This window comes from Myodes glareolus, chromosome X, assembly GCF_982192425.1.
Source record: "Myodes glareolus chromosome X, mMyoGla1.1, whole genome shotgun sequence".
In the NCBI taxonomy this organism is placed as follows: Eukaryota; Metazoa; Chordata; class Mammalia; order Rodentia; family Cricetidae; genus Myodes; species Myodes glareolus.
In genome coordinates, this window is record NC_142053.1 from 105871583 (window position 1) to 105943671 (window position 72089).

Genomic DNA, 72089 nt, shown 5'->3' on the forward strand with positions numbered 1-72089 from the left:
CAAATATAACTTTATAAACATGAAGAAGCAAAACTACTGCTCCTAATTTCTATATGTCTTGGTGTTAGTTTTATGCTTTTCCTACATTATTCAACATGATTACCTATATCTGGTTTTAGTTCTGAGTTTAACTTTTCATAAAATATCTATGGGAAGACACTATCCTCAAATGTCAGTTAGCTGTGGTAGTTTGGTGGATACTCAATTAAAACTATGTATGAAAATATCTTTTAAAACTCTGAAAGCATGTAGTGAACAATTATAATGAGTTCATCTCAATTTCAATGAAGATAACAAATGAGAATGACAATAACCAAAGTAAAATAATTTATTGTCCTGAATGTAAAATGTTTACCTCCCATTTTCTGTTACATTAAAATAATATTCTGACTAAAATGGCAAATATTGAATTGTGTTCTTTACATAATAAATCCTGTATTAATGTAGTATTTAACATTTTATTTGAAATAGAAATACATTATATTCCTCTCAATGTTCTTCCCTCCTTTCTCTCTCAGCTAGAATGCCTCCATGCCCCTACTTTCAAGTACATTTGCTCTTTTCCTTTGATCATTATTATATGTATGTATTTATGCAGGTATATACAAATATGTACAATTAACACCTACAGAGACTACTTTTGCTCTATGGGTGTATATGGTTACAGGATTGATCACTGAAGATTTGTAGGATCCACTAGGCTGGGATATGATTGTGGGGGGGTAGGCCACCACATGTTCTGCACTGGTTGGATGAGACGGGAGGATTGGAGTTAGAAGACTAGAGAGGTAAGGATGTGCAGTTGACCTATAGGGCTGCTCACTCTGCACTGGGTAACCTGTCAGGGTGCTCTTCCATGGAAGAGTATTCTTAATCCATTTCTCAGTAGTTATTTGTCTACTATTACTCATTTTCTATGTGTGGGTCCCATCAAAAATTTCCCCCTTTCACATTAACATGATAGTTGATATTGCCATTGTTCCAGCGATTTCTAGAGAGAATATATGATTGCAGATATTCTAGTATTATGGATTTTATAATCTTTCTGTTCCCTCTCTTCAAATGTTCTGTGTGCCATAGATGGAAGAGCTGAGCTATAGATGTATTCAGTGAGGTTGGATTCCCCATGATTCAATGGTTTCTGCATTGAATTCATTTGTGGGTTTCTTTTATGGACTCCATTTGTTGTAAAGAGAGGTTTCTTTGCTGAGCAATGACAACTATACATATCTGTAGCTGGAAATATGAGATGTAGAATGTATTATGGAATTATGCTGGTCAATAAAAATGGTGGTAGTAGATTTTTTTCTATGAATTATGAACTCAATGTCCCTTTGTGGTTGACTTGTCTTCCTGTACCATGCCTTTTTCCTCCTGCACATTGGGCATTTGGTCCAATTAGATAGCTGTTAGTTGCCAGCAACATGTGGATTCCACTTGTTGGTTCTTTATGCATATCTTGTCATGCTGGTAATTGTGATAAGTCATAGGTGTTAGAGTGGGTACACTGTTTAATTACTTACATCCTTTAATAGTATGTGATGTGAAATTCACCTCTGTATCCTCTGAATACCATTGGTTATTAAAGAAGCTGCTTTGGACCTATTGCAGCACAGAATAGTAAAAGACAGGAATTCCAAGCATATAGAGGAGAGAGTAGGCAGAGTCAAGAAGTCATGTAGCTGCCACAAGAGACAGACACCAGACACTGAATGGAACCTTATCAGTAGGCCACAACCACGTGGTAATACACAGATTAATAGAAATGGGTTAATTTTAGATATAAGAACTAGTCAATAAGAATTGTGAGCTAATAGACCACAATTAGTATAATAGTGTTGTACTAATACAGTCTCAATGTGATTATTTTGGGTCTGGGTGACTGGGAAATGTATGAGCAGCCTCAGACAAAAAAAAAGTTGCAAGCTATCTGGGGTATGGATTCACCTATGACCTAAAAAAAAGCTTAAAGCAAAAATAGAGGACTTCTAGACCCACATAAATAAGGGCTCAACACAGTTTCTTGGTAGCTGATTCTTTTTTCAGATATGGTCTGTTTGTTGACACCGAGGAAGGTTGCTGATACTTTTAACAGAGGTCTTCCTCATTCAGTATTAGCAGCAAAAAAACAAACAAACAAACAAAAATACCCCAAAAATGTATGGCTTTTTAAGAAATGGCAGCAAGATGGTCCATGCTAGTTGCATGAACAGCTATGGCCTCTTAAGAGGCCAAGTACTTACATAGGGTTGTGAGTAAGGTGTTACAAATTGGATAATGTTGACACAGACCTGCTGTGACCCAGAACCTGGGGCAATGTGCATGGCTCTTAGAGGCAGTGAACATGCTTTCACCATGTTGGACTAGGCAGACCAAACAGGCAATGCTGCAAACTTGGTCCTAGCCATGCTACTTAGCACTTTAAAAAAAAAGGCACTCCTCATCAAAAAATAATTAGATATGCACACAATAAAGACAAACCCAGATGGAAAAGGCCTCTAAATGAATCAAGATGTTGGATGTATGTGTATAGGCTTGGGAGAGACAAGAAATAGTTATAAAAAGTAGGAAAAAATAAAAAAATTGTTTTTTTAAAAAAATATTGCTTTTATTGAGTTATATTTTTCTCCTTTTCCTTCCCCTTCTACCCAATCCCATAGTCCCAATACTCCTCATTTACTCAGAAGGTCTTATCTTTTTCTATTTCCAAAGTAGATTGGATTGATATATGTCTCTTTTAAGGTCCTCATTGTAGTCTAGGTCTTATGGAATTGTGAATTGTAGGCTGATTTTACTTTGTTTTATGCCTAAAAGATACTTATGAGTAAGTACATATGATATTTGTCTTTTTGAGTGTGGGTTACCTCATTCAACATGACATTTTCTAGATCAATCCATTTGCCCGCAAATTTCAAGGTGTCATTTTTTCTGCTATGTAATACTCTATTGTATAAATGTACCACATTTTTCCTTATTTATTCTTCAGTTGAAGAGTACTTAGGCTGTTTCTAAGTTGTGACTATGACAAATAATATTGCTATGAACATAATTGTGCACATGTCCTCATGGCACAATTGAGCATCTTTTGTGTCTATACCCAAAAATGGTATGGCTGAGTCTTAAGGTAGGTTGTTTTCTAATTTTCTGAGAAATTTCCAAAAGAGCTGTACCAGTTTACACTCTCACCAGCATTGGAGGAGTGGTCCCTTTATTTCATACCCTCTCCAGTGTAAGTTGTCATCAGGGTTTTTGATCTTGGTTATTCTTACAAGTGTAAGATGGAATCTCAGAGTTGTTTTGATTTGCATTTTTTCTGATGCCTAACAATGTTGATCATTTCCTTAAGTGTTTTACAGTCATTTGAGATCCTTCTGCTGAGAGTTCTGTTTAGGTCTTTACCCCATTTTTGGGGGGATTATTTGTTGTTTTGATGATTGCCACAAATAGCTTAAAATATCTCAGAGTAACTCTAACCAAACAAATGGGAGACCTGTATGACAAGAACTTTAAATATTTCAAGAAATAAATTGAAGAAAACCCTAGAAAATGTAAGATCTCTCATGCTTTCGGGTACGTAGAATTAAAATAGTAAAAATGGCAATTTTACCAAAAACAATCTACCGATTCAATGAAATGGCCAACGAAATGCATTAGAAATCTCTAAAGAATAATACTTATCTCTATATTAAAAAGTAAACATCCCTGGATAGCACACATAATCTAGTACAAAAAAGGTACTTCTAGAGGCATCAGAATCCCTGGCTTCAAACTCTCCTACACATCAACAGTACTGAAAACATGTTGGTATTGGGGAAAAAAACAGACAGGAGGATCAAAGGAACAAAATCAAAGACCCAGATATCAATGCACATACCTATGAACATTTGATTTCTGATAAAGAAAAAAAATATAAAATGGATAAAAGAAAACATTTTCCACAAATGGTGCTGGAATAACTGGATATCAACATGTAAAAGAATGAAAACAGAGCCATATCTATTGCCATGCACAGAACTCAAGTCTACATAGATCAGACATCTCAACATAAAACCAAACATTCTGAAATTTATAGAAGAGAAAGTGCCAAGTACACTTGAATGTATTGATTGACAGAGGAAGCTACTTCCTAAATAGAATCACAGGGGCACAGACACTGAGAGAAACAAGTAAGAATGGGATTTCCTGAACCTGAGATGCTTTTGTAAAGAAAAGGACATGATCAACAAGTCAAACCTACAGCCTAAAAAAAAGAAAAAGATCTTCACCAACCCTACATCGGATAGAGGGATGATTTACACAATATACAAAGAACTCATAAAACAAAGTCTTTAAAGAGACATTGTACAGACAGTCATAGATTAAAAGAGTAAAGAAAATTAAGTCATATATAAATAGAAAATATAAAGAGAGTCTGGATTGAGTATATTATTTTATATTCTTTTAATTTTTTTGACTGTGAATGAGCTAATTGCAGAGAGACATTTCACTTATTGACTGATAAGGTACATCAGCACATATACTTTAAAGATATCTTGACTTCAAAATATGTTTGAACGTTCAAAATATGAGGATATGTTGCTTTGGAAAAGAGTTTCTGCTTTTGTTTCCACAGAGGATGAGAACCTGTGGATTCCTTCTAGACTAATGTGGTTTGATGACACAAGAGCCCCTGAAAGGTCTTCGTGAAACTTTCCACAATATTGTTCATAAATGTTTGTTTACATTTAAAGGGGGTATGCTATAAAGATGAATACATTTCATTGGCATGGATCTTTGTCTATTGATACAAATTTTAAAATCAATTTTATTATATGTATATCTCTGCTCTTGCTTAAAGTATTGTGTTCGTGAAGCTCATTTGAAAATGTAATGTACAATTAAGAAATACAGGTTAATATTATATATTATAGTCATCTATAATAGACAAGTTTGTAGTCATGTTAGGTTTAATTGATGTATAGAGATGTATTTCAGATGAATAGGCATTCTTCAAGATTTTCAAAGACTTAACAGAATATGGCTTTTAAAATGCTTTAAGAACTTGAGATTTTTCATGACAAGGATGCACATCTGCTCCTGGCAGCACCAATCTACTTCAAGAGAATGGTAGGCATTGAAGAGGCTGCTTATGAAGTTTGCTAAATACTTAAACAAGAAAGTGCTCTTGTCTGAACTGCTTGATGTTATGCTGTATGAACTAGACATGCAAGACCCACAGAAAAATGACGTCGAAACTTGCCTATAGGTGGGATGGCCCTTCGTGCCTCCTTCTTCATGAAAGAGTCTGCCATACATTTTACAGGACACAGAAGAAAGTGACTGACAAGCTGCCAATATAGATTGATATGTCTTTGAAATTTCCTGCTTCAGGGAAAAGTCTTTAAGATACTATAGTCCTATAGGCTGAGGATGGATGCCTCAATGTTACAGAAGAACTTTGGGTGACTGTCTAGGCAACTAGAGGTCCCTGCTAATTCTAGAGTTTTGGAAGTTGCTTATAAGGCACATCCTGTTAATTTAAGTAATATTATATCCCTCTGGAGCCCTCGCAGCTGATGAATAATAGTTATAATTATAGTTTTCCTTAGTAATGATAAAAGATAAAGTAGATATAAATATTTTAACTATAATTTTTGCGTGATAACTGTTTTGCTGTTTGCAACCTTGCTATGTTAATGTTAGAACATTTCTTTTTATTTAGACAGAGAAGGGGAGGTGTTGTGGTATTCCCCTCTGTATTCTGTAAATTCCATTGGTTAATAATGATGCTGCTTTCGGCCTTTTTCAGTGCAGACTATGGAAAGTCCGGAATTCAATCAGGTAGAAGAAAAAATAGGAGGCAAAGTGAAGGAGAAATATGCTGGATGCTGAATGGAAACTTATCTGTTGGTCATAATCACATGTCAATATACAGATTAACAGAAATATGTTAACTTAAGAGTAAAGAGCAAGCCAATAAGAAGCATGAGATAATTTACCAAGGAATGTTGTAATGATACAGTATATTTGTGATGATTTTGGGTCTGGGTTGTCTGGAAACAAATGAGCTGCCTCATACTACAAACATGAATAGAGTTTTCTGGGAACATTGATGCTAGACTGCAGGAAAGAGGCTTTGGGGTCCAATTTTCTAGATTTATCTAAGTCCTGTGTTCTTACTATGCATTTTCTTCATTAATAAGAGACCTCACTCAATTCATGAGAGAAAATGAAGGACTCCGTCAATAATATATATTGTTTGTGGAGTCACTTGATTTAACCTTACCTACCATTCGAGAGGAGGTGTTCCATTCCGGGTAGTCTAGTTTTTGTTAACCTATAATTCCTGTGGGAATCATTGTCAGTCCCTGAGGTTTAATTTCCTATAAGATACATACATACATACATTTATAATTTATATGGAAGTATATATAGAGATGATAGAGAGACATAGAAAAACAGATGATAGAAGAAATACATCTATATTCACATGAGTTATATATAATTTCAGGCAAATATAAAATTGATGTTATGTTTCAAGACCTAATCAAAAATCCTTGGTGTATCTAATTTGCCCATCTTTCTCCATGAGTATTATCCTCTTTGTAGAAAGCTTCCCATTATTCCATTTATAATGTCATTTCATCTTTAATCTGGCATTGTGCTTCCAAACACTATCCACACCAGCCTGCAATTCTTTTATATCTTTTGGGTATCTATAGCTACTCTATGCCATATACTCATACCTGTGGATACAGATCTAGGAACAACAGAAGAGACAGAAGATACTATGTTTGTCTTTCTGGGTCTGTGTTATCTCACAAATTTGATCTCTTCTATTTCAATCCATTTACCTACAAAGTTAATGATATAATTTTTCTTAATAGTTGAATAGTATTTCATAGAGTGTATACAGCACATTCTCATTATCTATACATTGGCTTGGGGAATTTAGGTTATTGTTGTTGTTGTTTTTAACCATTTCCTAAATATTGTGAACAGAGTGACAATTAATATGGCTGACCAAGTATTTGAGGAGTAGGATATTAAGGCTTTTGGGCAGATACCAAGGAGTGGTATATCTGAATCATTTGAATTTAATTTTAAATTTTGATAATTCTTGATAGTGATTTTCACAGTGACTACAGCAGTTTCTAATCACAACAAAGTGAACAAGTGCATATTTTCTTTCTCTCTCACTCTTTCAGCATATTTTTCAAAATAAACTTACTTATTTACTTATTTTTCATCATGATTGCAGTTTTCCCTATTTCCCCTCTTTCTAGTCCTCCCCATCACTCCTCTGTCCCCACCCAAATACATTTTTCCTTTGCTTCTGTTACTTTAGCATACTTTATACTTTATATGTTTTGTTGAACATTTCATTATCATTCGAGCAAGATGAAATCTCAAAGTTGTTTTGATTTGCACTTCACTAATTTCTAGGGATAGTAAGCTGTTTTTCATGATATTACTAAGTATCTTTTTCTTTTGAGATCTATCCTGGTCCCAGGTCCACCTTTTAAATGGGACTTTTTGTCTGTTTTTACCCTCAACATAAAAATTTTTATTAACTCCCTGGGAAATTTTTGCAATGTATCCTAATCCCATTTGTTTCCTGTTACTCCCAGGTCCATCCTCCGACTCCTGTTTTGCCTTCAAATTTGTATTGCTCATATTCAAGGTTCTACAACTACTAGTGACCAGACCTTTAAAGAAAACTGCCTTTCTTCCCACTCTCCCCCCAAAAAACATATTTCTTTGAAATATATAAAAACTAACAAATAACCAAAAAAGAAAAACAAAACATACAAAAAACCCAAATCAGAACTAGGATTAATTTCTTGATTATTCCAAGCTACCAAATGTAAACAAACAAGAGGCCAAAAACAAATAAGCATTTTGCTGATCAAAGCTTTAGTATTACTATGCTCAAATTTTGGTATTATTTCTTATCCTTGTTCTTGTCCCCATTCTCATTTTCATTGCTGTTTTTTTTTGCTTACATTATTCTTATCATCCTTATTGTGTATGTGTGCATTCAGGTGTGTTTATGTGCACATGAGTGTGCATGTACATATATGTGCTTGTGATATGTGTTTACAAGCATTGGGAGAGCTGATTTGATTATTTGAATATAAACTTTTAATGTCATTTCACTTTGATTTCCTGGCAGGGTCTCAACGAACCACAGCTTTCCAATTAGCCTAGTTTGTCCAGGCAATAAAAACCTATTGCCTTCCTATCTCCATAACACCAGCATTGAGTTTACCTTTCACTGTGGGAGTTTTACATTTCCATTAGTTAAGTGACTTAATGACCTATTTCCACAAACCTAAGTTGATATATTTTTGAGACTTATTCTTCACTCTAACACAGTCTGGCTTTAAAGTCATAGATCTTCTGTCTCCAAATCCCAAGTATTAATATTACAAAGGCATCTGTACTACCAATGCTTTAAAAATGACAATTAAAAATATTTTTTCCTAAAATAACACACTACATACTAGTTCTTCATGTTTTTTTTAATTTCTGTAATGCTCATTTTCTTGCTGTATTGAAAGACTGAATATGGTATTGATGAACAAAATCTAGACTGCATGGCAATATTCTTATACAAGTGCAAAATACTTATGAGTAAAAATTTACTTATAAATTTATTCAAAAGTAAAAGTTCTGGATAATTGCATGTGATCTGTGGTTAAAGGACTGAGAATTTTCTATTTATATACTTCTCTTGAGTTTAGGAGGAAATAATTAAAAGGATATGTGTATAAAATGAAAGGTAAAAAGAAATAATTTTTGTCAATACACCAAAATTAGAGAGAGTAGAATTCCCCCTGATATTATAAAGTCTGTTGGCCTATAGTTCTGGTGTACAATTGCTTGGCATAATGAAAATTTCAATAAATATTTAATTTAGCATATTAAGATCCACATTTTTAAATATAAAATCTCAAGTATATATGATTATGGAAATATTTTCTTGAGCATTCATGGGTCCTTTATATCTTACTACATTCACAGAAAGAAAAATCATGTTTATATAGATTCAAGATTTAGATAATATTCAGTCATGGAAGCAAAAAGTCTACCCTAAAGTATGGGGTAGAAGGCAGTAGATAATTGCACTTAGAAGATAGAGACAGAAATATAATTTCTGTAATGTTCATTAAAATCCTAAGACATTGGAACCCACAAATTTGTTCTTACCTTTCAACAAAAGATCTGTCATTAAAGGAAAATGAGGGGCAGGAGAGATAGCACTGTGGCTAAGAGTTCTGGCTGCTCTATTAGAGGATCTGGTTTCAATTCTCAGAACTTACATGGCAGCTCATAATTGTCTAACTCCAGTTCAAGTTAATCCAACATCTTCACACACACATGCATTCAGGAAAAACATCAATGAACATAAAATAAAAATAAATAAATCTTGAAAAATAGATAAAAAAGAGGTTAAAATTGAGGGCTCTAACTTAATTTCATGCTTTTTAGTGAAGAAATTACATTTCTCCAAGTTGTGGGTCACGTACTTTAATCTCATCACTTGTGAGGCAGAGGCAGGCAGATCTCTGAGAGTTTGAGGTTTGTTGAATGAGTTCCATGACACCCAGGGCTGTTCCACAGAAAAACCCATATCTTAAAAGAAACCCAAGAAAATAAAACAAGAAAAAGAAGAAGAAGAAGAAGAAGAAGAAGAAGAAGGAGGAGGAGGAGGAGGAGGAGGAGGAGGAGGAGGAGGAGGAGGAGGAGGAGGAGGAGGAAGAGGAGGAGGAGGAGGAGGAGAAGGAGGAGAAGGAGGAGGAGGAGGAGGAGAAGGAGGAGGAGAAGGAGGAGGAGAAGGAGGAGGAGAAGGAGGAGGAGAAGGAGAAAGAAAAGAAGAAGAAGAAGAAGAAGAAGAAGAAGAAGAAGAAGAAGAAGAAGAAGAAGAAGAAGAAGAAGAAGAAGAAGAAGAAATATATTTTATAAATATTTTCTAGAACTAAGGGCAAAAAGACAAGTTTGTGGAATGTTGGGGACATATATCTACAAAGTAAAAATATCAAATGTTGCTAATAAAAATTCAGAATCTGAGAATATAGGAAAGTGTCTTTGCACAGTTCCTCTTAACTTTGCAATTCTGGATGTTGGCTACCACCCTTTAGGGACCTAGTTACTACTCAGATGAGCAATGGATATTGGGATCATTTTCATAGATGATTGTAAAAGAATGATTGATGGAAGCATTGTGAGACATCTTCATATACTTGACAAAGCTGTAATTCTTCTCCACAAACAATTATGAGCCATAGAGCCTAGCTTAAACTTAATTCCATCAACTGTCTTATAGATTATGCTTTCTTGTATGTGTATGTGTGTGTGTGTGTGTGTGTGTGTGTGTGTATGTGTGTGTGTGTAAAACCTGGTTTTCTTGTGTGCTAGGTAAAATGAGTATCATTAAGATGCATCTCCATTTAAAGTCTATTTAGTTTTCATTTGTGTTCTTCACAACATTTGCATCTTAGAGAGTACCATCTTACTATTTGTCTCAGCATAATTTTATTTGAAAACAATCTTTGCAGATGTCTTCAAGTGTAATGATGTCTGCTGCTGTACTGTCTCAAGTACTTAAACTTCCCTTGTAAAGAGAGTGAATATTGGAAACAGAGGTCTACCTATAATCAGGAGATATTGTGAACATCAAGCAGAGTACAGGATCAAACAGCCTTAAAGTTGACAGTCTGCCTCTGGAGGCAGACTAGGAGAGAAGATTTGATAAAATTGTCTTTAAGAACAAAGAGTAGGACATAACCATGCTGCAACTTTGCACTTCTGGTCTTCTTAAATGTGAAAGCAGACATTTCTATTGCTTGTGTCTCTCAGCATATGCCTTTTTTAAAAAAATAGAAGTTCTATTATAAAGAATACTCATTGATTCTTTGGGGATACTGCTTCAGTCTGAGGTGAAGATAAATTTGACTTTGGTTTAGTATCTAACCAATAAGGAAGTTTCATGTTGAACAAAGAATGTGCTCCTGATTCACCCAGATTTTTCTTTTTGTTAAGGGATGTATTCCTGTTGACTGAGGTTTCTGTCCTGCCAGGTTCCCACAGTTGTCAATTTTCAAAGAAATCACACAGAAGTCTTCACTAGTAATAAACTGATAGGCCCACTAGCTCAGGCTTCTTATTAATTCTTACAACTTATATTAGCCCATTATTCTTATCTGTGTTAGGCACATGGCTTGGTAACTTATTCAACAGGGTTGTCACATTTTGCTTCTTCTGTGGCTGGGACAGGGCTGACAGAATAAAAACATCTTTCTTTCCAGAGATCTACTATTTTCATGGACCTGCTTCTATTTACTCTCAGGCTGTCCAGTCTATAATTCCTGCCTGGCTAATAGCCAGTCATAATTTATTTAAAATATAATTGACCGAATACAGACGATTGTCTCATACCACTTCTCCCTCTTTAAAAAAAAAAAAAAAACCAAAAAAAACAAAAGAAGAGCCCTGAATCAAATATACTTTGTTTAGCTTTTTTTCCTGACCATTATCCATAACAACTTGTAACTAACATTTGAAATAAAGGAAAATATTCCTAGTCCATTTGTTGGAAATGTGGGCACAGTTTTTCAGGCTACTTCCTGCTGGTTGGGGGCACTGATAATCTTACAGGGACCCAAAGAAAATTTAGAATTATGATCAAGTCCTGAATGGAGGCCTGGTTATCTCAGGAAGCATCTTGAATCTGTTCTGAATGTAGAACTCAAACATCTGTGCCATCTGTTCCTACTGGAGATTTCTCAGGTGATCTTCGTTGATCAAATCTGAATTTTTGTAACTCAGAAGAAATCCATAGCTTCTCATATTCTATGGAAACAAAAGCAAACCCTCTTCTCCAAAGTAACATCATATCTTTTTAATTCAGTTTTTAAGTTTGATGTCAAGATATTTTCAAAATACCTATCTTGGAATAGTTCATCAGCATTTATAAACAAATATCTTTCAGCAACTGATGCTCCTTCCTCAGCATCCAAACAACTCAAATAGAACATAATAACATACAGTATGCAGACTCTCTGAGTAGTTTTGATCTTTATATGGCTTTATTTTAATCTCTATTTCTTTTATTTTTACTTTTAAATTTTGGCTTTTTGAGACAAGTTCTTTGTGCATCTTTGGATATCCTGGAATTCACTCTTTAGACTGGATTGATCTTTAACCCAAAGAAATCTGTCTGCCTCTGCCTCCCAAGTGCTGAGAATAAAGGCATGTGCCACCACACCTTGAATTCACAGAGATCTGTCTGCCTCTGCCTCTCAGGCGTTGGGATTAAAGGTGTGTGACACTGCACCTTGAACTCACAAAGGACTGCCTGCTTCTGTCTCACAAGGGTTGGGATTAAATGTGTGTGACACAAGACAGAACTACACTTTATTCTGTCTGACGGTTACTTATGGATAATTCCTATAAATTGTTTTACTGTGTAAAGAAAAGCTAAAAGATAAGAAGAAATCCAGCCTGATAAGAAGTGCATTGAATAGAGTGAGCAAACTGCAAATAATATTGCTCCTTCATGAGCATTAAGTTATACTTGGCTTTGCAGGCACTTCCTTGTGTTTTCTTTTCTTCCAGCCAAGTTTTAATATAAGGTCAGACATCATTCACAGGAGGCTCTGAGGTTACAACGTGTACTTAGAAACAATCTGTTGTGTTAATATTCTGTTTGTTTTCATTTAGTGAACTTGAAATTCGTAGTTCTGTGGTTGGTTGAATGTCACAGGAAAACAATTTCTGAATGTACTTCATCATTTAGATGAGTATAAAATTGAATAAAATATAAGAAAAAGTGAAAAAAATTAAAGCATGTTGTCTTTTTATTGTTTAAGATAAAGAGATGTTGAGTTGTAGTACTGGTTTTAATTTCAATGCTGTGAGCAATGATGAAATACTACCACTGTTTTGTGATTACTCAGAGGCAAGAGACAGTAAGACAATAATTGAGTTAGCTTTGAAATCCATAAAGCTCTCAGAAAATGAAATTATAAACATAGGTTGTGCATATGCTTATACTCAATCAAAGATATGGAAATTTTCCAGGGAGTGCTGTATGGGACAGAGCTGCTTGTTTCTTTTTCCACTGCTCAGATGATTTCCACCTGAAATAACCACACAGAAAATATATTTATTAAAACACTGTTTGGTCCATTACCTTAAGTTTCTTATTGGCTAATTGTCACATCTTAATTTAACCCATTTCTACTAATCTGTGTATCGACACTTGGCTGTGGCTTACTGGCAAGATTCTAACTGGTGTCTGTCTCAGGCAGAGGATACATGACTTCTCTCCCTGACTCTGCTTTCTTCCTCCCAGCATTCACTTCCATCTTCCCTGCCTACCTAAGTTCTGCCCAATCACAAGGCCAATGCAGTTTCTTTATTCATTTATGGTAATCTCAACATACAGAGGGGACTCCCACATCAAGGAAGCTTTTGCAATAAATAGAAGAGCAAAGAAGAAAGAATGAGTTAATGTAAAAATCTGTTCCCATATGACCACAACCTGAATGGAAGAGGCAAATTGTCCAGGATTGTACAGGAAACCAAAGCCAGAGGGAAGTGTTAATCTCAGAGAATCTGACAAATAGTTCACACAATTGAAAAATATATTTTTTTTTACATTTTAGACAGTCATAGTCAGTTCATCATGATAGTGATTAAACAGTAGTTTGTGATTAAGGAAATTCATATGTCTGTTTATAATATATTGAGACCAAAATGTAGGTATTAATTTGGGAATAATAAAATTCAGAGATTCAAGAAAGTGTAAGATAGCAAGTTGTCAATAGATATTCTTTGGGAAAGGATTTTGATAAACATGAGACAAAAACATTACAATAAAAATTTGATTAAAATGAAGTTCTGTAATCCAAAACATCTAAATCAATTCCATAAAAGGATAACTAGGTGAACCACAAACATATAGATTTAAGAGGAAAAGCTGAAGAAAATGTATGAGTATTAACCCATGAAACATCAAAAACTTGGACACTGAAAGTGTAAAAAGTTTTAGGGGAAGGAAAGTTGAGTTAATACATTGTCTTACACAGGAGAGGAAAGCAAAGAAGAAAGGCAAACTTTATAAAAATGTAGATATTTGGGACATTGAGACAAACATTACTTATAATGGCACATATATTCAAAATGTATGATGAAATCCTTAATATCATTAACAAAATAAGTACATCAAATGATACTAGGTAATAAATTGGACAGAGGACTATAGAACATATAATTTATAATAGTTTTCCTGAAAAATATAAAACAAAACCACATAGAAACCATAACAAACATATTGAAATGTTTCTTTGCACAATGGATGTTCATTCACAAAATGAGTGGTAACATTTGAGAAATGTGATATCATACAGATGTGCTCCTTTGTTTATATTGATCCTGAACATCAAGCCAAGAGATACCACAGCTGAGTTCATGAGAAACAAAAGTCAGTGAATTATTCATTTGGTTTGAAATGTTCCACTATTAAAGTTATAAAGAATTCAGAAATCTGTATATCAAAAACTCAAATGCTACTCTTGGGCATAAACCCAAAGGATGCTCCATCATCCTACAAGGACACTTGCTTAATGTTTTTATCATCTTTATTCATAATACCTAGAAAGGAGAAACAACTTTGATATCCTTCAACTGATGAATGTATAAAGAAAATGTCACATATTTACTTGATGGATTATTACTTAGTTCTTAAAAATATGACATCATAAAATTTGTAGTCACATGGATGGAACAAGAAAAAAAATTTCCTGAGTGAGGTTACAGAGACCCAAAATGACAAACGTGGTATGTAATCACTTATAAGTGGATAGTATCATTTAAGTAAAGAATGACCAAGCCACAGTCCACAGACCAAGAGAGGGTAGTTAAAAAGGAGGGTTCTAGTGAGATTAAGGGATTTACCTGAAAAGGGAAAGTAAAATATATTTTATGAAATTAACAATGGCAGTTTGGCACTAGAGAAGGAAGGATTAGGTGGGAGACATGGAGGGAGAGATTATGGGGAGAATTTGGAGAAAATTTGTGGGTTGTATGAAAACATAGTGCGGTGAAAATTTCCTGGAATCTATGAGGATGACCCTCTTGGGATTTCCTAGTAATGAAGAATCCAGTCTTAACTACCATCTTTTCTAGACAGGGAAGGTTTCACTGGTGGGAATGAATTGTGTTTGATTGTGTTGTTGTCAAGTGGGTCCCATGGAGGATTTTAAACACCTCAGGCTGATGCTTGGGCAGTGAGCTTATCTCTGAAATTTGACAATAAGTACCCCACTGTTGAGGGTAACATCCACTCAGTCCTCATTTAATGGACAAAGAGGAGAGCTAATGTCTATATGTAGTCTTCACACCTCTTTTCTAGTCTCTTTGGCATGCAAATGTACTATACAGGCTATGGAAAGAGAAACTTGGATGTCAAACCAGCCACAAAACCCTCAATCAACAATCTGTCCTTCTTGCAAGATATGCTGGGGCAATGGTGATGCAGAATTGTGGGAGTGGCCAGCCAATGTCTTGATTAACTTGAAGCCCACACCATGAGCTGCTACCCATGATCTGGATGGCCAGGAATTTAGGATATCCCAGGGACATAGGGTATAAAGAAACAAAACTGGCTAAAAATTAAGTGAAATAGTTCTTAATGATATTCTTCTATACTCATACATTTGTGTCTTTTTCAGTCATCATCAGAGAGATTTCCTCTGCCAGAAGATGGGAGTGGGTGCAGAGACTAACAGCTAGACATTCAGCGAGAGGCTCAATTGGAAGTATCTATCAGATTTCTCCTCTCAATTACCTGGGATTTCATGAAAGATAGAGAAGAAAGATTGTAGGAGCCAGAAGGAATGAAGGACACAGGAAATCATGGCCTATTAAATCAATCAAGCAGGGCTCACAGAGACTAAATTAGTAAACATGGAGCCTGCATGGGTTTGCATCATTTCCTCTATTTATTTGCCATGGCTGTTAGCTTGGTGTATTTGTAGGCCTTCTAACAGTGGGAAAGGGTATATCTCTGACTTTTCTGTCTACTCTTGGCACTCTTTCCTCTTACTGGGTTGCCTTGTCCAGTCTCTTTAAGAAGGCTTTGGCCTTGTGTTATTGAATCTTATTTTTTCATGTTTTTTTTTGTTGTTGTTGTGTCTTGAAGGCCTGATCTTTTACGAAGGGAATGGAGGGAAAGTTGATTTGAGGGAGAAGGGAGATAAGGAGAAATTGGAATGAGTTGTGGGAAGGGAAACTGTGGTTGGGGTGTGTTGTGTGGGATAAGAATATATTTTTGATAAAAAAGAAAACGGTCAACATCCAAAAAACATATCATTAATCTGTATTGATTATAAGGGACACTCCCCTCATGCTTGCTAAATGGTAACAGAAAACAAAATTGAATTAAGAAAGACTTAAAACAATTGTCTATTTTACTATGATTTTAGAGTTCTAGAACTTAGAAGAACACACATTCTATGAGTGTCACAAGACCGAAGATTGAAACTTTGAATGGGGTAAAGATATTGTATGGAAAAAACTATATATGACCTAGGGACTCAGTTCTGTGATTCTAAATGCACAGAATTGCACATGGTTTCATGTTTCAATTCATTATTCACATATTTTTTAATTTGTCAAACTAGTAGCTTTTATCAATATATCCAGAAACAAGTTTTTTTTGTTTTTAGAAAATATTTCTTGACAATTTCACACACACACACACACACACACACACACACAAGCAAATATTATTATTATCCAAGATGATTCACAACTCTACCTGAAGTTTGATAAAATCCCCTAGACCCAACATTCCCTTTCACTGTGCTGTTTATTCTAGCTTATTTGTGGCCCTATGACTTTAAACAGGGATATGCTTGTGATGTCAGCTTTGCAACTAATTCTGGGACCCTAAGCATATCACCAGTATGAGCAAAGAAAAATGTCATGGTGTTACCTACTGCAAAAACCTATGAAGAGACCAGAACTCAAAAAGAACAAGTACAATACTATATGCCAGGTCCTCATCCATGTCTCCTGTCAGAGAGGCAAGGTCTAGAACAGGACCAGTGTAGGAAAAAATGTTAGCTGTGAATAATTTCAACAGTTGACAAGTGGGACTTCAGAAAACTGAAAAGCATTTCCACAGATAAGAAAACAGTTGGGTAAAGAGAAGGCACAAAGAATATGTGGGAATCTTATCCAGCTTTACAAGTAAAAGGTGATAAAGATTCACAAAACATGAACTCAAAATACAGAGTAAGGAATAAATATACTCCATAAAATAAATGGCTCTGGGAATGAAGAGAGTGTTCTTTTTAGAAAACACAGAAAGAAAGAGAGAAAATGACTCACAAGCACCTTATAAAATGTTCTTCTGCACTAGTCATTTGGTAAAAGCAAATACGAGCATGGTTGACACTTCATCTTAGCCCAGTAAAAAGAGCAAAGATCAAAAAGACAACAAATAAGAAACCTGAGATGGAATGTAGACAAAAGGGAACACCCTTTCACACTCAGTGGGATTACAAAACTGTAAAACTCTGTAAACCATTATGGGCAATTCCTCTTGAAGACGACAATAAATCTAGCATAAGGAATAATTATACCACTATTTGTCAGATGCTCAAAGGATTTGACTCAATATCTGTAGGTGAAGACTACTTGTTCATTCTGGTCACCCAGAACAGAAATAATCACACAGAACCTTCATTACTTAAATCACTGCTTGGCCCATTATCTCTAGCTACTAATTGGCTGAATCTTACATATTAAGTTAACCCATTTCTATTAATCTGTATATTTCCCCATGTAACAGTGGCTTACCAGCAGTGATTCACCATGTCTGACTCTGGCGGACCAATGGAATTTCACTTACTCCACCTTTGTCCTCCCTGCATTCAGTTCTATCTTCCTTGCTAACAAAACTCTGCCCTACCAACTTGCCAAGGCACTTTCTTTATTCATTAAAAAATACAAGCAACCCATAGACATAAGTATCTCCCACACCATTTCCCCTTTTTTGTTTAAACAAAAGGAAGGCTTTGACATAGTAAAATTACATATAACAAAATAAGTGTCAAGCAAGAGTTGTACTTACATTATTTATATCTACTTTATCTTTTATTATAACTAAGGAAAATTATAAGTTCTTAAACTCCACTAAAGACTCCAGAATGAAAAAATATTACCTAAGTAAACAGGAAGTACATTGTAAGCAACTACCAAAACTCTTGAATGGACAAAGACATCTCACTGCCTGAACAGTCACCCAAAATTCTTCTGTACCATTGCTATTTTTCTCTCTGTTGGGATTATTAACTTTTATTTTTCATTACATGCCCTAAAGATTGTTCAGAGTATTTCCATATTTACATCGGTTTAATCTAGTAACTCTCAACAATACCCTTTCCACAAAGCTATGACTTATGAAACTCGTATCTGACAAATTTGTTTTCTATAAAGAAAAATACAGAGGCAAAAAGAAGCAGAAGAAATTATGGGGAAATCCATTATTTTCTCTTTGAGATGTGTGGACCTAAGAACCAAACATACAAAATAAAGGACAAATAGCTTATGTTTGTAAAGTTGTATTTGCCATGGAATATATTGCATGAGCTTTCCCCTTCTATCAAAACCTTAGCATAAGGTCTGTCATCAGAGTGAGAGAAGGCTCTGAGAATGCAATGTGTCTTTAGATAAGGAACTTATGTATAAATATCCTGGGAGTTTTTCTTCTGTTACCATGAAATTCAAAGTTAAAACTCTTGGTTGAATGGTGAATACAAGATCAAAATAATCCATTTAGGCTCATCACTCATAATATTGTTACAGAATAAAAATCAGCAGAATGTGAAAGAAATGAAAAAATGGATTTCAGACTGTTCCAAATAAACAGAGAGAGGATTATATTTTTGACAGACATTAACTTAAATTACAAAATCTTTTGATTCCTTTAATTTTAAGATACTATATTATAACCACACCAATTGCTCTTTACATTTTTTCCTTCAGAAGCATTCTATTGTTTCCTCTTCCTCTGAAATTATTTTAGAGTTCTCTAAAAATTAGTTGCTGTCATATTCAAAATTTTGAAAGTTTGATGAAATTATATGACTGTAATGTGAGTAGAGATAGAAGAAAGAATTGGAGTGAATGAGTTTGTTTAGTGTTCCATAAAGCTTTTCAGAGTATGAAACACTTAATTATGTTTGTGTATATGTGTATACTCAAGCAAAAACACAGGTAGTTTCTTGGCACCAAAATGTTAGAGAGGAAAGGAGGGGAGAGACAAATTTTATTAACCATTAAATATTAGGGACTCTGAGACATAGAGGTTAAGTAGTAAACACAGAATGAATACCCTTATACTGCATCAAGGGAATTGGGAATATGCAGGGCATGTTCCTGTCACATAGAAGAAGAGTTGATGGATGGAGAAAGTGGTAAAATAAATCTTTTACAATTTGATGTCAATCTGGATGATGTTAATTGAATTTCATGATGCAGGAATCCTATGCCAAAGGTACTTCTTAATGTTGTGCAATCTATTTGTCACTCAACTGAAATTTAAAGAGTATTGATTTTCTGAGTAATTATGGCTGATATATTTGGGGGAATGTTTATACCATGATCTGTATTAATAAAAAAGCTAAATTATCAAGGTCCATAGAGAGTTATTAATTTGGAATTAGTTAAAAACAAACTATTTCATTAAAAATGTTAAGGAACATATTGCTGGTAGGTATTCTTTTGCAGAAAGATTTGGATCAACATTTGAGTGAAAAGACCACACCTTACAATGAATTTATTTTTCATGGAAAAGTGAATATGTGTAATCAGAAACTCCTTTTAGCTTCTTTCTCATGCAGAGATAGAGATAACAATAGTATATAATTTAAAGAAAGTATCATGAAGGGCTATGGTGCAAGGATACCACTTGATTGTCCTAGCTGCCCAGCACTGAAATAATCACACAGAAAATGTATTCATTAAATCTCTGCTTGACCCATTAGCTCTAGCTTCTTATTGGCTAACTCTTACATCTTAATTTAATCCATGTCTATTAATCTGTAATTCATCATGATGTTGTGGCCTACCAGCAAAGTTTCAGCATATCTACCTCTGGCCATGGGTCCATGATGTCTCCAGGACTCTTTCCTTCTCCCAGCATTCAGTTCTTTCTTCCATGTCTATCTAAGTTCTACCCTATCAACAGGTCAAGGCACTTTCTTTATTCATTAACCAAGAAAAGCAACACAGAGACAGAAGGACCTCCCACACCATTTCCCCTTTTCTGTATAAATAAAAAGGAAGGTTTTAAGTTTATCATAGTAAAATTACATATAGCAAAACAGATATCAAGCAAGAATTATAGTTACAACTTTCATATTTACTTTATTCTTTATTATAACTAAGGAAAACTAACTAAAACTATAAATTCTTCAACTCCATCAAAGATATCAGAAGGATATAATATTACCTATGTAAACAGGAAGTGCTTTATAAACAATTTCCAAAACTCTCAGATTGACAGAGACATCTCACTTCCTAGATAGTCACCCAAAGTTCTTTTGTACCATTGGGGTATCCATCTTCAGCCTACAGGCCCAGAGTATCCAGCAGACTTTTCCATGAAGCAGGAAATTTCAATGACATATCTCACAGACTCTTTCAAGAAACAGGAACCCCAAAAAGATCTTCTCCCCTTTAGGTAATTTCAGCAGTCATTTCTCTGTGGGTCCTGCAAGTCCAGTTCAGCAGTCCAGGAAAAAGCAGTTTGTTACCCAAATGGCTAAGCAATTCCATAAGGAGCCCCTTCAATGGCCATCTTCCTCTTGTGGTAGATTAGTATGGCCAGAAAGAGATATGTCTCAAGTCTTAAGTTTTTAAACATTTTAAATGCCATATTCTGAAGGTCTCTTAAAGATTTGGAGAATATCTATCTAACTTAAATGTATCTTTATACATCTAGAAAATCTAAATAACATGACTACAAGTATGACTATTATAGGTGATTATTAACATATATTTCTTAATTATACATCATATTTTTAAATGAGCTACACTATGACAATATCTTACTAAAGTGGAAAAATATGCATATATATTATAACAGACTTTACCTTAAATTTTTATCAAGAAACCAAGATCCATACCAATGCAATTTATTCATATCTATATTATATCACCCTTTAAATGGAAATAAGCAATTATAGACAATATTTGGGAATATGAACATAGTTTTTTCCATACTGCTTCCTGCTGATTGGGGATGCTGTTCATCAGGTCTTTTATGGTGTGTCCTGTGTGCTAGCTTCATCTCAGTCATCAGTTTAGCAAAGTAATTTTTTGAGAGTGTTCACGGCAAGGCAACCTTTCTGGGGGTCTTGTTCCATGAAACCATATTGGTCTGGAAGCAATCCACATGTTCTCATCTTCTGTGACAACAAAAGCAGAACAGAACCTCTTTTCCACACTACATATCCTTAGACTCAAATTCTGAAATCAAGATACCTTTATGTTGGTTTAACTTAACAGTCCATACAATGAAATGCCTCTCTGTACTTAGCTCTTTCACAGTCAAAAATTCAAAGATAACACAATAATATACCTATCCCAGACTCTCTGTGTATAGTCCCTCTCTACATGGTTTATTTTTCTTACTCCTTTTAATCTATGACTATCTGTAGTCTGGCACATTATAGACTTTACACTTTTCTTTGAAGCATTAACTTTATTTTATGACTCTTTATACACTTTTTCTTCTCTTTCCAAAGCCTACATACATTTATCCAACATTGTGACTCAAATAGAGGTCGTTTTATCTGGATTTGTCTTAATTGCAAATCTGTAAATATTTTCTTATCAGAAGCACTTCCTAAAATGCTAAAAACTTCTTAAAACCTTAAGCTGCCCCATAGCTAGGTCAAATATGATAAATCACTGCTTGTTCCACACAGACTAAAAATTAAGCTGCACTATTTATATTGTACATATGGTACTGCCTGCTTACTATGCAGAGTCCAGCATAGTTGAGCTGCTTGTATCTTTGAGCTTCACACTCCATCCCTGATCCACACACAAAGCTAACCCACATTGCCATCAAACAAGTTGCAACACACTGCTCACAATCCCTGCTCAAATGCTCTGTAGTGGGGCCTTCTGCCTGAAAGATCCAGAGGTCACACTGACAGAACAACACAGAAAGTTGGCATTTCAAAATGGCCCAGCTTTTTTCCTTCAATAGCTAAATCAGGAAAACCAATCTTAATGGAGCTGCAGCACACTGCCAGCAAAAAGCAAGAATCTGTATTAAACTGTGTATTATAATTTATCTAGGATTCATTTTCAAAACCTCTCAGGGTTTATGTGGATTTAGTTGGCCACATGGATGCCCATAGTCACAAAGAGATCACTTGTTTGTCTTGCCTGCCCAGCCCCAAAATAATCACACAGAAACTATTTACATCAAATCACTGCTTGTTCCATTAGCTCTAGCTTCTTATTGCCTAACTCTTACAACATAATTTAACCCATTTCAATTAATCTGCATATCAACAAGAGGTCATGGTCTACCAGCAAAATTTCAGCACATCTACCTTCAGCCATGGATTCATGGTGTCTCCCTGACTTTCCTTTTCCCAGCGTTCAGTTCTATCTTCCCCACAAACCTAATTTCAGCCATATCAACAGGCCAAAGAACTTTCTTTATTCATTAACAAAGAAAAGCAACAAACAGACAGGACCTCCCACACCAGGACTGATTAATTTATTTTAATGGTGAAGTTAGTAATCATGAGTTGTCAACTGAAAATGCCAAAGTACTAGCCTTAGGTTATTCCATGTGTCAGAGAATGAAGCCTCAAAGGAAAAAACAAGTTCTGCAGAGTTCTGATATGCTTGGTTGTTCCTAGAAAAGAATGACAAGATCTTATGTCTAAGCACAAAACAGACCTTGGTTTTGATGTATAAAGATGTCAACTGGGCAGAGGTTCCTTGCTATAGGAAATGTAAGCATATTTTGAACTTGAATGCAGAGCCCATTTTCACATTGCACAGGTTTTCTGAATGTCATTAATTTTATAGACTATTTTACTTAATTTGCTTTCTTTTGATAAATGATATTTGTACATATTGACAGTAGACATCTAGTAGCTTTTTTCTATTATTTATGCAGTTAGCTTTTTTAAATATCTCTTGTAGCTTTGTGCCATAGCTTTTGAATTCAGTCTACTGGAAGAATAAAGTAGTCAATATATTGCAATATTTAAAGGTAGCACAGGATTTATCAATATCTTTATAGGAAATCCTTGTCAAGTTTTAACATCTTTTCTTCTAATAGTGTTGTTGCTTTGGCTCATATAGCTCAGGCCACAATTTTAAATTAATTTAACTGCACAGTATTATGTTTAGTTTCAGGATATATTTTAAAGCAGATGCCATGGTTTTAAATGACTCATGTATGACATATGCATATGCATTGTGACCTTTACCCACCAGTATAGTTTTGAAGGCAAAATGATCACTTAAATGTTCTCGCAGGGATAGATCTTTCTTCCTGGCAGGAATGCTCAATTAATCACCCCAACCGACCCTGACCTTTAGCTTAATCTTATTAGTTTAAGGATATGAGATCATATGGCACAATGCGGGGTCAAAGTAGAAATACAGGAAATAAGCTGGTTGTTGTGGTGCAGAATCATTGGTTGTTTCCATGAAATTCCCTCTAACTAACTATATAAAAACTTATATGAGTTCAGTTTCTTCACAACCAATATCCTATTTTGAGAATCTGCAGAAGAGTGAAGGCAGGCACCACCATGGTAACGTTTCTACTGCTGACTTTGGCATTTGATCTGACTCATGCTCAAGCTGAGGTAAATTCATTTGGTCTGTAAATAGGTTTAATGTTCATCAATAGCTTACTGTTTTGGATGTGTTGTGTCATTCAGTTTGTCCATGCAAGTCCGTATTCATAAAATAACCTTTCTGACTTTAACTCAGTTACACTTTTCCAGTCAGATCTCTCAAAAATGAAACAAATAAACTAAGAAAGCAATGAGTTGAATTTGCAGAGCATAGGAGACCAAAATATGAGTAGTTCTTAAAAGTCTCAGGTTTAAAATGCTATGTAAATTGAGTTATCATATTACCCATTTATTATTCTTCATCCCTAGAAGAACAATTTTGAACTAATAAACTACTATTCATTGTATGTTTAGTTATTTTACATATTTCCAAAGATTGGGATCAGAGGTGTGAGTATCAACTCATATTCCAGTGGCATTTGTGGTTTGTTCAGCTTGAAGGAAAGTGGATTACCATTGCCGGTGCTGCTGACAATGTGGATAAGATAGAGGAAGGAGGACCTTTGAGATTCTACTTTCGTGAACTTACTTGTAATGAGGAATGCAGTCAAATGGAAATCATACTTTATGTCAAGTAAGCTAATTGTCAGTGGTGTAACTTGAGCAGACTATTTACGTTTCACAGATTTTTATGTTGTTAAATTTACAGGAGAATGTTGTGTTTATGATCAGGAAACTAAAAATCTCATCTTCAGAAATGTGATTATGTCATTCCATGATGGGTTAGATCTGGGCACCACATGAAAGCTAAATCTGTCTCCAATTCTATGAGTGTTTCCTGAGAAATCCTTGTGACTAGAGGGTTATGGCTGAATTTTATTCTCTAATATTAGAATCATGAGACTCTAAAGATCTCTCTTCTAGCAAGTCAAAAGGTAGGTGTGAGCATTTGGGTTAAAGTCATGCATATTATATTATTTTATATTATTTAGCCATTATGTCATAAAAAAATTCTTCCACAAGCAGGATGTCATAAAAAAATTCTTCCACAAACAGGTCAGAAAAATCTAATTTGCAAATCTAGGTCTGCTGTTTTAAATCTTTCTCTTTATATATTATTTTATTAGTTAATGAATAAAGAATAAATATTTTTCATTTGATAGGACAGAGTAGAGCTAGGTGTGGGAAAACTAAGCTGAATGCTGGGAGAAAGAAGTAATAGTCAGAAAGATGCCAGTGGGGAAAGACATAAATTGCAAGCTGGAACATTGCCAGTATGCCACAAGCCTTTTGGTAAAATATAAATTGCTGAATGGGTTGATTCTACATGTAAAAGCTAGCTAGCAATATGCTTAAATGATTGACCAAGCAATGATTTAAATAATATAGTTTCTGTATGATTATATTTGATTTGAGCTGCTGGGAGCTTGTCTCTGATGCTCTAGTTCAAAAATTTTCTTTCTGACATTCAGATAACAATTATCAATTAAAGAGTGCATTGGACTGTAATAACTAAAATACTTAGAATCATGAATTTGTTCTCGTCACAGTCGTAATTTTAGGTTAAATATAAAAGCATTTGAACTACATTCATAAAATCCTATGTATATATAATTGTTGGTCTTAAAAAGAAGAATTAACATATTGAAAATTATACTCAGTGAATAGAGAAATTTGGACAAGGAAGAAAATAGAGTCTTCATAGCACTTGGAAAGAATGCCACAAATCAAGCAATTCCTAGGTATGATAATAAACAGAATGGTATTTTCTAAACAAGAATTATGAAAAGTGAGATAAAAAGAGATTTGTCTCCTCTAGCTCTGAATGCTGTCATAGATATTAAAGTATCTCAAGTTCTTTAAAACCTGAAGATATTTAATATGAATTCACAGAATAAAAATAGTAAGCCATGATTCCTCTGTTTGATTCTCAGTGCAAATAACCAATGTTCACAGACCAAAATCACTGCATATAGGCAAGAAGACGGTAACTACAGATCCCAGTGTAAGTATGTTTGGAGTCTGGGAGGTTCCTCTATGAATTAAAGCATTGTGGGTGAGCACATCCATGTTGACACATCAACCACCCATGGGTACATGGTCCTAGAACAATTTTGGTTACTAGGAAGTTATCAATTCTTCCAACCAACTGAGGTATGCTAACAAAATGTCTCCAAATAGTTTCTTGCATGAAAATTTGTTTCTAGACAATATTCAGTGTCCTTTCTTTCATACAGTATCTCAGATTGTTATTGGACAGGCCTGCCACTCCTTAATAGAGTGACCTATTATTAATAGTGAGACCTCAAACATCTTTGCAAACTTCATGATTCAGGCTATCAAGTACTTATATTATAGTGATTATCTATCATCCTGTATTCACAGATAATTTAAATTAACAGTGCTATTTTAAAGTTTCCTTTTCTTATATTTTGTAAAAATCATAACATTCAGACCATTGGATGATAAAATTCACTTTTGAAAAGAAGTTAGAGGAAAATCAGATTAAGAATTTCAAACTGACTACCTCAATTTTGAAAAACAATTGCTAAAATAATAGCAACACTTTTCGACTGAATTATATACAGTATAACTATTTGTTGAATTTAAATGAAGAGAAGGTACATTATTCTGGCAAAAATAATGCTTTGCTAATCTTACATAGATATTAAAAAGCAGTCACATAATAGAAAATGATCAAATACTTAAATCCATTTATTTTCCTGTGAACTTTTTTATCATTCAGTGTCTGCAAGTGGAATTGTCATACATACACACACACATACACACACACACACACACACATTAATGCACACACAACAGAAAGAGAGATAGTGAGAGAGACTAAGAGAGAGAAAGGGAGGCATACGCACACAGAAACATACATAGAACGATTGACTCACACACAATATGAATGTCTAGTAAACTTAAAATATTCATTCTTACATTTTACATCTATAATCTTACAAGAAGAAAACTGTTTTTCACATTTCTAATGAGTACAGTCTCTTTTTGCATATTTAGCTATTTGCTCACCAGGTCTTATTATAGTATGACACCAAAGTTTTAACTTTCAGGAAATCAACACGTGGCCTTTTGGATCTGATTGAAATGGGAAGGAACAACCAAAAGAATGATCCTACATATCTTGACACAAAGAAGTCAGAAAAAAAGGAAAAGTATATGGACCTAGGATTCATTATTAGGTTTAAAGAGTGGAAATGATTTGTCACTGCATTATGATGGGATATGTAAAATGAATGACTACAAGAATACCTTTGCCCACCTGTGTCAGGTGATAGTGATAAGGCTAGAGTCAGGGTCAATATTAATGTTTTGTCAACAGATGATGTCAAACAAAGCAGAAAAATGAATGACACTAAGCTTTGAAATGTGTATTTATTGCAGTTGAAGGTGATAATGTATTTAAACCTCTGTTTGCAACAGAAGACATCATATTTTTTGCTGGTGAAAATGTGGATAGAGCCAGCCGGAAAACAAAATTGATTTTTGTTCTTGGTAAGAATGATAGTGGATTCTTTGAAATAGTAATGAAAGTATAAACCTGTAAATGAGTATTAAGTCAGATTCACTGACCAAATACAGCATCATGGTATTTTCAAACTCCTGTCTACTAAATGACAGTCTGTTTGTTTTATGGGCCAACTGTTACATTATATTGTAATTCAAGTAGCATGGTCATTGATTACTAGGGGCAATGGGGGAAAGCTATTGGAAGAGTTTATTTTCCATGTTTCCTTACTGAAAAGAATAGAGTACATATTATGTTCCCCAAATTCAGACCATTTTGAGTGTCATTTGATCAAGTGTGTACTAAATTAAAACACCAATTCTAAAGTATAGATTCGGGAGAAATGTGAAGGTTCCATTGACAGGTATGACTCTCCAGTGTTGTTTTTGAAAGTGGACAGGACTGTGATGAGTCAATTCTCTACATAAGGTTCTTTTTTAATTTTTTTAAGCATTATGAAACCCTGAAAAGTGATGTCATACCAACATTTAGACTTTGTTTAAAGTGTCTGTGAAACTTGTGAAAAATTTTATTGCCTATATTGACTCACCAAGTGTAAATGAATTTGGAACAGTTGAGATTTTTACTATATATTATGGTGGGATGCTAAGGGCACAATGTAAATTCTCCAGAATTCTACTGAACATGTCTCTGACATTGTCATTCCTGCAATGTAGGGAAAGGTCAACCCTTGACTCCTGAGCAACATGAGAGACTTGAGACATATGCTGAGGAACGTAGCATTCCACCAGAAAACATTCGAGATGTTCTGGCTACAGGTAACCACAATGAATATTTTTATCCATAGCATTTATATATGTTTATACATACATACATACATATATGTGTGTATATAATACTGTATATTCATAAATACATGTATATTTATATACTGAGTCTTTCTGTCTGTCTGTCCAAGTGTCTATCTCTGTATCTATCTATCCATCAGCAATGTATCTACCTATCTAGTCAGTAAGATCCCTAAATCAGATTATATCTAGCCATATGCTATCTTTCAGTTGTTATTTCCAGCAACAGACCCTGGGGACCTGTTCTAATATTCGTATGAGAGCATTTCTATTGATCTTTACCCCATTTATGTTTTTTTTACAGATACTTGTCCTAAATAATGACCTTCTGTAGGTGAGTAGAAACAGAAGCCATACCTAATCATCTTGATATCTGAATGGATTTGTTATGATTACATTAAAAAATTAGAGATAAGTGTGTGACCAAAGAAAAATGAATGTCAAATCTAGACAGTTTATTATTTGTCTTTTAAAACTGAAAATCTTAATTTGAAAGGAAGGATAGCATATTTTTATTTATAAAACACTTTGAATGACATTTATCTTATTCAGAATTGCTAAATTTTCTATATCGAGATATATTCCATCAAAAAACTGTGTTTCCACATTTGAAAAATCTTACTTTATTTATGATTGTGGGATATGATTTGTCACAGATAAGGTACATTCAGATTGATGTTTTCAGTATATTCCTTGAAATCTCTCAATATAAATAGTCATGTAAGGCTAAAGAATGTCATTATTTCCTGTCAACAGTGCTCCTAGAGAATACAAAGCACAATATATTGGTGATTTCTAGGAAAGGAACTGTTCATGTTCAATCCCTTCTCTATATTCTATATTGTTATATTTAATTTTGTATTCATACAATGGTGAAAATTTTATTGTCTGGTCAACCAATCTTAATTTTTGGTTTTATGTCTGCACAGATAACAACAAGATAAGAATTATGCATCATATCCTTTTGAGCATGGAATCAGTATAACATACAAATCACCATTTCTTTCTAAATCAACTTTCCCCTTGCCTGTGAATTCAGGATGCAACATTCCAAATTTCTGACTTACCATTTTTTTCTCTTCTTATGATATATGAGCTGTTCTTTTTTTGAATGATTAAATAAAAGGTTTCAAGAAGCAATAAGGACTTTGTGAAAAGAATCTTATTTTAAAAATATAAACCTTCAATAGCTGATTAAAATCATCACTCTGTTGAAACAAATGATATCTGTATTACTAAAACTTATTGTAATAATTGGAACCTTTACAATTACTGGAGAGCCAAAAACAAGAACTTTGCAGAAGTGAATTGTATGGTGTGCTCTTATTTACCTTCAGCTGACAATTAGTTATTTGCAGATAAATGGTCATAACCCTTTAAAATATTTCACATAACAAACTCATTGTTTCTGCCTCCATGTTGCACATTATTTAAAACAAAGGATGAAATGCATTTTCAATAGTTCGTATAAGGAGATTATCTCTTGTTAATTGACTTCAGTAAGCAAAAGAATCAGGATATTCTTAAATTGTGTTCATACGTGTCATTCTCACTTAAAGAATAAATTCATGATAATGGATTCCATATATACCAATCACTATAAATATACAAATATTTATTTCAATTTTCTCTTTGTTATACAATTATCCCTTATAATGAAGTTAGCTATCAACTAGAAAAGACCATGCGATCTTTTTTTAAGGGATTAGAATAAGGAAAAAGAAAAGATATTAGACAATGTTGCTATATCCAGTCTCTCATCTAAAGCTATAACAAAATCAAAGTACATTAAATACACATAGGCAACAGATATGAATAAGAAACAAGGAAATATTTTCTTATTAAAAAACCTGTGATTTAATATTTCCTTGTGTGTCTTGTAAAACAAAAAAGTTTTCAGAACAAATACTTGACTAATGCTTGATAAAAATTCTGGATATTCAATGTACATTTATATCACTTCAACTCAATCTCAAAATAATTACTACTATACTTTTCCCCCACATCTTCCTCCAATTTTTCCAACTTATTCATGAATATACATATTTATTTGAAAGTATTTGTGAATGTGAGTATGTGTGTACATGTGTGCATGTGTGTGTTTAGAGAGAGGGGATTGACAGAGAAATTTATGGCCCAACTGAGTCCATTTATTGTTTGTATTATATATTCATGTTTAGTGCTGGCACCTTGGTCTTAAATTGCTTCTTACTTATAATTGACCACACTTTAGAGGTAAAAGGAAAATGACTACTACTTTTACTATCAGAAGTTGCTTTCTAAGCTGTCAAGCCTTCAAATGGCATAAAAGTTCTTTTTTATTTATTCATTTATTTATTTTCCATTCAAAAATTTAAACTTCCTCCCCTCTTCCCAGTCCCCTCATGCTCCTCTACTCACAATCCTCCCTCTTTCTTCCTCATTAAGAGAGGGCAGGGAATCCTGTCCTGTGGGAAGTTCAAGGCCCTCTCCCCTACATCCAGGCCTAGGAAGCTTTGCATCCAAATAGACTAGGGTCCCCAAAAGCCAGTAAATGCAGTAGAAATAAGTCCCAGTGCCTTTATCAATGGCTTTTCAGTCAGCCCCTGCTACACCTACGGCTGTCTCGCCAGTGTAGCAGAAATGCTGACTGGATGGGCAAATATTGCCGGAAGGATCAGGATCCGCGCTTCTCGGAGTTGAGTCCTGGGCTGTCCCTTGGCAATCAGTTGTGGTGTAATGCTACCTGAGTTGCCATTTGTATTGACTCAACCTGACTGTACTTGGTGCTATATGTCTGTCTTTTCCCTTGTCTGTGTGTTCTTTGTGATCCTTGCATAATGCTTACAGATCAGACTATTCCAGGCAGTTGCAGATACAAACAAGACTGCTGAAAACATTTTTGAGTTTTGCACCCCTATTCATTAAAGCCTTTAAAGAAATAACTAGTTCTGGAAATAGGGAAGTCATCATTAAAATAATTCTTTAGTGATGTGGAGCAAAAGGAGTTGCTCTTATCAGGAGAAACCTTAGAAGCCTTCTGCAGGAAAACAGCTGCAGCAACACTAGATGTTTGCCTGAGAATTACGTGCAGGAGGCCTATGCAGCCTTCATTATGGCCAGAATAAACCTAGGCTAATTACAACATCTGACCCTGAGAGTCGGGGAGGGAAGAAAGTTGAGATTTATGGTATGAAACCAGATTCAGACAAGTTTGAGATCATGTCTAAAATTTCCTAGCAGAAAGTTTTCCCAGGAAGATAGTGGCCTTCTCCTCTCACACCCCAAGATATTCTGAGCACAAGGTCACTTAGCCCTGCCAGCCGCCTGGTACAGACTGAGAGAAAGTCCTTGTCCCAAGTCAAAGCATTTTAAAGATTCTTTTTGTAAACTATTCTATGCTTTTTTTTTTATGATCTGATGATGTACGCCTTTGCGAAGTTCTTTGTTTGTAATAATATAAAAACCTCACACTGAATAAGTAAAACGCAGCAGCATTTTCAAAAATACATTGAGAATGGTCTGTCTGTCATTCCTCTGCCGTATCCTGAAATCTTCCGTCCTTCGCCCTGATTCCCTCACGGTCTGAGTGGCTCCCCTGAGCCAGTCCGTCGCAAGCCGCCATTTTCAGTCACATTCAGAGAGTCCGGTTTGAATGCATGCTCATTCAGTACTGGTCCAACTGAATTTGTTGAGCTTCCATTAGAACAGGCACACTGTCTCAGTGGGTAGACCAACACCTCCCAGTCCAAACTTGTGCAAGCACTTTGAAAATCAGTGTTGTGGTTTCTCAGGAAATTGGAAATCAATCTACCTCAAGATCCAGCAATGCCACTCTTGAGAATATACCCAAGATTTGTCCCAACATACTACAAAAGCATTTGTTCAAGTGTGTTCATAGCAGCATTATTTGCAATTGCCAGATCCAGGAAACAATCTAGATGCCCCTCAATGGAAGAATAGATAACAAAAGTGTGGAATATGTACACTTTATAGTACTACTCAGTGATAAAAAATAATGACATTTTGAATTTTCCATGCATACTGATGGAAATAGAAAACACTATCCTAAGTGAGATAACCCAGATGCAAAAAGATGAACATGGTATGTCCACTCATTAGTAGACTCTAACAATAAACAAAAGACATTAAGCCTATAGTTCATAATCCTAGAGAAGACAAATATCAAGGTGAACCCAAAGAGAAACATATATAGATCCTCCTGGAAATTGAAAGCAAACAAGATTGCTGGGCAAAAGTTGGGAGTATGGGGGTGGGGGTAGGGCTGGGAGTGGTGTTGCGGAAGAGGAGAGGGGGAGAGAGAAGGAAGAAAGTAAAGACTGGAAAGAGCTTGGGGGAGTGGGAGGGTGGATATTGAGGAAGGGCAGATATAGTAGTAGGGAAGAAGATATCTACATTAAGGTTGGTTAGAGACTTTGCTCTAGATGGAATCCCAGGTGTCCACAGAGATGTCTCCAGCTATGTCCTTGGGCAGCAGAGTAGAGGGTACCTGAACTGGTTTTGTCCCACTATCACACTGATGGTTTGTAACATGAGTAGGGCCTGTTTGTTTGTGTTTTTGTCCTGCCCGGTTCCCCCAGCTGTTTAGTCCCAGAGAAAAATCACACAGAACTCCCTATGAGTTACAAAGCTGATTGGCTCATTAGGTCTAGCCTCTTACTGGCTTACTCTCACATCTTGATTAACCCATTTTTCTGATCTATGTTAGCCACGTGGCTCAGTACCATTTTCAGTGGGGCAGCTCACATCCTGCTGCTTTGATGATCTGGGCAGAAGTGGGAAGAATCAACTTCCTCCTCCCCAGAATTCTCCTGGTCATTTCCACTTCCTGTCTGGTTTTCCCACCTATACCTCCTGCCTGGCCAATCAGTGTTTATTTAAAACATGATTGACAGAATACAGACAATCTCCTGCACCACTTCCCCTTCTTTTTTAAAAATCTAAGGAAAATATCCATAGTTCATTTTTTTGGGGAATGTGGGTGTAGTATTCCAGGCTACTTCCAGCTGGTTGGGGGTGCAGATAATCTTATGGGGACCTAAAGAAAATTTAGAGTTATGATCAAGTCCTGACTGAAGTATCTTGTGAGTCTTGATCATCTCAGGCACCAGTCTTGAATCTGTTCTGGATGAAGAACTCAGACATTTGGGCCATCTGTTACTACCAGAGATTGCTCAGGTGGTCTCCCTTGGTCAAAGATGATTTTTCTTAACTCTGAATAAATCCAGAGCCTCTCATTTTCTGTGGAAACAAAAGCAAAATCTCTTCTCCAAAGTAACATATCTTTTGACTTCAATTTTGAAGCCAAGGTAGTTTCAAAATACCTATCTTGGATTAATTCTGCAGCATTTATAAGCAAATACCTTTTAGCAGCTGTTGCTCCTTCCTCAGCATTTAAACAATTTAAAGAGAGTATAATAGCAAACAGTATCAAGATACTCTGTACATTTTCCATCTTTATGCAGCTTTATTTTAACCTCTATTTCTTTTGTTTTTACTTTTAACTTTTGGCTTTTTGAGACAGGTTCTCTGCATATCTTTGTCCTGGAACTCCCTCTGTAGACCGGGATATCCTTGAACTCCCAGAGATCCATCTGTCTCTGCCTCCCCAGTGCTGGGATTAAAGGTATGTACCACCACACCCAACTACGCTCTTTCTTTCTTTTTATTTTAAGGCTTTAAAGCTTGTTTTTAAGACTGCATATATATTTTTGGATGTTTTTTTAAAGTTTATTAAAATATAAAAGTTTCCATTTTCGCCCCTCCTCCCAACACCCTCCCACTCCCCCCACTCCTTCTCTTCTTCCCTCTCCATCCCTAAGAGCAGTCAGGTTTTCCTGCCCTGTGGGTAATTCAAGTTCCTCCCTGCTCCCTCCAGGACCAGGAAGCTGAGTATCCAATCAGACTGGATCCCCAAAAATCCAGAATATGCAGAGGAAACAAGTCCCAGAGTCATTGTCAATGGCTTTTTAGAAAGACTTCGGACCATCCACATTCAGAGAATCCATCCTCCTCCAGAGAATCTGGTTGGATCAAGCGCTCCTTCAGTCCCAGTCAACTGGCCTTGGTGAACTCTCATTAGATCAGTCGCCTTGTATCAGTGGGTGATCGCTCCCCTTGCGGTTCTGATTTCCTTTTTCATGTTCTTCCTCCTTCTGCTCCTTCTTTGGACCTTGGGGGACTCAGTCCGGTGCTCCAATGTGGGTCTCCGTCTGCATCGCCATCCATCGCCGGATGAAGGTTCCCTCTGATCTTGCCCTCCCTGCTCACGTTCTTCTTCCTTCTGCTTCTTGGTTGGACCTAGGGAGTTAAGTCCAGTGTTCCAACGTGGGTCCCTGTCTCTATCTCCATCTATTGCCAGAGGAAGGATCTATGGTGATAAGCAAAATATTCATCAGTATGGTTATGGGCCAAGGCCAGTTCAGGCACCCTCTCCTCTGTTCAGAGAACAATCTGGGAATCTCTCCTTGGACCTGGGATCCCATTTACAGTCAAGTCTCTAGTAAACCCTAAACTGGCTTCTTGAGGGGTTCCCAGTAAAAATTAAATTAAAAATAAATAAATAAATAAATAAAAAGAAAAATAAAAAAAAAGAAAAAGAAAACGCTTTACTGAGTGAGGTAAGCCAGACCCAAAAAGAGGAATAAGGTATGTATTCACTCATAAGTGGATTCTAGCCATAATTAAAGGTCTTTGAGCCTTTTATTCGTGATCCTAGAGAAGCTAAATAAGAAGGTGAACCTGAAGAAAATTCAGGTAGTTTTCCTCCTGGAGATTGGAAATAGACAAGAGTTCCAGGTAACCAAGGGTGCATGGGGGGTTGGGAGGGTAGTTGGAAGGGGAGGAGATTAGAGAGAAGGGAGCAGGGGAGGAATGGGAAATGCTTGGGGGGACTGGGGGGGGAGGGAAGGATAGATGTGGGTTCAGGGAAGAATATATCTCAACTATGGAAGGCTGCATATATTTTTAACACATTGTAAACCATTTAGATGTTTTCTTACTCTTTGAATCTCTCTTTACTGTATATCTCTCTTTTTCTGACCACATGGGTCTTTAATTTGTTAAGGAATGTGGAGAAAACAACAGTCAAAAGCTCCTATGGCTTTTCAAGGTCCTTGCCAGGAAGCAAGCTGCAACATTGTTTCCATAGTCTGAACTGCCTGCTTGAAAGAGTCAGAGTTTTCCCTGGCAGGACGGCCCAGAAAGTCAGCATTTTAAAACAGCACAACTTTTTTCCTGCTACAGCTGAAAACTGAAATGCTTTACTCTAGTCTTTCCCAAGCTTTCTCAGGCTTTCTGTGGATGCAGTTATCCACGTGGGCGTCATTTTGTAACATTATGTAACAATGGTTAGCTGGAATATCATCATAGAATCTTCATCCGGCGACAGGTGGAGATAGAGACAGAGACCCTCATCAGAGCAATGGACTGAGCCCCCAAGGTCCAGTTGAAGAGCAGAAGGATGAGCAAGGCATAGAAGTTCTAAAACCCATCATTCACATTGTGATAACATGGGTAAAGTTTGCCCAATCTGATATGTAACTCAGATGTGATTAATTGAACTTACATCCTGAGCTATAGAAGATAAATCATGATTGGTTACATAAACATGTCCAACTACTATTGTTCATTTCATCAATCAGTGTAATTCCCATGTGTTTTCTGAAAGATAATTTCTTAATCAAGACTATTAGAAATGATTTAAATATCAGTCTTTGTTGGTAGTACTGTCATAGTTACCAGGGATAAACTTCATTCATCAAATTGTAGAGTCTATGATTTCTGCAGATATGTTCTTATAACTGCCCCAAACTGTCAGTTTTGCAAGTTAACAATTCCAGGGATCTCATTTCTTTGCCTTCTCAAAAAAATAATAAACATCAAGAAAGCAAATGACTCCAAAACCTGTATTATAGAACCAAAATCATGTTCTCAGACTGTGAAACACTAATGTCTGAGACACACTTAAAAGTGTTCAATATACTTAGCCATTAGGGAAATAAAGTTAAAACAATTACTCATTTTGTCTTACTGCTGTCAGAATGACATAGATTAATAAAAAAATGATGCATGGAAAAGGCTACACTTGGTCCTGGTTGGTGGAAGTGAAAACTGATTCAGCTGCTGTCAAAATCAATGACAAGGTCTCCTGGCTCCTGGGAATACCAGCTATCCCTGTTGCAGTGCTGAGGAGTTCTATACAGAGAGGTGAGTGGATGCTCCCCTGAATGGTCTATCCGGGAAGAGAGCACAGCACCTCCCCCCCTCAGCTTCTGCGGCAGGGTCTTCGGTGTTCCATGGGACCCCTCCCTCCCCCCACTGCTGCTGGCCCTTTTGTCTCCTGGGTCCTGGAAATACCAGCTATCTCTGCTGCAGTGCTGAGAAGTTCTATCCAGAGAGGTGAGTGGGTGCTGGCCTGGGCAGTCTGTCCCAGAAGAGAGCACAGCCCCTCGGCCCTCAGCTTCTGTGGCAGGGTCTTCGGTGTTCCACGGGACCCTCACTGCCCCCACTGTTACCGCCCTTTTGTCTCCTGGGTTCTGGAAATACCAGCTATCCCTGCTGAAGTGCTGAGAAGTTCTATCCGAAGAGGTGAGTGGGTGCTGGCCTGGGCGGTCTGTCCCGAAAGAGAGCACAGCCCCTCGGCCCTCAGCTTCTGCGGCAGGGTCTTCGGTGTTTTACAGGACCCCTCCCTGCCCCCACTGCTTCCGTCCTTTTGTCTCCTGGGTCCTGGGAATACCAGCTATCCCTGTTGCAGTGTTGAGGAGTTCTATACAGAGTCTCCTGGGTCCTGGAAATACCAGCTATCCCTGCTGCAGTGCTGAGGAGTTCTATCCGGAGAGTGCTGAGGAATTCTATCCAGAGAGTGCTGAGGAGTCCAATCCAGAGAGTGTTGAGGAGTTCTATCCAGAGTGCTGAGGAGTTTCATCCAGAGAGGAGGAGATGGGCAGGCACCAATACAAGAATTCCTCCAACAACCTAAAAGGCAACATGATATCTCCAGAATCCAGGCATCATGAAACTAGAATTGAACATCCTACTTCAGAAGAAATAGAAGAAATCGACTCTAAGCGGAACTTTATGAAAATAATAGAGGAACTTAAACAGGAGGTGAAAATCTGCCGTAAAGAAATGGAAGATAAATATAACAAAAATATTGAGGAAATGAGTAAAGAAATGGAAGAGAAATACACCAAAACGTTTGAAGAAATGAGTAAGTCTGTAAATGAAATTCTGGGAAACCAAGAAAAAACAATCAAATAGGTAATGGAAACAGTTCAAGATTTGAAAACTGAAATGGAGTCAATGAAGAAAGCACAAACCGAGGGCCGGCTGGATATGGAAAATCTAGGTAAACGAACAGAGACTTCAGAAACAAGCATAACCTACAGAATACAAGAGATAGAATAAAGAATCTCAGACTCTGCGGACACCATAGAGAAATTAAACACTCTGACCAAAGAAAACAGCAAATCCAACAAATTCTCATCACAAAACATTTAGGAAATGTGGGACACAATAAAAAAAAACCAAATCTAAGAATAATAGGGGTAGAAGAAGGAGAAGAATTGCAGATCAAAGGTCCAGAAAATATATTCAACAAAATTATAGAAGAAAACTTCCCCAACCTAAAGGACGATATCCTTATGAAGGTTGAAGAAGCATACAGAACACCGAATAGACTGGATCAAAAAAAACCATCCCCTCGCCATATAATAATCAAAACACAAAACATTCAGATTAAAGAAAGAATATTAAGAGCTTCAAAGGAAAAAGATCAAGTAACTTAAAAAGGTAAACCTATCAGACTTACACCAGACTTCTCTATGGAAACCATGAAAGCCAGAAGGTCCTGAATAGAGGTACTGCAGAAACTAAGAGACCATGGATGCAAGCCCAGACTACTATACCCAGCCAAGCTATTGTTCACTATCAACGGAGAAAACAAAATATTCCAGGATAAAAAAAAATAAACAAAATCCAGCCTCACAGAAAGTATTAGAAGGCAAGTCACAAACCAAGGAACCCAACATTCCCAACACTGCCTACATTAACTCAGACATCCAGCGACCCTTCACAAGCACAACTCAAAGAAAGGAAAAACATACACTCCACTACCAAAAAAAAATGACCAGAGTCAACAACCACTGGTCATTAATATCACTTAATATCAATGGACTCAATTCACCTATAAAAAGGCACAGACTTAGAGATTGGATACGAAAACAGGATCCAACATTCTGCTGTTTACAAGAAACACACCTCAACCACAAAGACAGACATCTACTCAGAGTAAAGGGATGGGAAAAGGTTTTCAAAGCAAACGGACCTAAGAAACAAGCAGGTGTGGCCATTCTAATATCTAACAAAATTGACTTCAAACTAAAATCTATCAGAAGAGATAGAGATGGACATTCCATACTCATAACAGGAACAATTCATCAAGAGGAAGTCTCAATCCTGAATATCTATGCCCCTAATATAAAGGCACCCACTTATGTAAAAGAAACACTTCTAGAACTCAAGGCAATCATCAAACCATAAACACAAATAGTAGGAGACTTCAACACACATCTCTCACCAATGGACAGATCAATCAGACAGAAACCCAACAGAGAAATAAGAGAATTATTGGAGGTATTGAATCAAATGGACTTAACAGATATCTATAGAACATTCCACCCAAATAGGAAAGAATATACCTTCTTCTCTGCAGCCCATGCGACCATCTCAAAAATTGACCACATACTTGGTAACAAAGCAAGCTTACACAGATACAAAAAAATATTAGTAACCACCTGTGTCTTGTCAGATCACCATGGATTAAAGTTAGAATTCAACAACAGTGCTACCCCCAGGAAGCCAACAAACACATGGAAGTTGAACTGTCAACTATTAAATCACCCCTGGGTCAAGGAAGAAATAAAGAAAGAAATTAAAGTCTTCCATGAATTTAATGAAAACAAAGACACAACATACTCAAACCTATGGGACACTATGAAAGCAGTGCTAAGAGGAAAGTTCACAGCACTAAGTGCCCAATTAAAGAAAACGGAGAAAGCATACATTGGAGATTTAACAGCACACTTGAAAACTCTAGAAAAAAAAGAAGTTGATTCACCCAGGAGGAGTAGAAGACTGGAAATAATCAAACTGAGGGCTGAAATCAACAAAATAGAAACACAGAAAACAATCCAAAGAATCAATGAAACAAAAAGCTGGTTCTTGGAAAAAATCCACAAGATCGACAAACCCCTATCCAAACTAATCAAACAGCAGAGAGAGAACATGCAAATTAATAAGATCAGAAATGAAAAGGGGGACATAACCACAGATAGAGAGGAAATTCTGAGAATCATTAGATCTTACTACGAAAGTTTATATGCCACAAAGTTGGAAAATGTACAAGAAATGGACTTTTTTTTAGATAAGTTCCTTATACCAATGTTGAACCAAGAACAGGTGAACAATCTAAATAGACCTGTTAGTCGTGAAGAATTAAAAGCTGTTATCAAAAATCTCCCTACCAAAAAAAGCCCAGGACCAGATGGTTTCAATGCAGAATTCTACCAGAACTTCCAGGAAGAGCTAATACCTAAACTCTTTAATGTATTCCACAGTATAGAAACAGAAGAGACATTGCCAAACTCCTTTTATGAAGCTACAGTTACCCTGATACCAAAACCACACAAAGACACAACCAAGAAAGAGAATTACAGGCCAATCTCACTCATGAACATCGACGCAAAAATTCTCAATAAAATACTGGCAAACCAAATCCAAGAACACATTAGAAAAATTATCCATTATGATCAATTAGGCTTCATCCCAGAGATGCAGGGCTGGTTCAACATAAGGAAATCTATCAATATAATCCATCATATAAATAAACTGAAAGAAAAAAACAATATGATCATTTCATTGGATGCTGAAAAAGCATTTGACAAAATTCAACACCCATTTATAATAAAGGTGTTGGAGAGACTGGGGATACAAGGATCATACCTAAATATGATAAAAGCAATATACAGCAAGCCAACAGCTAACATCAAATTGAATGGAGAGAAACTCAAAGCCTTTCCACTAAAATCAGGATCACGACAAGGCGGTCCACTCTCTCCATACCTCTTCAATATAGTGCTTGAAGTTCTAGCAATCGCAATAAGACAACATAAGGAGATCAAGGGAATTTGATTGGAAAGGATGAAGTTAAACTTTCGTTATTTGCTGACGATATGATAGTGTACATAAGCGACCCCAAAAACTCTACCAAAGAACTCCAACAGCTGATAAACACCTTTAGTAATGTGGCAGGATACAAGATCAACTCCAAAAAATCAGTTTCCCTTCTACACACAAAGGATATAGAAACAGAGAGGGAAATCACAGAAACATCACCTTTCACGATAACCTCAAATAGCATAAAATATCTTGCAGTAACTCTAACCAAGGAAGTGAAAGACCTATTTGACAAGAACTTTAAGTCTTTGAAGAAAGAAATTGAGGAGGATACCAGAAAATGGAAAGACCTCCCCTGCTCTTGGATTGGGAGAATAAACATAGTAAAAATGGCATTTCTACCAAAAGCAATCTATAGATTCAATGCAATCCCCATCAAAATCCCATCAAACTTCTTCACAGACCTTGAGAGAACAATAATCAAGTATATATGGCAAAACAAAAAACCCAGGATAGCCAAAATAATCTTATACAATAAAGGAACTTCTGGAGGCATTACCTTCCCTGACTTCAAACACTATTACAGAGTTACAGTATTGAAAACAGCTTGGTATTGGCATAAGAACAGAGAAGTCGACCTATGGAATCGAATAGAAGACCCGGATATTAACCCACAAACCTATGAACACCTAATTTTTGACAAGGGAGCTAAAGGTATACAATGGAAGAAGGAAAGCATCTTTAACAAATGGTGCTGGCATAACTGGATGTCAACCTGTAGTAGAATTAAAGTAGATTCATATCTATCACCATGCACAAAAATCAAGTCCAAATGGATTAATTAAAGACGTTAATATTAATCTGATCACATTGAACCTGATAGAAGAGAAAGTGGGAAGTAGTCTACAACACATGGGCACAGGAGACCACTTCCTAAGTAGTACCCTAGTAGCACAAACAACAAGAGAAACAATGAATAAATGGGACCTCCTGAAACTGAGAAGCTTCTGTAAAGCAAAGAACACTGTCAGTAAGACAAAAAGGCTACCTTCCGACTGGGATAAGATCTTCACCAACCCCTCATCAGACAAAGGTCTGATCTCCAAAATATACAAAGAACTCAAGAAACTAGACACTAAAACTCTAATTAACCCAATTAAAAATGGGGTACTGATCTGAACAGAGAATTCACAACAGATAAACTTCGAATGGCCAGAAGACAATTAAGGACATGCTCAACCTCCTTAGGGATCAGGGAAATGCAAATCAAAACCACTTTGAGATACCATCTTACACCTGTCAGAATAGCTAAAGTCAAAAACACCAATGATAGCCTATGCTGGAGAGGATGTGGAGTGAGGGGAACACTCATCCATTGTTGGTGGGAATGCAAACTTGTGCAGCCACTGTATAAATCAGTGTGGCGCTTTCTCAGGAGACTGGGAGTCAACCTACCTCAGGACCCAGCAATTCCATTCTTGGGAATATGCCCAAGAGATGCCCTATCATACTACAAAAGTATTTGTTCAACTATGTTCATAGCTGCACTATTTGTAATAGCCAGAACATGGAAACAACCTAGATGCCCCTCAATAGAAGAGTGGTTAAAGAAGGTGTGGAACATATATACATTAGAGTTTTACTCAGCAGTAAAAAAGAATGACAACTTGAACTTTGCATGCAAATGGATGGAAATAGAAAACGCTTTACTGAGTGAGGTAGCCCAGACCCAAAAAGAGGAATATGGTATGTACTCACTAATAAGTTGATTCTAGTCATAGTTAAACGTCTTTGAGTCTATAATTTGTGATCCTTGAGAAGCTAAATAAGAAAGTGAACCTGAAGAAAATCATATAGTTATCCTCCTGAATATTAGAAGTAGGCAAGATTGCCAGGCAAACTTGGGTGCATGGGGGGTAGGGGGGGTGGAAGTAAGAGTAGATGGTTAGGGAGAGGGGAGAGGGGGAGGAGTGGGGATGCCTTGGGGGAATGGGAGGGGGAGGGAGGAAGGATGGTTATGGGAGCAGGGAAGTTTATATCTCAACTAAGGGAGCCATTTTAGGGTTTTTAAGAGACTTGATTCTGGAGGGGTTCCCAGGCCCAAGGAGAGGTCCCCAGATTGTACTCTGGGCAGTAGAGGAGAGGGTGCCTGAACTGGCCTTGGCCCATAACCATATTGATAAATATTTTACATGTCACCACAGAACCCTCATATGGCGATGGATGAAGATAGAGACTGAGACACATATTGGAACACTGGACTTAACTCCCTAGGTCCAAATGTGAAGCAGAGGGAGGGAGATCGTGAGCAAGGAAAGCAAAATCAGAGGGGACCTTCTTCCGACGAATGATGGAGATAGAGACGGAGACCCACATTGGCGCACTGGAAGTCAGGACTGTGAAGGGTGTGTTCACCCACTGATACAAGGGGACTGATTGAATGAAAGCTCACCAAGGCCAGCTGGACTGGGACTGAACAAGCAAGTGATCAAACCAGACTCTCTGAATGTGGCTGACATGGGGGCTGACTGAGCCCCCAATGTCCAAATGAAGACTGAGAAGCCATTGACAATGGCACTGGGTCTTGTTTCGTCTGCATGGACTGGCTTTTTGGGATCCTGGCCTGTTTGGATGCTCACCTTCCTGGACCTGGAGGGAGGGGAAGGAACTTGGATTTCCCACAGGGCAGGAAACCCTGACTGCTCTTGGAAATGGTGAGGGAGGAGGAGAGGGACTGGGTGGAGTGGGGTGAGCTGGAGGGTATTGGGAGGAGGGGAGGAAGTGGAAAGAGTGTTTTCGGATACTTGAATAAACAAGTCTAACAAAAAAAAAATCAATGACAAGCATCCTAAAAATGACATCAGTTCAGGAATTTGCAAGTAAGACCCCAGCTAAGAATCTAAGCAATAGTGGAAAAGATACCTTGCTGTGGGACAATGGTCTTCTACTCTGCAAAGATTTATCAGTTTTATTGCTTTAATAAAATGCTGATTGGCCAGTAGCTAGGCAGGAAATAGAAGTAGGAAAATGAGAAAAGGAGTATTCTGAAGAAAGGAAAAACTCAGTCTGAGGCTGTCAACCAGATGCAGAGGAAGCAAGATGAGAATGTCTCCTGATAATAAGTTCCAAGCCATGTGGCTAACGCAGATAAGAATTATGAGCTAATATAAGTTATAGGAGTTAGTAAGAAGCCTGAACAAATAGGCCAGCCAGTTTATGATTAATATACACCTCAATTGTTCCTTTGAGACTGAATTTCTATGGGACCGAGCTTGATAGAAACCTCTGTAAACAGTACATCAAATGCCCTCCCCTCTTCAGATTGATGACTACCTTAATTGTCATCATAGAGCCTTCATCAGCAACTGATGGAAGCAGATGCAGAGATCCACAGCTAAGCACTGGGTTGAACTCCTGGTGTCTAGAAATTGAGAGGTAAGAGCGATATTATGAGTAAATGGCCCAAGATCATGACGTGGAAACCCACAGATATATCTGACCTAAGCAAGTAGGAGCTCTCTGACTCCATACTTACAGCTGCAGTAGACCAAACTATGACCTATGAATGTGACTGACAGACAGTTCTGTGGCTTGGACAGTTTGTGAGGTCGCTAGCATATATATTGAATTGAGTAACTCCCAATTGTTCTTTTTCCTCAAACCTTTGGCTTGTGAACCAAGTGTGTGCCAAATTTATGTTGTGCAAAGAAAAATACATGGACAAGAAGAAACAGAGGAAAGTATAGAGAGTTGAATTGGTTTCTCTGTGGAATGTACTAATCTAAGAATCATACGTACAAATAAAGGATAAATAGCTTGTGTGTATAAAGTTGCATTTGCCATTGAAGATATTGCTTAAGTTTTCTCCTTCAAGTAAACCTTAGTATAAGGTCTTTCATCAGAGAAGAGAAGGTTCTAAGAATTCAGTGGGTCTTAGATAAGGAACTTATGTGTAAATATCTTGTGTGTTTTTATTCTGTGATCATGGAATTCATAGTTATGGTCCTTGGCTGAATACTGAATATGAGATCAAAATAAACTTTTAAGGCTCACCACTCATAAGAATAATATAAAATAAAAATCAGAGGAACGTGAAAGAAATTTGAAAAACTGGATTTTTAGGCTGTTCAAAATAAACAGATTAATTAAATATGGTGTGGGAGAATTGTCTGTATTCTGTCAATCATGTTTTAAATAAACGCTGATTGGCCAGGGATGAAGTATAGGTGGGTCAACTAGACAGAATGTAGAGGCAGGGCGATGAGAACAAGAGTATTCTGGGAAGCAGGAAGCTCCCTCCACTTTCCTGCCCAGACCACCGAAGCAGCAAGATGTGAGCTGCCTCACTGAGAAAGATATCTAGCCATGTGGCTAAAATATACTAGAATAATGGGTTAATATACACTACAAGAGCTAATAAGTAGCCTGAGCTAATGGGCCAATCAGTTTTATAACTTATGGAGATCTCTGTGATTTTCTTTGGGACTTGCCGACTGTCGGGTACTGGGAGAGACAAATACAACCACAAGCTGGACCTGCATGCTACATAAAAATATTTATAACAGATTTTACATTGTAAAACATTTTTATTCCTTTAATTTTAAGACATTATATTATAGCCACACCAATTGCTTCTTACACTTACTTCTTCTGAACTATCCCATATTCCCCTCCTTTCTCTGTCACTATTCGAAATTCTTTTAAAACTAATTGTTTTCATATTCAAAAATGTGAAAATTTGATTAACTAATATGACTGTTTTGTGAGTATAGAAAGAAGAAAGGGAAATGGAGTGAATTTCTTTACTGTTTCATTAAGTTTTTTCAGAAAATGAAATCCTTAGTTAACTTTTTGCATATACGTATTCAGAAGCAAAGACATGGGCAGATTCCTGGCACATTAATGTCAGAAAAGATAGTAAAATGAAGGAAGCAAGAAATATTTAAATATTGTCCTGAATTGACCTCAACCTGAACAGATGAGACAAATTGCCTAGGATTGAACATGACAACAAATCCACAGGTAATTGTTGATGTTGTGGACTCTTAGGTGATTTGTCACTCAGCTGTAAATAAATAAAAAATATTTACTTTTCAGACTCTCATGGTTGATTCAACTTTGTACTCTAAACTTCAGGTTTTTTTTAAAACAGAATTTTTATCTGTTTTTATAACACATTATATATATATATATATATATATATATATATATATATATAATAAAAATACACTCTATAATGGAAAGTGTGAAGGAGACCACCGATTATCAGTGGATATCTAGAAAGATCTTGAATAGCACATGTAATGTCTTATTAATCATAAATACATTTCAGAGGGGAAAAATAACTGCATTCAAAATTTTCAGAATTGTTTCTCCAATACACTAGAACTATTTCCAGTTAAACCATAAATCTTTGTTATTAAAATAGAAATCTGAAGAAACAATAGAAGACCTGATAAATGGTAAAGTCTAAAAAAATGTGAATTAAACTTAGGAAATCATTTAGAGAAAACCTCAATGAGTGACTATTTTATTCTAGGATTTCCAAAGAGGTGGAGAGGAGGGGTAAATTTTATTAAAATTTACATTTCAGAGGCTGTGAGACATAGTCATGAAGAAGAAAATAGAGAATAAATATACTTATTTATATATAAGTGCAGCAAAGGCAGTGGGAATGTCCAGGGAAAATTCCTGACCTGACATACAGAATAGGAAATGCTGTGGGATTCCACACTGTATGCTGTGAATAACATTGGTTATAAAGAAACTGCGTTGGGCCTATAGCAGAGTTATAGGGAAACAGAGGTAGCTGGGAGAAAGTAGACAAAATCAGAGACAAGTCATGTAGCCTCACTGGACGCAGATGCTGGAATTTTAGTTGGTAAGCCACAGCCACATGGTGATACACAGATTAATATAAATGGATTGAAATAATATATAAGAAGAAGCTAGAGCTAGTTTCTTGAGTTCTTTGTAAATTTTGGAGATCAGACCTTTGTCTGATGCAGGGTTGGTAAAGATCTTCTCCCAGTCGGAAGGTAGCCTTTTTGTCTTAATGACAGTGTCCTTTGCTTTACAGAAGCTTCTCAGTTTCAGGAGGTCCCATTTATTCATTGCTTCTCTTATTGTCTGTGCTACTGGGGTTCTACCTAGGAAGTGGTCTCCTGTGCCCATGTGTTGTAGACTACTTCCCACTTTCTCTTCTATCAGGTTCAATGTGGTCAGATTAATATTAACGTCTTTAATTAATCCATTTGGACTTGAGTTTTGTGCATGGGGATAGATATGGATCATTTTCATTTTTCTACAGGTTGATATCCAGTTATGCCAGCACCATTTGTTAAAGATTCTTTTTTTTCTTCCATTGTATAATTTAGCTCCTTTGTCGAACATCGGGTGTTCATAGGTTAGTGGATTAAGATCTGTGTCTTTGATTTGATTCCATTGATCAACATCTTTGTTTTTGTGCCAATACCAAGCAGTTTTCATTACTGTAGCTCTGTAATAGAATTTGAAGTCAGGGATGGTAATGCCTCCAGAAGTACTTTTATTGTATAGGATTGTTTTGGCTATCCTGGGTTTTTTAATTTTGCCATATAAACTTGATTACTGTTCTCTCAAGGTCTGTGAAGAATTTTGTTGGGATTTTGATGGGGATTGCATTGAATCTATAGATTGCTTTTGGTAGAATTGTCATTTTTACTATATTGATCCTCCCAATCCAAGAACATGGAGATTCTTCCATTTTCTGATATCCTCTTCAATTTCTTTCTTCAAAACCTTAAAGTTCTTGTCAAATAGGTCTTTCACATCCTTGGTTAGAGTTTCCCCACGATACTTTATGCTATTTGTGGCTATCATGAAAGGTGATGTTTCTCTGATTTCCCTCTCTGCTTCTTTGTTCTTTGTGTATAGGAGAACAACTGATATTTTGGAGTTGTTCTTGGGTCCTGCCACAGTACTAAAGGTGTTGATCAGCTGTAGGAGTTCTCTGGTAGAGTTTTTTGGGGTCACTTCTGTACAATATCATATCATCTCCAAATAATGAAAATTTGACTTCTTTCTTCCCAATTCAAATCCTTTTGACCTCTTTATGCTGTCTTATTGCTATTGCTAGAACTCCCAGCACTATATTGAAGAGGTACGGAGAGAGTGGACAGCCTTGTCTTGTTCCTGATTTTAGTGGGATGACTTTGAGTTCCTCTCCATTAAATTTAATGTTAGCTGTTGGCTTGCTGTATATTGCTTTTATTATTTTTTATATTTAAGAATGAACCTTTTATTATATTGGGAATATCCCTAATCTCTCCAAGACCTTTATCATAAAAGGGTGTTGAATTTTATCAAATGCTTTTTCAGTATTTAATGAAATGATCATATGTTTTTTTTCCCTTCAGTTTATTTATATGATGGATTACGTTGACAGGTTTTCGTATGTTGAACCAGCCTTGCCTCCCTGGGATGAAGCCTACTTGATCACAGTATATATTTCTTGGATGTGTTCTTGAATTCTGTTTGCCAGTATTTTATTGAGAACTTTTGCATCTATGTTCATGAGTGGGATTGGTCTGTAATTCTCTTTATTGGTCAAGTCTTTGTGTGATTTTGGTATCAGGGTGACTGTAGCTTCATAAAAGGAGTTAGGCAATGATTCCTCTGTTTCTATTTTGTGAAACACATTAAGGAGTATACGTATTAACTCTTTCTGGAAGTTCTGATTGAATTCTGCATTGAAACCATCTGATTCAGTGTTTTTTTTTTTGGTAGGGAGGTTTCTGATGACAGCTTCCATTTCCTCTCGACTTACTGGTCTATTTGAATTGCTCACCTGGTCTTGACTTAATATTGGTATATGGTATTTATCTAAAAAAGTGTCCGTTTCTTTCACATTTTCCAATTTTGTGGCATACAGGCTTTTGTAATAAGATCTATTGATTCTCTGAATTTCCTCTGTGTCTGTTGTTATGTCCCCCTTTTCATTTCTGATCTTGTTAATTTGTGTGTTCTCTCTCTGGCGTTTGATTAGTTTGGCTAGGGATTTGTCAATCTTGTTTGTTTTCTCCAGAAACCAGCTTTTTGTTTCCTTGATTCTTTGGATTGTTTTCTGTGTTTCAATCTTGTTGACTTCAGCCCTCAGTTTGATTATTTCCATTCTACTACTCCTCCTGAGTGAGTCTGCTTCTTTTTTTTTTCTAGAGTTTTCAGGTGTGCTGTTAAGTCTCTAATGTGTGCTTTCTCTGTTTTTGTTTTGTTTTGTTTTGTTTTTACCTATGTGCTTTAGCAAAGGACTCTTGGGAGAACACTGAACTTTCTCTTCAGGACGCTTATCCTGCATGTAGACATTCTGACTGCTATATTTGTTGGGGGGGGGGTAAACAAACTCGCCACTGTGGGGTGCCTGAAGTGTTTTACTGTGATGTTTGGCGAAACCAGTGCCTCCCAGTGGAGAACTAACTAAGAGACATAGTCTCTTTCACTTGCACCACACCAAGAGAGTCTAAAATCACTATAACCTTTACTGAGGAGGGGAAAACTGGTTAACAAGCAAGATTTGGGGGTTACGATTGTTTGTTCCAGGATGGGAAGACATAGGGATCCTGTTCTCCCTGCTAGTTGTTGCAACATCTCCTGTGACTGTAGCATTAGGCCCCAATAAGTCAGGTCAAATAAGGTGCCTCCCCCTACTCCCATCTTACTACTTGCACAACCACTCCGGTAATTACCTTTAGCACCTCTGTTTTACCAGCACTAAAGACAAGCTGGGATGCTGGCCCTACACCTAGTAGATCTTCTGAACTTAAACCCTCCTGTTTATAGTCTTACAATGCTGTGGGAGCTACTTTTGCTCCTTTAGCCAATAGCCTTTGAGTTACCAGCCCACTGGGGTGTGGTATCTTTCATTTTAAAAGTAAGCAGTCCTCTCTCTCTCTCTCTTGCTTTGGATTCTGCTTCTGGCTATCAGATGCTTTTTCTGGTCATGTAGGAGGCTGTTGTCTTGGACGGTGATCTGTAAGCTTTTTTCCTTTAAATAAATAACCCTTTTATTAATCATAATTCCAAATTGGTGTGGGATTGGTTTGTTACTTACTTTAGTGTCGTCAACGTTGGGCAATCACACCCCCAACCCCCCATCCCCTACCCTGCTCAGTTGCTTGCAGCCAGCACAGCTTGGCTCGAGCCCCGCTCCCCTCCCCCACATACCTCCTGGGAACCACAGGTCCTGACAGTCTCTACCTGCCAAATTTGACCTATTCTGAGCGGGTTTTAGATTCCCCCTTACAACATGAGTCACAGAGCTCAAAGTACAAGCACAAGCACAAGCAGTTGCCTGTGCTATAAACCCCTTGGGACAAAATCCCCCTTTGATGTTCCAGCAATGCTGTTTGAAATCCCAGCGATAACTGACTGGGAGCACTGCAAGCAACATGACCCTTTATCCCTGAACAGGTGCACAGCACTGACCTCAGCACTAGGCCTGTTTAGCAGCAATGCAGCTGCTGTGTCAATTGCAGTGGCTAGTTTCGAACTGCCGCCCCTGCCAGCACTTTGCACCCCCACCGCGCGCCACTCTCTCCAGAATCCCAGTCAAGAGCAAGAGCAAGGGGACCTAAGAGCACCAGTATCACCAGCAGGGCTCAGGCCCGCAGCCACACTTGGCACTATGTCCTTGGCTCACGCCTCAAGCACAGCCAGCATAGCAGCAGCTCTCTGACTTTGTGCTCCATGCCTGGCCTCTGGATTTTTTCTCTATGTAAATCTCACCTCTCAAGTGACTCTTTTTTCCCAGTTTTTAAACAAATAACAGAGTAGATTTCTTTCTTATTGCTTTCCTTTTTTAATTAATTAATTAATTAAAAATTTCCACCTCTTCCCCACCTCCCTTCCCCCTCTTCCCACCTCCCCCTCCCCACCTCATCCTCCCTCTCTAGTCTTAAGAGCAGTCAGGGTTCCCTGCCCCATGGGAAGTCCAAGATCCTCCCCCACCCATACAGGTCTTTAAAGGTGAACATCCAAACAAACCAGGCTCCCACAAAGTTAGAGCATGCAGTAGAATTAAATCCCAATGCCATTGTCCTTGGCTTCTCAGTCAGCCCTCATTGCCAGCCACGTTCAGAGTGTCCATTTTGATCACATACCCCATCGTTCCCAGTCCAGCTGGTCTTGGTGAGCTCCCATTAGATCAGTCCCACCATCTCAGTGGGTGGACACACCCCTTGTGATCCTGACTTCCTTGCTCACGTTCTCCCTCCTTCTGCTCCTCATTTGGACCTAGGGAGCTAAGTCCAGTGCTCCAATGTTGGATTCTGTCTCTATCTCCATCCATCGCCAGATGCAGGTTCTATGGTGATATGCAAAATATTCATCAGTGTAGCTATGGGGCAAGGCCAGTTCAGGCACCCTCTCCTCTGCTGCCCAGGGAACAATCTGGGGATCTCTCCTTGGACCTGGGACCCCCTCTAGAATCAAGTCTCTTAAAAACCCTAAAATGGCTTCCTTAGTTGAGATATTAACTTCCCTGCTCCCATATCCATCCTTCCTCCATTCCACCCATCCCATTCCCCCAAACTATCCCGAATCCTCCCCTTCTCCCTTCTCTCTACCCAACTTCCCTTACTTCCACCCCCTAACCCCCCAACCCCCACCCCCGTGCCCCCAAGTTTGCCTGGAAATCTTGTCTTCTTCCAATATTCAGGAGGATAACTATATGATTTTCTTCAGGTTCACTTTCTTATTTAGCTTCCCCAGGATCACGAATTATAAGCTCAAAGACCTTTAATTATGGCTAGAATCCACTTATGAGTGAGTACATACCATATTCCTCATTTTGGGACTGGGTTACCTCACTCAGTAAAGCGTTTTCTATTTCCATCCATTTGCATGCAAAATTCAAGATGTCATTGTTTTTTACTGCTGAGTAAAATTCTAATGTGTATATGTTTCACACCTTTTTTAACCACTCTTCTATTGAGGGGCACCTAGGTTGTTTCCAGGTTCTGGCTATTACAAATAGTGCTGCTATGAACATAGTTGAACAAATGCTTTTGTAGTATGATAGGGCATCTCTTGGGTATATTCCCAAGAGTGGAATTGCTGGGTCCTGAGGGAGGTTGACTCCCAGTTTCCTGAGAAACCGCCACACTGATTTCCACAGTGGCTGCACAAGTTTGCATTCCCACCAACAATAGATGAGTGTTCCCCTTACTCCACATCTTCTCCAGCATAGGCTATCATTAGTGTTTTTGAGTTTAGCTATTCTGACAGGTGAAAAATGGTATCTCAATGTTGTTTTGATTTACATTTCCCTGATCACTAATGAGGTTGAGCGTGACCTTAAGTGTCTTTTGGCCATTCAAAATTCTTCTGTTGAGAATTCTCTGTTCAGTTCAGTACCCCATTTTTAAATTGGGTTAATTAGAGTTTTAGTGTCAAATCTCGCCAAGACTGGGTTAGATGATTTTGAAACTAGATAAATGTAGCTATTTCCCCTCATGACCTGGCCAAGTTATTTATTATAGAAGACTTAAGATAGTTAGAATGGGATATTTGTTCTTATTGTATATAATTTTGTAGTAGATTTAGAACTCTCTTTCTTAAACAAAAGGGGGAGGTGTTGCGGCAGCTACTTTTGCTCCTTCAGTCAATAGCCTTTAAAATACCAGCCCACTGTTGTGTGGTATATTTTGCTTTAAAAATAAGCGGCGGCAGCCCTCTCTCTCTCTCTTGCTTGCTTCGAATTCTGCTTCTGGCTATCAGACGCTTTTCCTGGTCGTGTAGGAGGCTGTTGTCTAGGATGGTGATCTGTAAGTTTTTTCCCTTTAAATAAATAACCCTTTTATTAATCATCATTCAAAATTGTTGTGAGATTGTTTTGTGACTTACTTCATTACAACATTCATTCTTACTTCTAAATAGTTCCAAGTTCCAGAACTAACTGCCTCCTGCTGGCTTTGCTACAGCCCAAGATGGCCCTATTATGAAGGAAGAGCCATGGTGGCCCCAACCAACAATTCTAATTGGCAGAAACAAAAGGGAGTCTCAGGTTCTTGTCAACGGCAGTCAACTACTTCCTTGAACCTCAAACAAGTCTCAGGTCAGGGACTATGTACAGGGACAGTAACTGTACTGTAACTCCTCTGCAATCACACTATGCCACTCACCAACCAATCAGGATATTTGGTCCCAGAAAATGATACCTGGTGGGCATGTTTCTCTGGCGTGATACCCTGCGCCAATGTGACTGTGCTGACTCGAACCAAGGTATTTTGTGTCCTTTTATGTCTGGTTCCCAGGGTAACTTACCATGCCGCTAAAGAGTTGTCAAGCCTTAGTGAAGCTACCCATTATGCTCTTAGACAAAAGTGAGAGCCAGTTACAGCCCTTACCCTTGCCATCCTGATGGGAACTAGTTTAGCAGGATTGGGAACAGAGTGGCCTCAACTAGTCACTCAACAGTGTTAATAACAGTGTTATTCACGTATCAATAGATGAGGACATTCAGAGACTTGAAACCTCCATCTTCCACCTGCAAGAGTCTCTATCTTCACTAGCAGAGGTGGTACTGCAGAACAGAAGGGGCCTAGATTTACTATTCCCAAAAGAAAAGGGGCTATGTGCAGCTGTGAGAGAAGAATGCTGCTTCTATACGGACCACTCAGGAATTTTTAAAGATTCCATGGCAAAAGCCCATGAAGGCTTAGCGAAGAGAAAAAGGGAACATGAAGCCAACCAAAATTGGTTTGAGGCCTGGTATTCCAGATCTTCCTGGTTTTCCACTGATAGCTCCTGTTACTCTTCCTTATGATACTCCCCTTTGGACCCTATATTATTAATAGAATACTCAAATATATAAAACAAAGATTGGAAACTATACAACTTATGGTGCAACAAGGGTATACTCCAATCAGGCCTTATACAACTGAGATGTATGGTGACATTGAGAGGGCTGACAAAGAACTGTAGGCACAGGATTGTGCCCCCTTAGGACCAAAAAACGAGAGGGAAATTAGAGGCCCTCACCACTTATTTTCAAATGAACTAGAATTTCCAAGAAAATTGTTTTAAAATTAGAAACACAGCCTAGCAGCACTTTTCTTCCCCCCTCCTACCAGGGAGATTCTGAGCACAAGGTCATTTAGCCCAACCAGCCAGCCATCTAGTGATATAAAAAGAGAAAGCTGACTTAGCAGGATGGGAGGGAGAAGAAGACTTTGCACCCATGCCAAAAGCCACCTCAAAAAAAGCCTTTTTTTTTGGTAGATTGCACCTTTTAAAAACTAACAACTATCTCTCTCTCTCTCTCTCTCTCTCTCTCTCTCTCTCTCTCTCTCTCTCTCTCTCTCTCTCTCTCTCTCTTTGTTGTTTTGGGGTAGTGAAGAGGAAGTTCCTTGCCAGCCAGTAATTCCTTGTGCTAGGAAAGAAATCAGTGGGCTTGAAGTATTCACACTTTAGTGCATTGGTGCTGCTTGTTGATGACAGATTTTCAAGAATGAAACCTAATCCTGGAGTTCCCAATTGCTGTAGAATACACTCCAAAAGTGAGGCTAAGGACAAGCCACCTTTTGGGGAGCCTAGCCTGTTGCACCTGCTAACAAGACCCTCCCTGAGCTTGTCTGGTTCCCTCACTCACAGGGTCTACACCATGTGCCTCAGTAGCCCTCAGCTGAAGATTTGGAGCTTTCACAGACTGAAAACATTTCTATCTCAGGACCCAGTTTCATCCAGTACTGCAGCTCCCTACTATATCAGGGATAGGATTAATTCCTGCTGAGAACCATTGAAACCCACTGAATGGTTCAGAGGCACTGACTGAAACCACGCCCATGCTGGTACATGAGAGCTATTCCATGTACCTTTCCAAAATGCTACTCCTTCGGAGGTAGAGACTAAGAAATGCTAGACATCAAACATGGAATGTGGAAATGGGGAAGAACAGTAGTCAAGGCCACAGCATGCATAGATTTCTGAATACTACCACCCACGGGCTTAGCCAAGACACTTCCCCGCAATAGAGCCCCAACCTATCCTCTTCCTTCCACTCTTCCAGGAAAGCCTCCTCTGACTTTTGTTGCTTCCGCAACTGACTCCCTGGATCTACAAGCTACAGATAACTACAAAGTATCCAAACTTTGGCCTCTGCTGGCCCAGACCAATTCCCCCTGCAAAGATTGGGAATGGCTGCAAGATACAAAGACCCCTGCTTCTTAGCAGGGTTGGCTAAGTGAAGTTTTTCCAGGATACAATGTAGAATGTCCTCGTGGTGCCTGGAGGTGAAGCAAAGTTAGGGTCATTCTGGTCCCCTGTGCATTTTGACTTGTCCCTGACCAAAAGGGAGTGTGGGTGCTCCTGACACAAAACCTAAGAGATGGCATTTTGGGGGCCTTGGTAGGGTCATAACAGATCCTTTTCTAGGATTTTTCATATACTTAGAGAGTGGGAGTTCAACTGCTATGGCTGTGGAATACAGGGAGCTTGGGGATTCTGTACAAACAAACTCCTGGCACTGTTTTCAAGACCTGCCAAACCCTTATGGGAACAACAAGTTTTCTTGTAATCTAGCAAATACACAAAAGATATTCCATAGCCCAGAAGAGGAAAAACTTTCTGTCCAGTGCCCTGAAGATTCCTGCCCAGGCACACTGTCAATTCACAGCCCCATGAAACTCTCCTGTAAACACATTCAATGTTTAAGCATGCTTAAGGTTAAAGGACAAACAGAAGGACTCAGTTCTTCCCTTCCACCATGTGGATCCCAGGATCAAACTCAGGTTGTCAGGCTTGGGAGCAAGCAAGTCCATTTCCTGAGCCTTTTTACTATGCCCTCTCACTTTTTGTTTGCTTGCTTGCTTCTGAAGCCACACCTTAATATTTGTAAAATTTAGATTCTTCAAGGATTTTGCAACTTCCTTGGACTTTTCCAGTTCACACTGAGTGGCAATTATTATCTTTAAGTCTTTCTCTGAAGTATTTATAAAGTCTCTGGCTTCATTTAATTGAATGTGAAATTGTAAGCTTCTGCAGATCATCCTAAATATTTTGTCTTCCCCTTTGTTGTTTTGATTCAACTGACAAACACACATCTGCCAGTAATTATTTGTCAATATAAGCTTTCAGGCATGCCTTCAAAAGGTGCTGTTTTAAGCACATTGCAACAATTACATCAGTTCCAAAAACTAAAGAATCAAGTGAGCAGATAGGTGGCTATTGCCTTTGAAAAGGAAACTAATGGTTGCTCATTTGTGTCAATTCTTTTACATTGTCAGACAAAGAAAAGGATCTCTGCCTAGAAACATTTAGGGGGAATTAAGCCATACTGTTTTCCTGTGTCCTTCTCATTTTAATACAAGAGTAACCATGAGCTGCCATAGGTAGTAAGCTTGATTTGTCCTCTTTCATGTGTCCTGGAACAGTGGAAAGAAGTGCCTGTGGCTCTGAGCTCTGAGATGGCTATTTATAAAATAACTGACATACTGTGTGACAATAATCTTTTATCCTGTCACTTATATTATTTTTAATAAAATGTTGATTGACCAGTAGCCAGGCAAGAAATACAGGCGGGACAACCAGGCAGGAAGTAGTGGAAGGGCAACGAGAATTTTGGAAAGAGGGAAGTTTCAGTCGCAGTCGTCACCCAGACAGACAGAGAGGAAGCCAGAAATAGAGCAAGCAGGATGACTGTTTCGTCAAAAAAGGTATCAAGCTACATGGCTAACACAGACATGAATTATGGGATAATATAAGTTAAAAGAGTTAATAAGAAGCCTGAGATACAAGGCGAATCAGTTTGTAATGAATGTAAACCTCTGTGTGATTTCCTTGGGACTGAACAATGGCCTGTTGGGACAAAACCCTCTGTCAACAGAATGGCACCCATGAGGCAACTGCATTCACATAGAGCATGACAGAGCTTGGGAAGTAATTCTAGACATAAAAAAGTATATTTAAGCACGACTTATTGATAGAAGTACTTTCTTGGGTGGCCACTGCTTGCTAGAGGCAAGTGATCTCATTTAAGAGAAGCTTCCTGACTTGACTTTACCTGCAAAACCTCCTAGCTCTTTCAAGAGGTTCTCCCACAAAACACTGTAATACTGTTGATGAAAAGCTGACTACACAGCAAGTTTCAGGCCAACCAGGGCTACATAGTAAAAGTTGGTCTCAAATTATGTGTGTGTGTGTGTGTGTATGCATGTGTGTGTGTGTATGTATGTTTATGTGAGAGAGATAGATAGATAGAGAGAGAGAGAGAGAGAGAGAGAGAGAGAGAGAGCGAGTAGAGAGAAGTGGGGGTGAGAGAGAGAGAACGAGAGTGTGTATACATGTACATATACACACATATCCCAGTGCCAGAGATGGGTCATTTTCCCCAAACAGCCAGTTAACTCCAGGCTATTTTTAAAGGCTATTTTTACTCATGTTGGTTGATTCTAAACCTGGAAAGTAGGCCCTATTGATGAATATTTATGCGTTTGTGGCAGGAATTGGAAAAATAAGGCTACTTCTGAGTGTCCCCTCCCTGTGGGCTAACTCTTGTGACACAAAGTGTTTCTCTGATTTCCCAAGGGGGGATTTTTGCTTAAATTATTGCTACTCACCAGTGGTTTCTACAGGCTATAAAACAGGAGTGCCAGACATGTGCCAGTTAATGTAGTAATGGAGCCTATGATTATAAACTGAGTCAACTTTCTGATTGGAGTTAACACCAGCTCCACAGAAGGGACTTCTCTTAAGGTACTGGGAACTTGGACAAAGGCTGTGGTCATGAAATTCATAGGCCTCAATGGAAAAACAACTGTTAATTTTTGCTGTAGGAAATCCTACAGCCAGTATCCTTTAAGGTACCTGCGCACAGGGGCTTGGATGTAAAGCATGTGTCCTGCCTCTTTTCCTTCTGTGGGATTCAGTTGCTGTTCTCCGTTAAAGCAGAGGATATTGATTTTTCAAGTCTATCCATAAATAAATAGCCATGCATTGTTCTCAGTTCTGAGCTAGTGTGGGATTTCTTTTAAGCATCCTTGTTCATCTGGCACCCACATGGGTCTGGACTCCACATCTACCAGGTGGATGGCCTAAAGGCCTAGTTGGTCCATGGCCCAGAAAGTCTCCCAACCCTGCCTGCTTGCCTAGCTTTTATCTAAGATGTATTTTGTAGATCTCCCTCCACAGCGGATATTACTGTGTGAAGCAACTGAATTCTAGTCAAGAGCAATTAGGCACTCATAATTGCTGAGCCATCTCTCCAGTCCCATTTGTTTATTTTCTGAGACAGGGTCTCACTATGGCTATAGTCTAGGCTGACTTGGAACTTGGAACAAGTCACCTGATGCAGTGTCCTGAATGCTAGGCTTACTAGCATGCAACACCATCACCAGATGGAAAAGCCACTTTTCAGCTTGTCTGGTAACTCTCTTGCTTGTGGCACTTGATCGCGTTAATGAGTGGAGTATGGATGTAACGTCACTGGGTGTCCCGCTGGTCTTTCTTCACACAGCAGTCATGTTCACTGCACACATTCGACAGTGATATTTGAAAAGGTTTCACTCTATGTTCTTTCTTTTGCAGCTCATGTTCACTTAGAGACTTCATTACACTTCGGCTTCTAGCACTGTCCCTGGTTCCAAGGAACAGAACTGAACAATGTTTAGATTAAACCAATTTCAGCCATCTAATTATATCATTTGGTTAGTGGTTATGATTACTACAGTAGGCTAGCAGCCATTTTTTAAAACATGTCACTTAAAGACTAAGAGCACCTCTGTAATTTTCCAGTGAGCTGTGTTTAAAAGTAGGGTGCAGTCTAATTCAGATGTCTTGCCCCAGTTTAAAAACTGGTTAAATGACTCAGGCATCACATTCTGTTACAGGCATCCAGGGATGAGTTTCCATGTGGCTTTGTTTCACCGATAAACAGAGAGCCTTACCACTGACAAAGACACAGGTAATTAATCTCTTTAAAGATTATGCATAACATGAGGATTTAGAAATGTACCTCCGCTCTTTTTGAAATATTTCATGATAAAACTATGCATAGCCTGATCTTTCCTAAAGTTTACTTAAAATATGACTTACACATGTAGCCACATTTTCTAGTTTGTCTGAGCATAATCAAAATTGCTAAGTGTAGTGGGAAAACTAGGAGATAAAAAACAACAAAACAAAACCAGTGGTTTCCTTTCCTCTTTAACTTTCATCAATATTGGGAAAGGCACTTCCATTTCTAGGCTTGTGCTTATTTACCTGTAATACAGATAAGCTGTCTTGTGAATTACCTGACTTTATTATATGACTTCCAAGGAACGGAATTGCATAACAAATTGTTAATGAGAGGGAAAAATCACTTCACCTTTACTTGTTTTCTTGTGGTGTTTTGACATATGAATTTCACAGTAGAGAACCAGGATCTATTTTCTGTACTACATATTTACTTAAAATAATGTAGTACTTAGTTTTAAAATTATCTTGATGTTTCTTCCTGTTGCTAACAAGAACTTGAACTTTTTTCCAGCCTATGGATCTTTTCAAAATGGTCATGGAATTAAGAGGGAGGATTCGAGAGGTTCCCTTATCCTGGAAGGAGTAACAGGGTTCCCAGATCCTAGCAACACTGGTGAAAATGTAAGAACCTAAACCTATAGGGTAACCTTGTGACTATACTACCAAAATCTTTCAAAATAAGCATGCAGCTATCTGGTCTCCTATAGTCTATTTTGGATCTGTAAAATGTATCCCACAATTCTTGAATACTTTAGTAGTACCTTCCTATCCCTGCAGTTGCTACTTGAATGCCTTTTCCCCTCTTAAACACAGTTAGTGTCAGTTTTTGAGTGGAATTTGAGACAAGGTTTTGCTACACAGTTCAAGCATGCCTCAAGCTCCTTATGTCACCCAGGCTAGTCTTGAACTCAGTCTCCTGTTTCTACCACCAATTTACTGCTCTTCAACTGGGGTCTTATGTTGCTCAGGCTGATCTCAAATTTCTGGCCTCAAGCAATCTTCCCATCTCATCCTCTTGAGTAATTACAATGACAGACAAATACCACAATGCCCAGTTTACCTATTGGGAGTAAGGCAATTATTCTCTAGCAGTCTCTTTACTGTAGCCAAGAGGGTAGGTTCCAGTTTAAAATTTCTCAACTGTCTTGCATTTTAATCACAACATATCAGTGCAGGATTGATTCAATCTTTCCTTTTAGAAAATAACATTTTTTTATTAATTAAAAATTTTCATTTATTATACATATCGACTAGTTTCCCCAACCTTCTTTCATTCCATCGTCCCCCACCTCCCATCTACTTTCCTCTCCCATCTACTCCTCCCATTCACCTCTCCATCTCTGTTCAGAAGGGGCAGACCTCCCATGGGCACAAAGCATGGCACACCAAGCTGAGACAGGACCAAGCTCCTCCCCCCTGTATCAATGCTGGGCAAGACAACCAAACCAGCGTGGGGAATACTTTCCCAAAAATAAAAATAATATTTAGCTTGAGAGAAACTTTAGGTCCTCAAGTTGATAGTTTCAGAATTCCAGCATTACTTAGAGCCCTTTAACTCTTACATCATATTGATTTAAGCCTAAGATTAAAATGTAAAAATGTGTCTGTCTTGAGTCCCAAATTGCACATTTTAGACAGTAAAGTTCTGTGACACTATGTAAAATCATATATTACTTAAAAGGATCTGTAAAATATTTTTTAAAAATATTAAAATCCCCACCTCATAGGGTCATGCCTGTAAATCGAGAACATGCATGTTAGAAACAGATCTTTAAAGATTTAAGTCATAAAATATTCCTTAAGTTGAACAATAAAATAAGTTTCTATGGATTTGAGTGTTTGATATAATTTAAAAATGACTATTAATTAATTTATAAAAATTATGCAATAATTTTAAAGGATTTTTATGCAAAGCATAAACTATGTTAAGTAGTTAATATACCAGGAAGGAAATAATCACAATACAAAATTAACATTTTAGCTTTTATTTGAAAAACATAAAAACAGAAACAAAAAACAGGGTTTTCTGAAGTTAGAGGATGCCACCATTGTCTCCACAGCACCGTTAGCATTGTCTGGAGTCAGTCATTGTCTCTGCAGCAACGCTGGCATTGTCTTCAGTCACTGTCTCTGAAACATTACTGGTATTGTCTGGAGTCATTGTCTCTGCAGCATCACTGGTGTTATCTGGACTCATTGTCTCTGCAGCATCACTGGTGTTAGCTGGAGTCAGACTGTCAGACTGCTTTTTTTCTTGGAAAAGAATGGTATTATCTGCTAACATTACTAGTTTCTCTTTTATACTATATGACTATCTATAAACAAGAGATTAACTACACGTTCTCAAAAGTTAAAATAAAATTACCTTTCTCTCAAATGCCACAACTATTATACAATTCCCACCCTCTTCTTCCACTTCTCAATATTTTGCTCAAATAATGTGCAAGTCTAAAGAACATAAAATCCACGTTAAGTGGTCATTATTCAGTGTTCACAAGTTACATCTTCCTCATAAATATAGAGGAGGGCTCAATGGTAGAACACATGGCTAGTGTATTTGAGACCCTGAGTTCAATTCCAAGCACTATAAAAAAGAAAAAAAAAATGTGTCAGCACTGCAAAAATCAGTAAGTAAATTTAAAATAAATTCAAAAGATACCTGGGTTGTAATCATCATAATCATGTAACTATTTTTAATTAAAATTTCTTTAGTATTTTTTATTTTTAATTTTTTTGCTTCTTATATATTTATTTTGCTTTTTGAAACAGTCTTATCTTGTAACCCTAAGTGACATCAAATTTGTCATGTAGACCAGGCTATCCTCTGTCTCTCAAGTGCTGGGATTAAAAGCATGCGCCACCATGCCCTGCTTATTTTATTTATTTATTTATTTTTGTGTGTGTATGGATACCACATGTATGCCTGGTGCCTGCAGAGGTCAAAAGAGAGCATGAGTTCCCATGGAACTGGAGTTACAGATGGTTATAAGTCACTATGTGGGTGCTGTGAACTGAACACAGGTCCTCTGCGAGAGCAAAGTGTACTCTCACCTGCTGAGTCATCTTTCCAGCCCCAATTTATGTAATTTTTGGAGACAGTGTTTCACTATTTATCCAAAGATGGCATCTCCTGATCCTCTTGCATTAGGCTCTTGAGTGCTAGAATTACAAGGGTACACACCACACTTGGCTGTTTCACTTTTTTCCCATCACACTTGGCTGTTTCATTTATCTGCCTGGTGTCAGATGGCAAACCCAGGGTCTTGTACATTTGTATGCAAGTGCTTCCCTGCCATGATAAATATGTTGGCATATTTTTTAACTTTTTTTTTTGTTACTAGAGTTATGAACCCAGGGTCTAGCACATGAGCTATATACCTCCAGTCTATTTTATCCATTTTATTAACTACTACATACTTTATTTTTGTGATAAATAAACATTAAAACAGATTAGTCAGATATGAATAACAAATTCTATAGTACACCAATACAACAGTCATTTTTTTATAGTCAAGAATGGTCTTCTTGTCTATCTTCCAGATGTTGCTACTAGAGACACATGCTAGCATGCTCAACTATTTTTCATTTTATTTTTTTTTTCTGGTGATGTGATGAAACCTAGAGATTGACACATGAGCTATACTCCCAGAATATCTCTATCAAATTTCAGTAAGCATTACTTGCTTTTTTTGTGATAGTACAAAGTAATATAAATAATATAGATAATACAAATTATACAAATAATACTACAAATAATATAAAATATTCAATACAATAATACAAATAATACAGATTAACAGATAAGTTGATAGCCAATTAACTGTAGAAATATTAAAACCATTAGCCACATATGAATAAAAGATGTGAAAATACATTAATACAACTCAAAAAATAGTTTTTATTTCTTTATGAGATGGAATCTCATTATTTAGCCTAGCTTGGCCTGGAACTCACTATGTAGCACAGGCTAATCAGCTTCCTGAGGGCTGTGATTCTACAATTGCATACCGAAAAACAATACAAATAATTCTGCAATCTACTGTTTTCAGGAATATACAACTTAAGAGTAAACTGTCAAAATTAGATTGAAGATCTGTGATGGGCCTCCGTGTTTTTGAAAAGAAGTAAAATAATTTTTAAAACCAGAGTTTCATTTCAGGAAATAATAGATTACCTATAACAACCACAATTCATGCTTTTTACCTTCCCACAAAGATAAAAATGGGAGAATATGGAAACTGTGGTGTTTACAGGGTTTCTTAGTTAGAGCCATGAATATTCTAGAACATTTCATCACAATGATAATAGTTTTTATAATGTTAGAAGAAACATTGTATTGTTTGTTCTTGGAATGAAAAAATATGGTATGAAAATATTCTTATTAAATTAATCGTTTTTGTATGAATTTAACAAAATATTCCTATACTATTAATTCATCTATTCATCTATTTCAAAAGACAGTAATAAAAATATATCCAAGAGATACATGGGGAAAATGAAAAAGATAAATATTTGGGTATATCTGAGCACAAAGAAATTAAAAGGACAGAGAATGGGAGAAAGGAGAGCTACATTGCTGACTTCTTCCAATCCAGTGTACACACATATACACAGGTATAATAACCACATACTTTGTTAACCATAGAAGTCTGGATGCATGTTTTGAGGAAACAGATAAAACCACGACTTTTTTATGAACTTAATAGTTCTTACAAATATAGATTTGCTTAGTCTGCCAAATATTTTGCCCTTGTTAATTAGGTTGTTCTTCTGCTCTTGCTTTATGGTTTCAGAGAGGACATTTTTAATAACTCATATGTTTTCTATATCAAATCTCTTTATTTTTTGTATGTTTAAAATCACAGTGCATTCCATAAACTAATACCCATTTTCTTCTAAACAATGCTTACTTCAGTGGGTTGGTTCTAGGGACCCTATCTTGTCTAGTAAATAGTATTTTCATTATTCTATATCCATGTAAATGTTGAGTTACTACAAGCTCCTATCATTCAGGTGTTTATGGCTTTTTACATTTTGTTATGACCTTAGTAAATTTAATGTAAACTTCTGTTCTACTTGTACACATTGTTGTTTGGAGGACAGGGGTGTTCTGAAGTGTTTCGTTCTCTGTCCTCTGCATTTTACTAACAGCAATTCACTATATTAGGGTCCTAAAGGGCATTTGTCGAAGAGTTTCAAGTCATTGTGTTATTCATTATTAGTTCTATAGTTTCAATTTACAGCAACACTATAAAAAAACATATTTTTCTTATAAGAAAAAACTGTGACGTCTTCCCTTCCATTTGCTGATTCTTCTTTTCAACACAGACACCAAAGGAACTCCCTCAGAATCACTTTTAGGCCTCTTTTTACAAGTTCTTACATTTTCAGATTGACTAGCACTCTCCACATTGTTTACCTTGGAAGGTAAGGGAGCACTACCAGATTTCACTGAAATGCCCTTTTTGTAACTGAACCCATGGACTGCTGATTTCTTTTGCGGAATATATGTGGAACTATAGTCCACAGGAAACTGTATATTATTTAATTCATTTTTCTTTGTCAAAGGTGGCAAAACCTTGCCAGAATTACAAGGCATGTTTTCCTCTGAGATATCAGGTATTATTATAGGTTCTCCAGAGGAAATGCTGGAAAAACTACAAATAAAGGTATTTTTTCCCTGTTTTGGTGTGGAGAACTTTTCCTTTCCATTAGAGTGGCTTGAGATATGAATCACATTATCTTTATTTGAGATTTCCAATGTAGTTGGTAAAGAATATACTGTACACGAGGGTAAGACATTGGCCTCTTTAGCAAGATTATCCTTAACAGAGACAGAGTCCACAAAAGGGGCCTCTGGTACCTGGATGGTTGTTCCCTGACTGCTGAGTGGAGGTGGATTATCATCTGGACTTGGTTCTATGTCCAGAATACATAAAGATCTTCTCTGTTCCCTACGTGGTTCCATAACCTGTCGAGCAGGCAACTGTACTGGATAGGAAGGCTCCTTTACTGTATAAACCTGGTTCCTTTCAAACTGAATACCAGGCATGAAATCGTCATCATCACTATCCAAAAAACACAGAGGAATACGTGGCCGCTTTGCTTTGAGTTTTTCAGAAAGCTTTCTATTTTCTTCTTTTAATTTGTTATTTTCTACAGTGAGCTCAGCAATCTGCCCTAGACTTTTTTGGTGCATGCTACTAAATTTTTGCTGTAGCATATTGCTGTATGTTTCGTTTATTAAACAGCGCTCACACAATTTTGAATCAGGGATGTTTTGTGTCTCTGTCACTCGTTTATTCTTTGCTACAGGGCCATGACGCCTTCCCTCCGTCAACCTGGCTTTCCTCATGCTGTCCAATTTCATCTGTAAACGGTGAAGCTCTTTATCATGGATGTCTTTCAGTGATAACCATGCCTTTTTAAAATCATCAGACATCAGATCTCTTACACTAAGCTTAGCTTTAACTGCCCTTGAGGCTCTTCTACCACCTCCCCTGTCTTCGCTGCTGCTACTTCTGACAGCCTGCATCTCCTTTCACTTACTGGGAACTAAGCAAGAAGGGATTGGGCTTGGCGGTGCCACGGACGGAATGGCCAAAGAGGGAAAACTTGTCACTGCCTAGCGACCCGCAGCCCCACTGGCGATCTCTCACTATGGAGCCGGGGCCAGTGGCCTGGCAGTGCCACTGACTAAATGGCAGAGGAGCCTCTGAGGGAACAGGTCCACTGACCAGAACACTAGCTCCTGCGGCCCTGCCCAGAGGCGGCAGGCGCGGCCTTCAAGGCTTCTTGCAGCCTGCCCCTTTACAGACCTGCCCAGAAGTCCAGAGGAGCCGGTGGAGTGGAGGATGAACAGAAAGGCCCAATTTCTTTTTCCTAGAAAAAAGTCAAAACATTTTTGTTAGGGGTGAAAGAAAAACAGAGCATGATGGCCACTGCCTTTCAAAATGGCGCCACCACCCTCTGAGGACAGGTTGAAAAGCCTGCGGCTTCTGAGGAAGGCTGCACATGCGCGACCAGGCCCTTGTTGGTTTAAGAAGACTGCACACGCGCAACCACGCCCCCTACTGGTTTATTAAGTTTGCGCACGCGCAATAATGACCCCTACTGTTTTACGTTTTTTTCCCCAGGAGATACCAAAAGGCCAGGCACAGCAGGGGAGGGCATAAGTTGCTGTCAGCTTAATCTTTTAAAATAAATCATATTTTAAAATAAATGATAACAAAACCATTTTGATTATTGATGATTAATAATAATCATTGAAACTGTTAATATTTGTGCTTTTATTAAAAAAACTTGGGAGTAAGCTGAGAACAGTGACCCATGATGTATTCCCAGTTACTCCGAAAGACTGACATAAGAAGATTGTGGGCTCGAAACCTACCTCTACAATTTCCTGAGATGCTAGACCCCAGTTTAAAAATAAAATTTAGAAAATGCTTTATAACCTCAGCAATTGGAAGGCAGAGGCAGGGGAATGGAAAGCTTAAGTCCAACCTGGGCTATAAACCAGTACCCCACCTTCATCCTGGGCCAGGGAGCTAGATGGCAGTGGCAAACACAACTGATCCCCGAGGTCCATCTGTGCAAACAGCACTCAACTTGTAATTTGTCCTCAAATTTCTACAAGCGTTGCAGCTCAAATATGCTCCCACACCACAAATGTGATAATAAATATAATTGTAAAAAATACTTTTCAAAAGAACTGGTAATATAACTCCATGATAGAGCACTTTCCTAGCACATATAGAGTAATAGGTTTGATCCCAGTATCAGAAAAAAAATGTATTAAACATAGGAGAAGTGACATCAAAACCCCTTTATTCTGTCTCACACCATCATAAAATCAGCAGTGGCTCCTCAAACACTTTCTACCAAAGTCTGTGGCTTGGGTGGAAAGGGACCCACATATCTACTTTCTAATGTTAAAAGATTTTGTCATTTAAAATAGGGATAGCCAATATTGAAAACTATATCAGAGGAATATCCAAAGAATGTTATATACTAACAAAATTTTAATGTTTTATTATTATTTAGTCAGAGCTTGGCAAGTGTGGTATGTTTCCTTTGTCTCATTAATTGGGAGGTAAAGGCAAGAGGATCAAGAATTCAAAGCCACCTGGACTATGAGACCCTGTCTCAAACTAACAAAATAAATCCTATAAGTAGGGAGGGAGGGTGAAAAGGAGGGAGTGGCCTAGGTAAATCAGAAAAGATATATTGGAGAAATGAAAGAAATACGTTAAAGAGACATGAGCTAGATTTTAAACATTCTTCTGTCTGAAGTAGTTGGAAGCAGATAGAACATCAGCCTTATAATAAAAAAGAGGAAAATGGAAGAAAATAATTTGTCTCCTCTAAAGTTGTTAAATGTTTTGTTTAACAGAACCTTTTGAGAAGCAGATAAAGGTACCTGCCTCTTCAGAAAAATGTCCATAATCCTACCATTGTTTGTGAAATGTTAGAGTTGGCTAAGTCTTGGGTATAAAAGATCAACAAACTTTTCTTATTTTGTCTTCAATCATGATAGGAAGATTGGAGCAAACCATCCCAAAGGGCATTTATAAAGTAAATAAAAAGGTTATAAAATAAAATAAAGATTGCTTGATACATTTGAAACCAATGTGAAAGGTGTGTGTGTGTTATTTTGAGCACAGTATGATAAAACATACTGTAATCCCAGCACTCAAGATGTAGGGCACGAAGCAGAAGGTCTGGGCACTTGTAAGTTTAAGGCCAATCTGGGTTGGGTATTGAAATCCCCACTAAAAAAAGGGAAAGGGGAAGGCCCCTTGGTGCTGCAGACCTTTTAATTTCAGCAATCTGAAGTGGAGGTAGGAGGATTAGGAGTCATCCTTAGCTCCTTAGCTCAGTAGTGGATCTGAGGCCAGCCTGGAATATTTACTATCCTGTGTGAGTGTTGGGCAGTAGGAAGAAAAAGGGGATAAAGTGTATGGTGTTGGTTGATCCTAGGTCACTCAGTTTTTGTTTTCAGATCTAACCCCTTATTTCTCCTATTTTGAGATATTCTCTTGACTTACTGGAATAAAGTGTCTCCCCAGGAGCTCATAAACATTCTTGCACTTCTAGAGCAAGTTGGGGTATTTTCTTAAACATTCCACTTGTTTGGAAAAACTGAGTTGAAGAACTTTAGATGTTACAGTTTTTCTCTTTTCAGCCACCCATTGGATAATGTGATAGAAAATGTTAAATTTTCTTAATAATCTAGATTCTGGCATTCTTCATCCAGTGATAAAAGAAAAGCAAGGAAATGAAATACTTATGAGACCATACAAAACTCCTATCCAATAATCTTACAGATGTGCGGGCGTCTTAGTATGCCCTTGAAAGCTAGGAAATTAAGAGTGCTGGTAGCTGGCCTGTATTGTTCAACTGAAACAGATCCCAAATTAATGAGCAGCTCAAAGTTAAAGTTTGAACTGTTAAGTAGAGCTGAATAATTCTAAATACTACCCACTTTAGGAACAGAGAGATGGAGTTTAACAGATATGTATAGAAATATACATCTACAAGTATGTTAAAACATGTGGGTAAACCAAGAATAGTGATTGAAAGAAGTTATATATGTTATCATTATCAAAAACTCGTTATCTATACAGTTGATTCAAGTTTTTCAAAAATTACAAAAAAATCTGCTGACTAGTAGTTAAGATTTCAGGTGGATTCTCCTATATATGAATTTATTAGTTTGTTTTAAATTAATATAAAAAAGAATGAGATTTCTGTAATATTATTTTCATCCGAATAGTCTCTGTTGCTTTATCTTGGCTCATCCTCTAACTGCCTCCCACTCCGGCTGGACCCCTTCTTCCCTCAGTTAGCCCCATTTCTGATTTCACGTAATGTGGCTTCATTTTTTTTCCTTCTTTTTTTCCTTTCGTTAACCTCCCCGAAGACCTCTTTCTCCTTTTCATGGTCTTCTTTCTAATTTCCTGACCTGTCCCCCCAGCTGTAGTAAACACTGTAAATATGCTGGGACATAATTCCCATTGAAGACAACCGATCTTGAGAATTTGCTTGAAAAGGGACAGGAGGAAGGGGAGGGTAGAGGAAGATTAGCCTGCTTTTCATGGGACTTAAACAAGACTGTTCCTGACAGCTGTTGAAGCTGTGAGCACATAGGGATTTGAATATTATTCCTAACTTCATGTGTTTATGGTTATTGATAAAAGAGAGTATTTTAATACCATTGTGCAAAAATATAGCATTTGTCGACATTTCTGTAATTAAGAAAGATGTTTTGTCTTAACGAGTGCTAGAGACCTTGGCTATGGCATGGTATAGCACACAAAGGATGTTTGACATGGACAAGTTTTCTTATTTTTTTTTAAATCTGTCATTATAGTCATGTATATTGACATGGGACTTTTAATGCTGGTATAACTATAGCAAATGTATATGGAAAGATAGGATATGGCCAGCCTTTAAGTAGTTATCTGCGCCTTTATTTTTGTGGAAATGTATGTTCTTATAAATTGATCCTGGAACATATGACATCTACTCAATAGTTATTAGGTTGCATCAGGTAAAAGTATATTACTAACACATTGTTTTTTTTCTTCTCCAGAGTATGTTTGTTCCAGTTCTGCTATATGGGGGAAAAGAAACATAGCAAGGTAATGCTTATAGCACTACAAATTGCCATTTTCCCCCTTTCATTCCCAACAGAAAGTAGTCCCACCCATGGCATATAAAATCGAAGACACTGATGTTAGGTTAACATGAAGGCAGCCATGATTCATTCAAAGGATCGCAATTCAGGGTTAAAAGTAATATTAACCAATACTACGTTTTCAAAAGGACAATGGCTAGAATAATATAGAAGTTTTCTTCCTCTGAGATCCCCCTAAACTTCGTGCAGATTTTTTTACTTCCTGGAGGACTTAAATAACAGCTAAATAGAAGGGTAGGCATCAAATCAAAAAGTCAGGGTAGCCAACTACTAAGGGGAATAGAAATATTCAACAGTAATTAGGACATACATTACATATTACCTATTTGTTATTTTGCCTCTTAAATCTTTAAGAAGAAATATGTGAGGAGCTCAGGGGCATAGCTCAGTGATAGAACATTTGTTTAGCATGCATAATGCCCTGGATTCAATTCTTGATGAACAAGAAGAAGAAGAAGAAGAAGAAGAAGAAGAAGAAGAAGAAGAAGAAGAAGAAGAAGAAGAAGAAGAAGAAGAAGAAAAGGAAAATGTAACATGAGGTCCAGCTTGTTGGGATTTATGTCGTGCCCAGTTTCCCACAGCCGGCAAGCCCCAAAGAAAATCACACAGAGATCTCCATAGGTTATAAAACTTATTGGCCCATTAGCTCAGGCTTCTTATTAACTCTTGTAGCTTATATTAACCCATTGTTTTTACCTACATTAGTCACATGGCTCAGTACCTTTTTCAGCCAGGCAGATTACATATTGCTTCTTCTATGATCTGGGCAGGACTGGCAGAGGGAGCTTCATGCTTCCCAGAATACTGCTGTTATCTTTGCTCCACCTCTACTTCCTGTCTGGTTTTCCTGCCTATACTTCCTGCCTAGCCAATCAGCATTGCATTTATTTAAAACATGATTGACAGAATACAGACAATTATCCCACACCACTTCCCCCTCTTTGAAAAAAAAAAGGAAAATATCCATAGTCCACTTTTTTTCGGAATGTGGACATAGTTTTCCAGGCCACTTTCTGCTGGTTGGGGACACTAATAATCTTATGGGTACCTAAAGAAAATTTAGAGTTATAATCAAGTCCTGACTGGAGTATCCTGTGAGACCTGATCATCTCAGGCAGCAGTCTTGAATCTGTTCTGGATGTAGAACTCAGACATCCAGGCCATCTGTTCCTACTGGCGATTTCTCAGGTGGTCTTCCTTGATCAAACAGGATTTTTCTTATCTCAGAATGAATCCACAGCCTTTCATTTTCTATGTAAACAAAAGCAAAATCTCTTCTCGAAAGTAACATACATTTTGATTTCAATTTTAAAGCCAAGGTATTTTCAAAATACTCATCTTGGATTAATTCAGCATCATTTATAAGCAAATATCTTTTAGCAGCTATTGCTCCTTCCTCAGCATTCAAACAATTCAAAGAGAGCATAATAACATACAGTATCAAGATTCTCTGTGTATTTTCCATCTTTATGTGGCTTTATTTTAACCTCTATTTCTTTTATTTTTACTTTTTGAGACAGGTTCTCTGTATATCTTTGTTGTAGAATAACTCTGTAGAGCAGGCTGTCCTTGAACTCACAGAGATAGTCTGTCTCTGCCTCCCAAGCTTTGTGATTAAAGGTGTGTGCTACCACACCTTGAAATCACAGATATATGTCTGTCCCTGACTCTCAGGCATTGGGACCAAAGGTGTGGACCACCACGCCCTACTACCTGCTGGTAGTCATTTTTATTGCCACAACTCTATGACATTTCAAGGTCCCTGCCAGCAAGCAAGCTGCAACAATATATCCACAGACAACTCTCAAGTCTTCCCTCTGTAGCCAGCCCTGCTGCCACAAAGAGTCAGAGTTTGCACTGGCAGGACAGCCCAGAAAGCTGGCATTTTAAAATAGTGCAGCTTTTGTTCCTGCTATAGCTGAAAACCAAAAATCATGCATTCAGCTTTTCATCAACACCATTTAAGTGTTTCGTGACAGGACCTCTTAAAAGAGCCACAGGGTTTTGAAGCTAAAGCTGAGTCAGGATGCCTCTCTTAGATGAGAGTGCTTTCTTGTCTCCAGCAAGCAGAGTAGACCCGGGAAATTGCTGCTACCAAGAAAACATGCTTTACTCTATTCTTTTCCAAGCTCTCTAAGGCTTTCTGTGGATGCAGCTATCCACTTTGGGTGCCATTCTGTAACATGAGGGCCAAAATGTTGGGGTTTATACACTGCCCAGTTCCCCACAACCTGCAAACCCCAAAGAAAATCACACAGAGATCTGTGTGGTCCATTGGAACTGATTGGTCCTGATTGGAACTGATTGGAACTGATTGGTCCATTAACTCAGGTTTCTTATTAACTCTTGTACCTTATATTAACTCATTGTTCTTATCTACATTAGCCACATGGCTCAGTACCTTTCTCAGCTGGGCAGATTACATGTTGTTTCTTCCGTCGTCTGGGCAGGACTGGCAGAGGGAGCTTCATTCTTCCCAGAATACTGCTGTTATCTTTGCTCCACCTCTACTTCCTGTCTGGTTTTCCCACCTATACTTCCTGCCTGGACAATCAGCATTTATTTAAAACATTATTGACAGAATACAGACAATTATCCCGCACCAGAAAAATAAATTCATGGTTAGAATACAGCTTTGCAGTGGAACTATTTCTTAGCTTGTGAAGCCCTGGGTTCAATTTCCAACACTGGAAAAAAAATCAGGGATGATCAAAGGGCCCTAAGGCAAAGAAAAATCTTGCTTATTTCAGCTATGAATGTGTGTGTGTGTATTAAGTAGAACTACTCATTAAAGGAAATCAAGCATAGTCTTTTAGAAATGTATTTATTTTGTGTCATGCTTGGACATTTGCCTACCATGACAAATGTATGAAAGTCAGAGGACAATTTGTGGGAGTGGTTTCTCTCCTTCGACCATGTGGGTCCCAGGGATCCAACTCAGGTTGTTAGGTTTGGTGGCGAGCACCTTTCACCACTGAGCCATGTATCCAAATAGTGTAGTTTCAAAGCTAAAATTCAGAGCAGTTTCTTTTTCTTTTTTTGCT

The 72089-nt window shown here is 37.5% G+C and overlaps 1 protein-coding gene across 1 annotated transcript; it reads left to right on the forward strand.

Moving 5' to 3' along the window:
- Positions 1–23849: 23849 nt before the first annotated feature.
- Positions 23850–50067, forward strand: LOC125401944 (odorant-binding protein-like). Its single transcript, XM_087902563.1, has 6 exons — positions 23850–23906; positions 24332–24471; positions 25772–25842; positions 27246–27356; positions 28047–28148; positions 49730–50067. The coding sequence occupies exons 1-6, from the start codon at positions 23850–23852 to the stop codon at positions 50065–50067; spliced, it is 819 nt and encodes a 272-aa protein (XP_087758689.1).
- Positions 50068–72089: the final 22022 nt, after the last annotated feature.

What these genes read in the sequence shown, in the direction of transcription:
- LOC125401944 (XM_087902563.1), top strand. Translation starts at nt 23,850, where the DNA reads ATGGTAACGTTTCTACTGCTGACTTTGGCATTTGATCTGACTCATGCT. An exon ending in CGGTAACTACAGATCCCAGT is followed by an intron (nt 25,843 to 27,245) that starts GTAAGTATGTTT and finishes TATTTATTGCAG; the next exon opens with TTGAAGGTGATAATGTATTT. An exon ending in AAAATTGATTTTTGTTCTTG is followed by an intron (nt 27,357 to 28,046) that starts GTAAGAATGATA and finishes CCTGCAATGTAG; the next exon opens with GGAAAGGTCAACCCTTGACT.